Below are 72,089 nucleotides of genomic sequence, written 5' to 3' on the forward strand. Positions count from 1 at the left end.
ACCCTATTCCAATGTATCAGATTGAATTGGTCGCCGTTAAGTCAGAGGGGACCAAGTACAAAACTTGAAAAAATTGGATTATTCTCTCATTAGATGCAAAATTACTTTACCTCCGTTACACTTTGATCAGATTTGAAGAATGCTGTAAACTGCGAGAGATATGCAATAAGTTTACTTTGGATGATCAACAAAAATAGATAAAAGTGTGCAGTCAGAATGGACCAAGTGCTTATTACCATAACAGCGAAAACGATCAGCGCGCTTAGGAATGCGAGGAAATGAAGGACATTTCAGGAGATTTGTCAGATTTTTCAACATTGAATCATTCTTCTATTTATCCATCAATAGAAATTTATAAATATTACATGATTCGATGCATTTGATTTTGATTTTTGACCATTTACCATTTTCGGATGGGTGGTCAGAAATTGCAACAAATTCTGTGCAGACAGAGCGGACCAAGTGTTGAAAAGCAATAAACTGATTGATTACTGCATTTTTTGAGTCAATTTCAGAGTCCGATAGAAGTTTACGGTAGTTCTATGGTGTATGTATGGCATGTCCTACGATCCGCTTATTGGACCAGCATATTTTGGTCGGTACTCAAGATTTTCACTTGGTCCACTCTGACTGAACGCATATTTGAATATTTCTGGTCTTCAATGCCCTGACCCTGCGAAACCTTAATTTTCAAGCTATCGTAATGTCACTGATTTTGGTATTTACTATATGGGCTATTTAAGAATTTACGATACTGGTGTCGAAGGGTCTTGATAATTTGTTTATATTAGAGTTATGCACCCAGTTTGACCATGCAAGCATTAAATAATTGTTATTTATCAAGAAATTTTTCAGTCAGAGTGAACCAGCTCACTGAACGATGGTCTTTGGTTCAGTCAGAGTGGACCAAGTACACATAGTCCATCAAAAAATCGTTCTATTAGAGGTTTGGATTATGATTTTTCATGATTAACACTTTACATTATATTGTTTGAGAGTAACATAAAGACGTGTAAAAATATTGAACCGAAATTTAAACGAGTTCAAAAATTACAGAGCGTTAGACTTTAAACCCATATTTCTCAAAATATCAAAAATGTCACTTGGTCCACTCTGACTTAACGCCGACCAATTGTGAAATCAGTATGCGTAGGAACTTGTGCACTATCGCATTGAATTAAATAAAGATGATCGAATTATAGTTTACGGTTTTCGCGTGTCATAGTCCGAAGATTTCTTAAGTATCATGACTTATTGGTCGTATCAACCCGGAATTCCCACAAATTTGGGGGCTCGTCCGGGAATTCCAGGCTCCGGATGCTGGAACGAATGGCAAGTGCCGCGCAGTGATATGAACGTGAACAACCAGTGGTGGACGGAAATACCACAGGACAGTTACTATGATGCTATGTGTAGTATGTTAGAAAATCATCTCGCGTTTATTACTACACAAACGTCGAAATTAGTGCATAAGGCTTATGCTATGAGACAAGAACTCTATGATTTGCAAATGAAGACAGCATCATTAAGTTCAATTATTGATAGTAGATGCAGAAATCCCAAAGTAAACGATAAAGTGATGTGTAAATATCTTGAAAACAATAACCCTATAGCCAACACAAACGTAGACAATAGTGATCCAATATCGATAACCTTTGGTTGCATGGAAGCGGATGATCACAGCAAAGCAGAATCGTTTGCAGAGCAAAAGGTTGTTAAAACTAGACATAATATGATACCGAATCGTCAACCGTGGAGCAACAACACAAATGAAGAGAACACACATCAGAAGCGATTTGACAGGATTCCTTTGGTTCGTCAAAAGAAATACGTACGAAAGCAGCGTTGGAGAAAAGGGTTTTCTCCATACCAGCGATACAAGAAAATGTTCAATTTGTATGGAATCCTTAATTTTTGGTTCTTCAAAAGTTATCTGAGGCGGAATAGGAAGCATGAACTGAACGATTTCACGAATGAGGCAATCGAGGATGAAGGAAAAAGGAGCATGGAACAGAACGTGCGCCACCCGGGTCGGTTGGCGGTCAGGACGGCCGAATGTTGTGATTTGAAATAAACGCTTCAAATATTTCGGGGTCACCCTATTCCAATGTATCAGATTGAATTGTGAAATCAGTATGCGTAGGAACTTGTGCGCTATCGCATTGAATTAAATAAAGATGATCGAATTATAGTTTACGGTTTTCGCGTGTCATAGTCCGAAGATTTCTTAAGTATCATGACTTATTGGTCGTAGCAACCCGGAATTCCCACATACATTTGCTTTTGAAAGGTTGAAAATCTGTAAAATAGAATTAGATATGTAGACACAGCGCCTGTTTAATTTTTCTTGTGGTTTTTACCTCCTGCTAGCCAGACTGCGTAGTCAACGCACTTCATACGGTAAAGCACTTTTTGCAATTTCTCATTGTAATAGGCTGTTTTTCTTCACGCCAACCTGACATGGAACGGCCTACTTTCTTGCACTTAAGTATGCTGTGTGGGAATAGTCATTACGCAACTGAAACCAGTGCTGTAATGATTCATTACGCAACGCTTCCTAATTACACAACTGTTTTGAGTTGCGTAATGAATCATAACACAACCATTTTTCAGAAATTGTAAAATAATGGTGAATGCTTTCCGATATAATTTCTGATAATCTCAAGTGGTCTTATACGAAATTGCAAAAAATGTTGTACGTAACTCGTTGCAGAACTCGATTTTTACAGCACTCGTCGTAATTATCCTACTCGGCAAGCCTCGTAGGATAAATTTACGACTCGTTCTGTAAAAATCTTTATTATGCAACTTGTTGCGTAAACTACTATTTCCATATCTACCCAATTTCCACACTTTAAACTGTTCCTTAGATTTTTTTTTCTGAATGAAATGAATACTGCAAGTGATTGAAATGTTTGCAAACAATAGCACCAGAGCAGTTGCCACGCCTACCATCATTGTCATCGTCGCTGATTCGCCTTTTATCCATTTGCATCTTCGTGCATCTTGTCAATCTTCGCACAGAACCCGAGGAGGAAAGAATAACTCCTCAATAACTTATGCATACCATATTTTGGTACCATACCGGAATTAGGTATTGTTCAGTTGTCAATACCTCATTTTGGTTTTATAATGGTATTTGAAAAAAATGTTTAAAACAATTAAAAATACTTTATTTTGGTATTCGATAGGTATTGAGGACTGCTGGAGGTATTGAACTATTATTGAAAAAAAAAATCTCTTTTATATGAAAATTCACGTATGATTTAGGTATTGCAATACCTGATCTAATTATCAGCTTGGTATTTGTAGAATATACAGAAGGTATTATTTGAGGTATTTTACCTCTTATGCAGGGCTCATTCATACCTCTTTTAGGTTGTAAGTATTGGAATATTATTATTTAATACCTCAATTTGGTATTCAGTAGTTATTTTCTTCTGCTCGGGAAGTGCCAACGCACAAAGCAAAAAAATCGAATAAAAATGCACCGATCTAAAAAATCTCACTTTTTCTAAAAGATCTGATCAGTGATTTGGATGTGTCGCCCGCCTCGACTCAAGGAGCCCCTACAAAAGTGACTACTTATAAATTTTAATCTTCAGCTTGGTTTTGATGATTAAATGGTAGCATTTTAATGATTTTTGATATATTTTGGCACAACAATTATTTTAAAAGCATCGGTGTTATTGAGTGGAGCTCAATGTATTTTGGTGAAATGATCTCAAGAAAACAGTTTTTTTTTAAATTGGAATTACGTCATTCCTGCAGTACACCTAGGCTATGTAGTTAAACCAAAGACAAATTACAGACCCCCATGTCCCTTGCAGATACCCACAATTTTATGGCTCATAAGGTAATCTAGAATGCCGTTCAAAGTGTACTGCGATCTGTCAAACTTGGGTACCTTTTGCACTACCGAGGGACGAAATGCAGTACTAGAAGTGGTACCCAATCTGAGCCCGAGTGGGACGGACCTGGTTAAACTGTAGCTTAGTAAGCTTATCAACCTAAAAAGAAATGAAAAACATTAAGTTAATGAAAAACAATTAACGTTTTTGGAATTCCTGAACACATATGTGAAAATTTCTGATATAAACACATAGTCAACATTAAAATTGATCCACAAAGCTTGCTTTGATTGAACTATAAATAAATTATAGGGTAGACATGAAACGTCACAAGGGGGTGGTTCAAAATTTATGGCAAGCTAGCGTAAAAAGCTGGATATCACTCTGAGATCCAGATACTGCTAGTCATTTCAAAGGAGTAGTTGAACGACAGCAAACAAATGTGATGCCAACTCCAAAGGAGCCATAGTCTTCGGTCAGACTATGAGACTCCTCAATGAAACACTCCACAAAACCTTATGAGAATTCCTTCAGGAAATCATCCGCAAATCCACGAGAACTCACGCGGATTGGTCTTAGACAACATGTTTCTATGAAGTATTCGCCAGGATATTTCTTCAGGATTTCTCGATCAATTTCTACAAGAATTCGACTGGGTATTTCTGTAGGATGTGTACAACCAGTACACAAAAATGAGTGGACCGCAGTACATAAAAAAACTGTGGGCGAAACAAGGATGGAAACATAAAAATGTGAAGCTCTAACACAAAACTGTGTAACTTCAACACACGTACCAATGTAAATAATTTTAATAGTGTATCGCAATCCTTTACTCTTTCACTAATGTCGTTTTCGTTTTTAGGAACTGGGTCGGTGATCAATACATAAACAAACCAACGTCAAGCAAATTGTAGTTCGGTCGAACCTGAATCGGGTTAGGGTTGAAACTGTAATTCAGAACGGGTTGCGCCAGTTCCAACCTAGGTTCAAAAACGAATTCGACATAAATTGTAATAATTTATGACTATTTTCTATCTGTCTCTTTTTCGCTCTGCAGGGAATTTGTATGCTATTTGTCAATTCGCCTAGGTTGGAGCATCGCTTAATTTGAACCCAGTCGGACAGTTTGTGTAGAAACTCATAGCAGATACAAAATAGCCATCAATGAATATACTTTAGTAATTCGGTGACTATTTATATTTCTCAGTGAACTGCTAGTATGTTTTTTGTCCTCCTGCACAGAACTTTTTAGGACGGTACTACTCATAAGCCTCCATGTGATTGTTCTAACCATTTTAACGAATCATTATTGCTTATAAATGGTTCTATCTGGGACATACACCAAAAACAGTGCACACGGTAATACATTTCTACTCCACAATTGTGAAATTTCTCCTCTATGAAAATCCATCATATATCATTTAGGTATTGCAATAACTGATCCTATTATCAGTTTGCTGTTTGTAGATAATGCATCATGTACCGTTTTGTCTCAAATTCCGAACAGACTCATATTCCGATGTTTTTTACTTCTTTCATACTTCATTCTGAAGGTACTTTAGTTTGGTAATCCAGTCCGGGAGCTTACACTGTGAAGCTGTACGGTTGGATTATCAAGCCAATGCATGATAATGAACCAAAATGTTTAAGTAGAAAGTTATTGGAGTGTGCCTCTACCGGATTTTTCTTGAACTTATTAGGGATCGTTCAAATATTACGTAACGCAACAGGGGGAGGGAGGGGGTCTAGCATAGTGTTACGGTCCATACAAAAATTTAAAATTTTCTATACAAAAGCTGTTACGTGGGGGAGGGAGGGGGTCTAAAATTGGCAAATTTTGCGTTACGTAATATTTGAATGAACCCTTATTGCAAGATTGCATTACGTGCATGTATTTGTGAAGGTGTTCATTGATAGAATACGTAACAAAACAGTTTTAGTTAATGTTGTTACGTAACAATACAGTTTAGTTAATGTTCTAATAAAATGCTAATCTTGCATAATTCATGATAATGCCCAAGCCATTGGCAATAAAATACGATATTTCTGGACTTATGAAACAATTCATACGTTATCTAACAACGCTCTGATGAAGAGAACGACCTTCACACTATGTTTCCAATGGTTTTAGTGCGTTATCATAAATTATACCGTAGCTAAATCAGTTGCTCTCTTTATTGAAAAGTCGCTTAAATAACACGTTGTTAAATAAAGTTTTAAACTATAGATTTTTTCAGAAACAACTTGGTTTCTCATAATAACGTATATTATGTGAGAAGACTGCAAAAAAAGGTTTCGGCATCTTAGGACGCTTCGAGTAAAATGGAGCGTACCTCATTATTATTGCCTGGTTGAAATATACAAATACATCTCTACAAATGTGCACCAAACCTCAGCATTGCTGATAAGCCACCGCAACCGCAAACAGCTTCTTCGTGGTCTATAATAAAATAATATTAAATAACCCTGGTTGTGCATTTTGATAACAGACTAGTTTGTCACGAATCGTCTCAGAGGAATGCTCAAAATGGCTAGAGGTTCGTATCTTATTTGTTTGTTTACTTGTTTATCATCTATCATTCACAATTTGTAGCCGGCTTCCGAATCGCTCTTCTTCAGTTGAAAGTTGGCCCCAACAAGTCCCAGAATGTGGCCAATGCTCTTACCCGAATTCGTTCGGCGGTTAAAGACGATGGAGCCCGAGTCGTAGCTCTCCCAGAATGCTTCAACTCCCCATACGGTACGCAACACTTTGCCGAATATGCCGAAGAAGTTCCAAATGGAGAAACCAGTCGCAGCTTGTCGGCTATCGCCAAGGAGCTAGGAATCTATCTAATTGGAGGAACCATCCCGGAACGAAACACATCGGAGAACAAAATCTACAACACTTGCACGGTTTGGTCACCGGAAGGCGCCCTGATGGCAACCTACCGGAAAATTCATCTCTTCGACATCAATATACCTGGTGGAATCACATTCCGTGAGTCGGATGTCCTCACCGGAGGCAATGATCTTGCTATTGTTCCCATCGATGGGGCTAAAATCGGCATTGGAATTTGCTATGATATACGTTTCGATGAACTGGCTCGACTCTACCGCAATCAGGGCTGCGATATGCTAATCTATCCAGGTGCCTTCAACATGAAAACGGGTCCACTGCATTGGGAATTATTGGCGCGAGCCAGAGCTAATGATACTCAGTCGTACATTGCAACGATTTCTCCGGCGAGGGATGCTGGAGCGGGTTATGTTGCCTGGGGACACTCGATGGTGGTGGACCCGTGGGCCAAAATCGTTGCGTCTGCAAAGGAAGGCGAAGAGACAGTGCTGGCCGATTTGGATTTTGCGAAAGTGGATGAAGTGCGTGCCCAAATTCCCATTTTCAGCCAAAGAAGAACGGATTTGTATGACACTAAGCAGCAGAAAAGTTAACTGTACGACGAAAACGTTATTTTGTTACAATGAAGACATGCAAAACCTATAAGGTGGATGGTTATCTTTTATACTTTAATGCATTTTAAATAAATATGTCAGCATTGTTTGACATTGTTGCTTGTTTAAACGAGAGAATTTATTATTGGTCCCAAACAGTGCTGGGAATGGTAATAGTAGTAGGCTTCAATTTCGCGTAAATCACGTGGCTCTCTCACTACAGTATCGTGAATCTCATCAAGTAGCCTATATTGGGTACATGATTTTCTCTAAATCAGTAGTGTCATTGAAGGCTCTGAATGCGGGAAATGCAGCGGGAAATAGAACATTTTTCTACAGTAATTTTGGGTTGCCCTTAGCAACGGGTGTTTTGCAATTTTCAAGGCTTTTTGCCTAAAGCAGCGATGGGCGTGAGTTTCACTGGATTCGCTGACTGTGATTGGCTATGTTTGACTACTGTAGAGTGAGTTTCAGATTTTTTCCCAATCCTGGTCCCAAATATCAGTATTCCGCACGGTGTGCTGAAAGACGAATATTATCAAACTTTGGAGTACTAGCAGGCGTGGAGAAAAAGGGTCCTTTGTACAGTTCGTGCTTATAGCATGCATTTAACCCAGATCCAGCATGCGTTTAACCCAGATCCAGACTGTATTTTTGCAGCAGTTTACAAAAAGTGCATTAATTCAATGCTTCAACCGTTACGAATAATATTCAACATCTCTCTGAAGCGTTATAAGTTTCCGGATGTCTGGAAGACTTCTACCATATTTCCCGTCTTTAAGGTGAAGATGAATCGAAGCCAAAACTCAAATTTTCAAGAGCACAAATCTGGAGAACCGAACATCCGTTCGACCTGAAAACGTAAAAATTGGTCAAAATTGGTGGCTGCTATTTGGGAAAATTTGAATGCAGATCTGGAGTTCCCCAAGGCAGCAATTTGGGACCGCTGCTGTTCTCTATCTTCTTCAATGATGTCACTAACTTTTTACCGAAAGGATGCAGATTGTTATACGCAGATGACCTTAAAATCTACTTCATTATAAAGAACGAATATGACTGCGTAATGTTGCAAACCGTGCTTAACCAGTTCTCCGGATGGTGTTCACGGAATCAGATGACTCTGAGTATCGACAAGTGTTCAGTTTTATCATTCCATAGGAAAGTGTTACGATTATCGGATCAATGGAAGGATACTGGAGAGATTGTCTGTTGTAAGAGACTTAGGTGTGATGTTGGAAGACAACCTTTCGTTTAACCACCACAGGAGCCTTATCATTGATAAGGCCAACCGCCAGCTTGGCTTTATCTCGAAGATTTCACGCGACTTCACTGATCCTTACTGCCTGAAAGCCTTGTTTTGTTCACTGGTACGACCGTTGCTTGAAACTGCAGATGTTGTATGGACACTTTACCACTCCACATGGGTTGAAATAATAGAAAGAATCAAGAAGAAATTTTTACGGCATGCGCTTAAAAATTTGCCATGGAGAGAACCCGATAATCTGCCACCTTACCGAGAGCGTTGTCAGTTACTGAACATGGACACCCTTGAACAACGAAGACATGTCACCAAGCAGTTTTCATTGCAAAACTTTTAAAAGCGGAGATTGATTGCCCAAATCTTCTTTCTTTGCTGCCTTTGCATGTTCCATCGAGAATGCTACGCAATCATACGTTTCTCCGCCCCGGTCAACACAGTACTAAGTATGGTGCTAACCCTTCACTTCCTGCCATGTAAAACCAGTTTAATATAGTACAAAATTTATTTGATTTTAATATATCGACGACTAGTTTTAAGAGGAAGATTGTCACTCATCGACTACCGCAATAATAAGTTAGGTCTAGTATAAGAACAGAAAAATTCACTAGGGCTTGTTCCGATGAATGCATCCCAATAAATAAATAAATAAATATGCCGGAGCGCACGCCACGACGACATGCCAGCCAATGGAGGGCACCGAATCGAAGTGTGCCAACTGCGGTGCAAACGAGCGGAGTTCCTAGTAATCCGCCAGCAAGCATCCGCCAAGAAGCTGGGACGGCAACGCCAGCGCCAACCACCCCACCGCTGACTGAGGAGCACTTTCCGCCCCGCTACCAGGTGCCCAATCTGCCACCGCTTCCACCAACCCACCGGAAGGCATCTCGCCCGCCTGAGCCGGTCCGGGGCCCACTCAGCCATTGATGTCTTCCTGACCAACATGGGCGGCAACATCTCCTAACCGGTCGTTCACCAGGACCTCAGCTCGGACCACTACCCGGTGGCGGCAGAAGTAGGTTCCCTGGTCAACCGGCATCGGGTCACCCGGCGCAACTACCACCGTGTCGACTGGGGCCAATTCCAACGGTGTGTAGACGCCAACATCCGGTACGAGGCTCCTCTGGCGTACGTGGAAGATATCGACCGGCAGCTGCAGAGCGTCGAAGAGGCCATCTCCGTGGCCCGAAAACAGCATGTGCCAGCATCTGGTCTGGTGAGCAACATCCTTTCTATCGATCGTGTTACCAAAGATCTCATTCGTTTAAAGAACACCAAACGCAGGCAGTACCAACGCACTGGTCTGCCTGCGTTAAAAATCGAAGTTAATCGCATATCCAAAATAATCAAGACCAGAATGGTGGACCTCAGGAACGAAGATTTTTCCAAAAATTAGACGACACTGACTCTAAGGATCGCTTGATAACCCCTGCGGAGAAGGCTGCTGAGATAGGTCGGCATTTCGTCAGCTCCCGCAATCTAGGGCTAGACATTCCTAGCCCACACGAAGCTGCTGTTTCCGAACACGTAGCTAACCTACACCGATCTCCCAACGACTTCTCGGAGGAGTTGGAGATCAATGCTGACGAATTGCTAGCCTATGTCAAAATATCCAAAAGCATGAAGGCCCCAGGTTTCGACAACATCTTGAACTTGGAGCTCAAGCAATTGAGTGTCCAGTTCTATAAACATCTGGCACTGATTTGTTATCAGTGCCTCCGACTTAGCTACTTCCTCTCGTCGTGGAAGTCGAGGAACAGTTTGGCTTTCGACGCGGTCGTTCAACCGTGCACCAACTGACTCGAGTAACCAACATCCTCAGGCGGAACAAGTCCCTTGCCAAATCCTCCGCCATGGCGTTGCTCGATGTTGAAAAAGCATTCGACAACGTCTGGCATGACAGCCTGGTGTTCGAGCTGTACCGATACAATCTTCTTGGTGAAAATCATCAAAAATTATCTGTTTGACAGGACGTTCAGGGTTTCCCTCAATGGAGTCAGATTAGACCCCCACAACATCCCCTCAGGTGTTCCACTGGGAAGTATTCTAGGTCCACTCCTATACAAACTGTTTACCTCGGACATGCCTCAGCTCCCTGAAGGCGGCTCTCTATCACTGTTCGCTGACGACACCTCAGTCGTCTACAGCGGCAGATTCACGAGACCTTAACCATCTCGATTCCAGAGAGGCCTGAATGTCTTGTCAGATTATTTAAACAGCTGGAAGATCTGTTTCAACGCAGCGAAGACCCAGGTCATCCTCTTCCCCTATTCCAAATCCCACAGACTTGTTCCGGTTGAGGATTGTAAAATCAGCTATGGTGGATCAACGGTGGAATGGTCTGATGTAGCCATAGACGTATAAAACATCAACTGTTTTCGTCATTTGAAACTATAGTTTTTAAAACACAGCTTGGTAAATATATTTTCATATCTGCCTATTTGTCTTTCCAATGCTCTGAACAGCAAGTCAATTTGCTCCAAACTGACTTGTGAATATTGACTCGCAATAAGTCAAAATGTTTTGTCATTGATGACTAATGCCAAACATAGGTCATGGAATAATTCTCAAGGTAATTCCAACGGCAGAATTTTATTTGATGAGTGCTCTTCAGGATATTTCTCAATTCAATACCCTGATAGCCCTACATGTTTTTTCCTCTTCTAGAAATCCATCTACGATTGATTTGGTCTTAACCTTTGTATTCAACTGATCACCCATACTGATTTGGATTCTGATCATGTCCCTGTTACATTTCAAATATCGCATAAAGCGATTCTCAATCTTGTCAGCTCCTCTTTCAATTAGTTTCAAGCCGACTGGAATACATATGAAACATACTTCGATAGTAATCTTGATGTTACATTGCTTGGTGAACAAAACATGATATTTATTTATTTATTTATTTATTTATTTATTTATTTATTTATTTATTTACACCATCTTCGAAATATCGTACAGACTGAATTTAATCTATAAAAAAGTAAAATCATTTTATTATTCTTTCATATATTGACAATGCTCTCGAAACATTGTTGAAGCCAGAGGCAGTGCAATTCCAAAATGTGAAGTAAAATTCGAATCCGTGATTATAGACGATAATCTTAAACTCTTGGTCCGTCTTCAAAACGTGCTATGAAAATTATATGGCAGGATCAGCAAGAAGAAAATGGTTTTCTAAAATACGAAACAACAGTTTTTAAAATAGAATTTCTCAATAGTACTCTAGCTCTGACCTCTCTTGGAAATTGTCAAACATTAAAAAAAATCTCAGAGGCCAATTCTAGCCTAATTTTTTTTCAAAGCTAAATTAAGAAAACAAATATATATAGGAGGCTGATAATAATAAAAAATAACAACATGGAGTTTGAAACAAAATGACTAAGCTAAGTGCTTCTAGTGGATTGTAAATCCTTTTAAAGAAGGACATAAATTATTACTAACTATTTAAGAAATACCGTCGTGGGTCAAAAAAGTATATGTTCTAATTATCTATTGAATAACTATCGCTATTTAACTCCAATAAATTTCAAATTTATTTATTTTATTTTATTTACTTATAATGAAAATATTTGCAGCATAGGGGTATTTCCCTTATTAATTTACTACAATCGGTATTATTTTTGTTCTACAAATTTACCACTTCCATTCTCATACAAATTTGATGTGTATGTATTTTGATGGTACAATAAAAATCCAAAATATCAAAGAAAAATAATTCACTACGGCACTATTATATTATTATTATTATTATAAGTGAATGAAAAATGACCCAATCTCACCCCATATAGGGGGTGACATTGGGTCACTGTAATTGAAATAACTTGTTTTTGACAATATGATTGCAAAACCAATCGCAGTTGAAAAATATTGATGAAATACGATGCAAACATGTCGACATCTAAGATGTTTCACAAGTATGATAAACCCACTTTAAAGTACGATTAACCCAAACAAAAATGAAGAGCTATGAGAAAAAAATATGTAAACCTGGCATTTATCATCATGTTTACATAAATTTTCCTGTTTTTTTTTCTTCAAATTGTCTTCAATGTCTTATCCCCATTGCCATAAAGCCTATTCAGTTTCTCAAAGGTGTACTGAACAGAGATTATTTTGAACCTTCGCAAATAGTTAAATTTCGGTGCAACATTCCACGATCAAACTACTATTTCTAAAAAAGAGCATTGTGATTAATTATGTGTAATATGTAGGGAACATATAAATTATGAATTTAAGTAATATCAGTGCAGTGATATTAGCTGAAATACTTTATAAATCATATTTTTCCGTTTGGCCCAATCTCACCCTTTAGACCCATTGTCACCCCCATCGACGGTAGCTCAAAAGCTTGCCATGCAGTTTGAAAGTGCGTATAATTGTAATTTAGGACTCACTGACCCAATTGAAAATCAAAGTACTCAGGACTTTGAAAGCATTCTCAATCAAGACAACGTTTTCGACAATTCCTGGGAGACTGATTTGGGAAAAAATTGAACCATTATTAAAAAAAATCAAAAAAATGAGAACCCCTGGCGATGATGGAATTTTTTACATCCTCATCAAGAAACCTTCAGAAAGTAGCTTATCATTCTTGTATTATATGTTTAACAAAAGTTTTGAGTTGGCATATTTTCTCGATGGTTTGGGCAATTGTCTTCTAATTATCATCGTTTCCGATGATTTCACTCCATGAAGAAACAAATCAATCTTGTACGAATAATTAAGTTCTGTTAAATGTTTACATACAGAAAATGTTTTAAATGTACACATCAAAGCTAAAATTGTGAAAAGAAACCACGTGCTCCGGCGGGGATCCACCCACGACCTGAGCACGTGGCTTCATTTCTCAAACTTTCGAAGTCATGCAACGTTCCATTGCGAGCTTTCTCCTCTGCCAATACATTTCCGGCAATACATTGGGTTGAACGTTAATGATGAACTATCAAATTGTAAACGAGTTTTTCACGTGACTGCTAGCTGAACCAAAACTTTTATAAGTATCACTAAACATAATTGCAACCTAGGATTTGGAAACACTAAAATAAATTTGGGGTACCAGTTTGTAAAGTGTGATAATATTATGCTTAAAATTGAGAAAGTACACATTTTTGTGCTTATAGTCTTTTATTAAAACACGTTTAAAAAGTTTCATACATACACAATAAAATACATTTTATTCACGTCAAAATCATATCTTGCACACCACTTCATACACATCGGTACGCTTTTGATCTTGCGTTGGAATCTGACGTCTGATCGTATCACACAATTCCAAATTCAAATCCACTACCAACATCTCTGGCCCCTCCTTGGCCCGACTCAAAACCCTTCCCCAGGGATCCGAAATCGTCGAGTAGCCGTAGGCAACATAATCCTTCGTTGTATCTCTCGCTGGAGCACAAAGTGCAACGAACATCCCGTTATCAAGAGCACGAGCTTGAGCGATCAGTTCAAAGTGCATCGGTCCCGTAAACGTATCGAAAGCCGAGGGGAAAATCAACAGGTCACAATTGCGTTGTCGATAGACTGCTGCAAATTCCGGAAAGCGTTGATCGTAGCAGATTCCAATCCCAATCTTCACATTGCCCACGTTGAAAGTCAGGAACTCTTTTCCCGGCGTTAGAACACTAGATTCCTTGAAGGTACACTGTCCGGGTATGTCCATATCGAAGAGATGCATTTTGCGATATTTTCCAAGAAACTCGCCCTTTGGGCCCCAAACAGGACAGGTGTTGTACAGCTTACCGCCGTCAATTTCTGGATACGTTCCACCTACTAAAGTGATCCCCAGCTCACCAGCTACTTTAGACAGAGCTTTCGATGTTTCTCCATTAGGGATTTGCTCGGCCATTCGTGGAAATTCTTTAATGCAGTATGTGGAATTCCAGCATTCTGGCAAAATTATTAGCTTTGCACCTTTGTCCTTAGCCGCAATCCGGATCTGATTAACGGCATTTGAAATGGCGTCTTGCTTGGTGGGGAACCCGTCCAATTGTAGCAGAGCAATTTTAAGCGCGCGAACCATGACGATGTGCTTTTGGCTACTGATGAAAGAAAACTGCAGTTTGTTTGGAATAAAATCTGGGAATAAATAGTTTGTTGTTATCATCTTTGGCGATAAAAGTGGACCAACACATACATAATTTTACAAATAGTGGATGAAAGGAATTGCTTCCATGAGCGTAGCCAGAATTCCCATCAGGGAGGCCCGAGCGATCTAAAGAGATTATTGTAAAATTTCACACAAAAAATGATCATCAATTACTCTATCGTCAGCGGTGATAGCTTATTTGGCATAATGAGTCTAAAACTAAGGATATCTTGAGGTGACATTCGTTTTTTTGCTTTTTTTAATCCTACTGACGACATCAGACTTAGGGTAAATCGCCAAATGTTGAACGGTTAAGAAAGACGTTTTTTTGTTATTTGATTTTCATGGAAATTTTGATATAAAAATTGCTAAAAAAAAGCATTCAACACCGTAGACGATTGTTTAACATTATTTCTGTAACATTTTTAGCACGGTAATGTCCATTTTTAATTGAAAAAATATATATTTAAAAAGATAGTTCTATACCCAATTGTTGAACACATACATAACCCATCTTATCCTAATGTTGAACGATTGTCGCTAAATGTTGACCGTTTTACTCCCGCATTCATTCAACTTGCAAGTTCGCGCTCCTCGTCGTTTGTGAGGCAAGGGTTAGGTCCGCGAAGCACTTTCCCTGACCACTCTGGGCTGAAACGGAAGTGAATCGTCCCCTACGACACTCCATAGACTTTAGCGGCTTCTCCTAATGTACATTATTTTCTATATTACAGCATCAATCGCGAGATTTAGGTTATACTCCGGATAAATCGGCTGCCGATGCGTAATTTCAATCATGGTGTACACAAACAAACGGTGATGGCATTGATGCCATAGTGAAGATAGTGAAATTCGAAAAAAAAAGAATCAGAATGGCTATGGGAATGGGATGCAACTTATTATACTTTTCTGAATCGCGTTTTTCACCATTGCAACATACACCATTATAGGATTTTTTATAATAATTATTCAACAGATATTTAAAGCAAAAAACAATACTATATTGTGTAATGCAATATTCCATTTCAATATAGGTGTTTGGTACGAAAATAAAAAAATCTGGCAATACTGTTGATGAAACCAAGCCTTTCATGTTATGTTAGTGTTCAACAAATGAAAAATGTACGTGGAACGAAAGTGCAATTGAAAATGATTTTATGTAATTAATAGATACGAGTTAATTGTACGGATGTTTAGAAAATAACTGAAGTAGATTTTTACTGATATCGTGAAAAGGTGCTTAACCCAATATACGTAGTATGTTTTACCACACAGCTTATTTCATAGCAGCCCCAGCTTAAGTTATTTTTTAAGAGAATTGAAATTTTCGTTCTACCTACCGATAAAAATTTTCAATAAATATTTCGTTTCAGAAATTGATGTGCTAATTAAATTTATTGTGTCCAATAGTACAGCTAACTTACAAAATAATCTGTATAATTTATTGAAACTGTTTGAAAATGGTTCAACTTCCTGTTTTAACATGGTTTGTACAGATCGTTCAACATTTGGGTAGCGTTCAACAATTAGCGAATTACCCTATTTTGTAATTAATTGGTACAAAACAAAATGATACTTCATTCAACAATCCCATGCTTTTGTATAAGCTGAGGGATAAAACAACTAATTGATTACCAATAATGGGGAAAATATTGTAAAAAGTATATTATGATTTACCCCATATATTGCCCTGCTTCAAAATATTAGTAATAGGTACAAGGTAATTTTCAAATATTAGTTATTTAAGTTGCGTTATCGGATCAAATTTTGACACTGAAGTATTAGTATTGATATATTTATTTATCACAAATTTACCCTTCTTCCGAATATTGGTTGTTTTTCCGAGTAAGGTGTACACCAACAGTTTAGGGCTCAAACGCAAGGGGTGTAAGTGACACTTTGGTCGGTTTTGAATAAAATATTTTGAAAAAGGTTACTGTTTCCAAACTGTCCAACCAGAGACGAAATATTCGTCTCTGGTCCTACGATGTTTCAATGTGATTTCGACATTCTTTTAATGTAGAATGTATTGAACTTCTTTCTGAAACAAGGGTAACAATTGAAAACTCCAACCTGCCTAAGTTATCAGGAAAAAGAAAAACCAATAAAGAGGAATCGATAGATGCATTAAATCCTATGATTCTAAACGGATTTTTTTTTATTATTTATGTTGCAATAGTTTTTTGGCGTCCAATCTTCTAATATTTTATTAACAAATTTTGTCTACTTTTCAACGTAGACTATTCTTCAGAGTTATATTGTTATAAGACAATACTTTGTAAAGCTTTGCTAATACAATAACACATCGTAACAAAAAACACATTCTTGCGTGTCTCAAAGATCAAATTCTGTGCAGTAGATTTGGGGTCGCTGAAACTGACGCCGTTTTCAAAAACATCAGAGTACGTTACAATTTTTAGCTACCGGTCAATAAAGTTGTGTATAACACTGGTTTAAATGAAATATGAAGTATGATATATCAAACTTTTTTATGATCTAATCCACTAAGCATCCAACATAGGACTTCAACTTTCATTTCAGACATAATTTAATTAAATCAATTTTTTCAACATGCTTGCAGTCTCCATACAAAAATCTTCGTTTCGCCTATATGGCAAAATACAACACTTTTCTCAAACATCAAAAAATAACTGTGACTGTGACTTTGAGAATTTCTTTGATTATAAAAACGCTTATTATGACGGAATTAAACAAAAATTAAATAGAATAGATTGGCAAACCGTTTTGAAAAACCAGGGAGATTTAGAAATCGCAGTGACGGATTTTTATTCAATTTTGTCGGAAATTATTCAAATGGAAGTTCCTTTATTGCGAAGACGTCGTAGAAATGGGTCGAAAAACCCTGTTTGGATTAATAAGCAAATAACTAATTTAAAAAATCGTAAGCAAAAGGCTCATAAAATTTACAGGCAACAAAAATCTCGAGAAAGTTTAGAAAATTATTTGTATATTGTCAACCAACTTAATCAAGCAATATCCGCTGCGCTTGAAGAGTACAACACAAAAATAGAAAATGATTTAAAATCTTGCCCTAGGAATTTCTTCAATTATGCTAAATCGAAGATGAAGTCTAACAATTTTCCATCTAAAATGACATTGGATGATAGAGCAGCTGATAATCCAGATGGTATGTGCAATCTTTTTGCTACTTTTTTCCAAGAGACTTTTACTAACTTTTCGGTTAAAGATCGTGACTTTGAATATTTTTCTAGTTTTCCTGATTTTACAAGCGATATCGGTGTAAGTCAAATACTTTTACAGGACATTTTAACAGGACTGAAGAATTTAGATTCCACCAAAGGATCAGGGCCAGATGGAATCCCACCTATTTTACTGAAAAACTTAGCTAATGAATTTACAGCACCATTATTTTGGCTATTCAACAAGTCACTTGAAATGAGCAGATTTCCAAAAGAATGGAAAAGATCGTATCTCATACCCATTTACAAGTCTGGTAGAAAATCTGATGTTCGAAATTATTGTGGAATTGCTATTATTTCATCCATTCCAAAACTATTTGAATCAATTATAAATAAAAATGTGTTCAGCCAAATAAAACATAGAATAACAAATACACAACACGGTTTCTATAAAGGTCGTTCTACTACAACAAACCTTTTGGAATTTGTAAATTACACTTTGAATGCAATGGATAGAGGTAACCACGTCGAAGCACTTTACACCGATTTTAGTAAGGCATTTGACAGACTAGACATTCCTATGTTGATTTTCAAGCTCAATAAAATGGGAATTGCGATGAGACTCCTCAACTGGATTGAATCTTATTTAACAGATCGCCAACAAATAGTTAGATTTGAGGGAAAAATGTCTAAACCTGTTCACGTTACATCAGGAGTTCCCCAAGGTTCGCATTTAGGTCCATTGTTATTTATATTATTTGTTAACGATATTTCATATGTGCTTAAACATCTTAAAATTCTGATTTATGCCGACGATATGAAACTTTATATGGAAATCAATAACAACAAAGATAGCGACATTTATCTGAATGAAATAAGTATATTTGATAAATGGTGTAGCAAAAGCTTACTTCAATTAAACGTCAAAAAATGTAATTTAATCACATATAGCAGAAAACGGAATACACCACAGATTACTGTCTCTTTAGGAAATCAAATTGTTCAAAAGTGCGATAAGATTAGAGATTTAGGTGTCATATTAGATTCTAAACTTACCTTTACTGATCATTATAATACGATTATACATAAAGCAATCAATATGTTGAGCTTTATTAAGCGTTTTAGCTACAATTTTCGGGATCCATATACGATTAAAACCTTGTACATTGCTTATGTAAGATCAGTTCTAGAATATTGTAGTATTGTGTGGTCTCCGCATATAAAAATACATGGTGATAGAATCGAATTAGTACAGAAGCAATTTCTTTTATATGCCTTACGCAAATTAGGCTGGACAACGTTTCCACTGCCATCATACGAGGCTCGATGCATGCTTATCGATATTCAAACCTTAAATGTGCGTCGCGAAATAGCCATGATTTCATTTATCAATGATATTGTATCGCAGCGTATTGATTCCACCAATCTTTTATCATGTTTGAATTTCTACACGCCCGCTAGACAGTTAAGAAATCGGAATTTGTTTGCATCAAATCGTCCCCTTGATGCTACAACTAGATAACTCGAAATTTAAAATTTTTGACTTCAATATGCCAAAACATTATTCTTAATTGGACTGCAAAATATCCGCAGCTCATAAGCGTGTGATTCAAAATACACATGTTAAAGTTTAATTCTCAATCATTTTCTCTGCGATTAACCATCACCTTGTAAAACGGTCATATTTTCAAAGTTACACATCCCAAAATTTTGATTTTTTAGTTATCTAGTTGTAGCATTAAGGGGACGAAATAATCATCGAACTAACTATGCAAAATTCGGCCCAATGAATCGAATGATGTCTCTTTATAATCAGCATTGCACAGAAATTGATCTGACCATGTCGCGAACAAAGCTAAGACAATATTTTAATTCCTTAAGATATAATACAACATAGAATTAAGCAAATGTGTAGTCTACTATTGATTGACGAAATAAATAAATAAAACGGCTTGTTTGGCTTAGCCAAAATGCAAAATTACAAAGCCAAAATTACCACTATCCTCCCAGTCGCAACACCATCATAAAAAAAAAGTTTGAGCATCGATAGTACTATGAACTCTCTTAATAAGAACTTGTTAAGTATTGTCAAACACATAAAGTTTGAATTATGTTTGCTACTGCCTAACTAACTGGAAAACTTGCATGCAGTTTTCTGATAAAGTCAAATTTTGCATTTTCAACAGCTAATATCTCAAAAACTAGACGCGCTATGATATTTTTGAAAAAAGCAATGCATACAACAACCCTTAATTATGTCTATAGCGGTATTTTGATGCTTGAGACAAAAATGTGCTCCGCAGTGTAATCATTGCTTTGAATCCTGCTAATATTTCAACAAATATTTATAATTTCACAAATGCTACGCTGTGTGAAGAATTTTTGGCATTAAAAATTCAATCATTTTTAACAAAAAAAAATCTATAGGAAATCAGATTGTTTTGTTTTATACTCTAAAGGCTTTTTTCAATAACGCTGCAATAATAAATACTGTTTATTGAATCCAAGCTTCCAATTTTTTGCATGTAAGTTTTCCCTTCTTTTATCAGGTGTTATGTGCTTTCATCAAGTCAAGTTATGATTTTTAAAAATCACTTAAAACCTGTTTGTTAATATTTCCATCATACATAAACCTGCTTTCTATCAAATTGTTTTCAGTCAAAATGCAAATTTCAACAATTATTGTAAACCTCTGTTAATAATTTAATCAAAAATTCTACTCAGAATTTAAATTTTAAAGGAGATCAACTGAAAAAAAAAGATTTTGATCACGTGTCATCTGCTTCCGAAGATATTTCGAAATTCCTTGAGACCGACGCGTAGTCAAAACTCACGGAAATATCTTAATAGAATTTTTATCATAGTCGGTTAAATGCTTTTTGAAACAAAAATTTGATCAAAAACGGTTGTGAAAAAGTAATTTAATGCAACCGTTTAGAGCAGTGATTCCCAAAGTGGACGAATTCGCCCCCTGGGGGCGATTTTAAGGCTCAAGGGGGCGGAAATTTGTAGAACATAATTTGAGAGGCGAAAAATCCAGAAAATAATTACTCATAATCTTTAGAGGGCACACATCTGAAGGATAAACAATTCAAAACTTAACTAATTCCTGGACAATTTTACCTTAGATCGTTGTATCTCTAATAGACTGGCCCTTAAACAAAAAAGTTGAAAAACTCAACGGGGCACCCCTTAGATATGTGCCTTAGGGTAAGAAAAAAGCTCTCTCAAAATTTCAACTCATATGGTTGCTTCCCCAGCTGGCGCATTCAATTCGAAGTTTGTATGGAATATTTGTTTCGAATATATTGAAAATGCCACTGTTTCGTTCCGTAGCCTAGTTAATCGCGTTCAATTGAGCCCAGAATGACAAATTCACTAGTTGATACCCTAATGAACATAGTTGCAGAAGGTTGTATCTGGTTTTAAGCTCATTTTGATTAACCTTTCAGTAGTTGAAAGTTAGGCTTAGATCAGCACTCCCGTACAATCACACATGTGCATGCACCTTGTACCGCAGCTCGCCAAGCGTCATAGGTGGCTATGATGCGCTTAGTGGCTACCACCCAGCTATGTTGAAGAAATACCAAGCATTATTGCAAATCTACTTCAGATAGTTAAAACACCAACTTTCTCAATTTTAATCATCATACAACCTTCTACAATATTGTTTACTATGGTATCAAGTAGTGTTTTTGACATTCTGGGTTCAATTGAACGGGATCAACAATTTTCCTGACCGAAACAGGAGATGATGTGCTGTTTCCCATATGTGTGAGCTGAAAATCCCATATTAACTTCAATTCAATTGCGCCAGCTCATGGAACGACCAAATGAGCTGAAATTTTCAGGAAGTCTTCCTCTAACCCTAAGAAATAATCCTAGGGGGTGCCCCGTGGAATTATACAACTTTATTTTTCTCCCATACTGAGCTGGGCCAGTCTAATCTCTAATAATGGTAATTTTAAAGTTATGAAAGACCACACTTGATGATTGTCAAACACAAAATAATAGTGTTAGGCATGCAGGTTTTTCAATATCATGTGCATTTTAGGATTAATCGATATGTTGGATTTTCACAAGATCGGACTGATTGGTCACAGATAACAATTAAAACACACAACATGTTTTGGATGTACAAAACATATATCTGAGAATTTTTAGAATTTTCTGCAAAATCTCTGTATTTTATGTAAGGATATTTTTTTGCATCGGTACTTTGAGGTCAGGAATCTAATAATTCTTTTATTGGCTTTTTATGAAAAAAAAAAAAAATCTACAGAATCCATTTTTAAGTTTCGGTTGCACTTATTCTTATCATTTTTTATGGTTTTATTTGAAATTTGTAATATTCAACAAATTAAAATCGGGTTCCAACTATAAAACCGCTTGATTTTGAAGACGAAAAACACTCTATTTAAAAATATATTTGAAGAAATATCAGAGATGCGTCGGACTTGAACCTTCAGACGAAAAAATATCCTTTTGATATATTGCATTGAAAAATGAGTTGAAAAACATTCTGGATTTTCATATATTTCTTCAGAGTTTTGGATTGGATAAAGAAGCATACCCAGAAACATTAAGCATTTATTATTCTTATTCTTATTCTTATTTATTATTTATTATTATTTCTGAAAATTGTTGAAGTAATTTTAGAAATATATAGCAGATAAATTAGTATGAAAGCACGATGAAAGAATCATATTACAGACCTTCCAAAAATGCACAATTTTAAACAAAATCAATGTGGTTCACCCAAACATGGCATATTCATGTGAACAGAAGTGCGTTTGCTCGGGAAACATTGCATTTGGTTAAATTTCAAAGATCCCCAACTTCGTCACTAGTTGGCGCCTATGCATACATCACATTTTAATAGTTGAAACTGGTTCGAACTTGTAACGAAAACTTATTGCTCTCATAAATTACATTCTAATAAATCATTACTAATAATTGTGGGTTATCGATATTCAAGAAAATATGTTTAAATGTAGGTATATAATAGTTATTGTATTATGACTCTATGGATATGCGAGTCGAAGACGTTTTTTGCGAAGACAAATATTTGAATCTCATATCAGGGGGGCGATTCCAGATATATATTGGCCTGAAGGGGACGAAAGTGAGAAAAGTTTGGGAAGCACTGAGTTAGAGTAATGAGTATTTATATTTCAGGTATCAATTTGACCGTGTCTTTAACACTTCAAAAATCAAGATAAGATAGACTCCATCAGCGATTCATCTAGTAAAATTTTTCTTATTTCTCCAGGTATCACTAACAGATTTTGATGTATTCCTTCAAGGAATCCAAACGATATTTCCCCCATGAATTTGTCTCAAGGTTCCTGTAGCGATTCTCGTTGCGTGATATTCAGTTGTTCCTCCGGTTATAACTGCTGAACGTCAGTAAGTGTTCAAATTTCCAAGATTTCTTTCAGAAATGCTCCAATGTACTGCACAATAAAACACATGGTATAGGTTATACAATTTTGTATTAGTAATGTGTGCGAATACTGTGCCATAACCTGCTCCAAGAATTGAAACACAAATTGAGGATACACGAAGTATTTTTGTAAAAGTTCCGCTAAGGGAGCATCCATAAAAAGCTGCACGAATAAAAAATGATTATTTGAATCCCCTTAACTCCCCTTCCCTCTTTTTGATACATCCAGGATTTTCAAATTAGGTGTCATTGAAATATTTTCTATTGAATTCATTAGGAAATTATACTTCAGGCAGTACTTAGTAAACCACAAATAAGACAGTTCGTAATTCCGTCGCCGGAATATTTTTTTCGGTTTTCGCGCGTCTTCTGGGCAGTGTTTTGTAATACCCAAATGAAAACCCGTGTTTGCTTCGACCAAGAAGTTATTTTTCGATATTCATTTAGCATGTGTGGCCTAGGCATGCTGGTGCCGCAAATTAAGTGATTTGGAGCTCCCTTGTCAACGATGGATCATCTCTCAGTGAGCTCGTTTCATGCTTCTATCCTAATGAATGAAGTATGTATAGACGCATTTTGTTTATTCACATGGATTTCAGAATTAACACTGCTCTATTTTACACGGATTGCAGAATAAACACGGTTTATTTTACATAAATTCCGAAATTAGCACGTATTCTGCGCGGATTTTTTTTGCACGGCACGTATCGTACGTGTAAAAAAAAATCTTAGTGTACAATCAATTCGAAATAAAAAAAAAACTCTTTTCCTAGAATTACTTCAAATTTTTGTTAGGAAGTTTTCCAATGATTTATCCAGGTTATATATCTTTCAATATTTATTGCACAGTGTTCAAACTATTATGAGTCACCCATTATTATGGGTAATTTCCATTTAAATTCCACGTAGAACATGGAACATATCCTAAGATCAACTTTTGGGGATTCTTAGAGGTATTCGTGAACAAATGAATGAAAGTAGATGAAGTTATGATAGAATCTCTGTAATTATTGTTGATGTATCCATAAATAAAATATTGAACCTGCATCCAAGCTTTTCCGAATACCGTAAGGCATGTGAAGGGCTGCGACAAACATCAACTTTATATTGTCAAGTAGAGACTTTTAGTGTTTCTGATGTACCTAATACAGTGCAGAAAAATTTCTGTAAAATCGCTAAGTTTTTTTTATGAAATTCCAAGAGAAATTCCTTACTTAGTTTTAAAAGTAGTGTTTGAGATAATATTCTGGAAATGTTATATAAACTCCTGTTATCTGAGGGATTAGGCAAACTTCTTTGAGGTAGCTCAGGAAGCATTTCGGGAGAAATTCGTTTGATAATATTCGAAAACTACTTAATGTAAATTCTACGGCTGAACAATTTTGTTTATCTGAATCACCAAATTAACTAAACAGCCCAAGCACCACAGTTTGTTTCAACTCAAGAATAAAAATATCTCTTGAAACTTATCACTGCTTTAATTTGTTAAAAATATGACTTACAATTGCACTGAATATCAACGTGAAAAGCGGAGTCTGTTTGCAACATGTTTAGTGAAATTGCTAATTGTTGCAAAACACTGAAAAATAAATCAAAAACATAAACGAGAATCAAACTTCCGAACTCAAGAAACTAAAGCTTCTCTTCTACTAAATACTCATGAAAGCTACCGCATTTCCTATAAATAAAAGTTTGTAGCTTATAACTTAACTGCACCCTTCGGAATAAAAGTTCAATAACTGGCAAAATAAGGCCACGACTCGCATAAACTTAAGTTTTTGCAAAAACTTCCGTGCGACATTTGAGAAACATTAATCAAACAAACAAACTGTTGTTAGAACATGTTTTCGTTGTAAGGTACGTAAAGTGCAACTCAACTATATTGCAAATTAATTGAAACAAACAAGCTTTTATCTGTCAAACACGTAGTTTAATGTAACTTACGCACAACTGGGATGAATCTTCTTGAGTTGTGAGTATTGAAACGCAACTTGCATGCAACAAAGTTATGTTGTGGATGCTTTAGATGAAAATTATTTGAAATTAAAATTGGCATTTTGGGAGAAGATGCAAAAGTTTGTTTGAAAAGTGACCGAATACATCTTGATAAACATGAGCTCAATACTGCTTTCTTTCATTTATGTTAAACGTCAAACGCTGGTGAACTGCAAGTTCATTGGAACGACAAACTTTATGAGCTTTTGATGTTAATATGCAACGCAGCTAGAACTAGGTAAGTTACAGATGGATTTATTGAAACATTTCTGAAGATATTTTTGAAGGATGTTTTGCGTGCTACTAGATGTTTTTGTAATATTGGCTGTTGGAAATGCGTTATAAGAAGATTTTCTACTTGCATGCAAGTTTATCATCTTGTAAGACGATTTATTTGCTTAATTTACCACAGAAATCAAACTTTATATGAATATTTGTCAACAAAGTTCATAATACCTACTTCAAATGCTGAAAAGTTAATTTCGATGCTTTAGAAAATTAAGGTATGCTATATGGAAGAAACGAAAAATTTTGTAGGATTTTATCGTGCCGTTTTAGCTGAGTTTTTTTTTTTTTTCATTCGTATAGTGTGTGGCAGGCACGGTGAAACTATATGCCGAGAGAAATTAGGCAAATTTCCATTACGAAAAGATCCTGTACTGATAAAGAAACGTATGCAGACACATTCCGCATAGTGTTGCTTTGTATCCATGGACTTCACCACTAGGAATGCAACACATCTAGAGGAATCCTAATCCCTCTATCCTCTCTGGCTAAGCCCATGATTTCTTCCATCTCCTCTCGTACTAGATAGATAACCACCACAGGGCGATCTGCAGTACGTGTATGCATTACTTCAATTGATTTTGATCATCCACATCACAGCCTCCGCATAGTCAAAGCAAAACAATTTCGAATACCGTAATCCGGGGTATCATTGATCAGCGGGGTAACATTGATCGGAATGACTCATCTCGTAAAAAGTTTGTATCATCATTTATTGATGGAACATTTCCAAACCATGAATGGTGCTTCTTTTTCTTATATTCATGAGCTAATGAAGGTGAAGATTTTTGAGAAAATTGCGTTTATCTTATGTGTACATTTGTCAACTTTTCGAAACAATGATTTCAATGGTTAAGTATAACACTACCGAAGATTCATGTCTCACACAAGTTCTGTAAACGATATGAGCAAGAAAAATGCGGTTCTTACTAAAAATGGCATCGCCGAAAACGATTCCGTTGTCAAAACATTCATAAGTATGCTAAACTAGACAACATAAACGAATTACTGTAAAGAATATAGAAATCCCTTAGGAAATTGCCTACCTTTAGGCGTATTCCATGGTTCGGAGTGTTTTTATTTTTAAAATAACTCAAAAAGTAAATGAGTTGTATGCGTTTGGCCTTCATATTCGGCTTCAGGGGCCATGCTTTAAGTAAGTAACTACATTTTCAATATTACCGAATGTTGTTTACATAGGTGATCAATGTTACCCCATGTCAGCATAATCAAAAAATCACTTAAAACGTTTTTTAAAACAAGCTTAAATATTTCAAAAAACAAAATGCAGTATGTAGTCACGTATTATGGCTGGCAGTACTTGTTTTAAAAATATAAAATTTGCAACATTTGCATTTTCAAACGAAATATTTAAGAAATATTCGAAATAATGATCAAAGTTACCCCGGATTACGGTACCTTTCATCACCCACCATCCATCGTTTTCGATCGACAGCTCATATCAACATTTGATAGAGTAGCTACAGCAATGTCTATTCGATGCCATTGCAAGAAGAGAGTGATCTAGGGTAAAAGAATCCTTTATAAATAGCCGTTAATGCAAACAACAGCTGAGTTGGGATGTTGATTTGAGGAATCAGGCAGCTGAACTAGCTTATCAGTACACTTGTCAATTCAACTGACGGTGCAGCCGTAGTGAACGGTTACGGTTTGGCCTTTTAGGGGTCATCGCATAATCTGGCAAGCGGAAAACTTGATCGGACGGTCGTAGAAATCGGTTCCTCATTTACCAGTTATAAGTTCGCATTCGCATTGTCAGGATGGTCATCAGGATTGCACTGATTCAGCTGAAGATCGCTGGACCGAAGGAGAAGATCCTGAAAAATGCGGTCGACTTGATTCGGATTGCCAAGAAGGAAAAGGATGCGAATGTTGTGGTGCTACCGGAGAGCTTTAATTGTCCTTATAGTGAAGACAATTTCGAAGCAAATGCCGAGGAGATTCCACAAGGTGAAACGAGCCAAACGTTGAGCAAAGCAGCGCGGGATTTCGGTGTCTACGTCGTTGGAGGAACATTCGTTGAAAAATGCTGCGGGAAGCTCTACAATACGTGCACCGTTTGGGGTCCAGAAGGAGAACTGGTAGCCAAACATCGCAAGGTGAGTTCGCGCGAGATTATCTTTAACATTCATCACTGACGAACATTTCCACCTCTTGACCTTGAAACAGGTTCATCTTTGTAGCACAAACATCCCTGGAAAACTGGAGGTGGATGAATGCAAAGTATTCACCGCTGGCAATGACTACACGACTTTCTACGTAGGTGAAACCAAAATCGGACTTGGAGTGTGTTGGGATATGCGCTTCCCTGAGTTTGCCAATGCCTATCGGGAATTGGGTTGCGATCTTTTGATCTATCCAGCGGTTTGTGACGTCTACACTGGAGAACTTCACTGGGAATTGCTCGCCAGAGCTCGTGCTTTAGACAATCAAGTGTTTGTTGCCTTTTGCGCTCCGGCAAGAGATTCCCACGCAGAATTGATTTCCTATGGTCATTCCTTGGTCGTAGATCCATGGGGAAAAGTGATTCAAAAAGGAACCGAATTCCAGGAGATCATTGTGGCGGATTTGGTGCTTAGGACACTTCCGGAGGTGAGGGGTCAAATCCCCGTACTTAAGCAAAAGCGATCGGATTTGTATGAATTGATCGTTAAAGAGTGACCTCAACATGGCTGATGTTGAGTGCTTATTTTGTATAGCTAAAAAGAAGATTGTACTGCGATGTCTGTGAATGGTAGAGAAATTTTAGCAATTGAACAAGATCTGTGTTTTTAGTAAAATAGTTCTGTGGTATACGATTTAGTTGCTCCTGATAATAGCGTTCTTTGATTCTATCGTAAAGTCACTTCACTAATGCAATAAAAAATCCTAAAATGCCTAAGCATAACAGTTGTTTTATTCGTTTCTTCAAGTCAAAGCACTTCTCTGTATAATCTTGCTAAAAAACCAAGGGCATTTCCATGGAGGACTTTGCCATGGAGGGATTATCTCGGCCGAACTGTCTGATACTTTGCAATAAAAAGAACTCAAATTGTTGCCAAATAGTGGTTTAGTAGTTTTAAGATACAATCAAGACATGAGTAAGTAAACCTTCCTTTCAATGTTTGATGTGTCACGTGACAATTCAAAAAGTGATCCCGGAATCGATTATTTTGAAACCTCGATACCGGTTCCAAAGTGGCCAACTGTATTCAGCTTGTGCTTTTCATCCATATATTGGTTAAATAATTTTGTTTGAAGTGTCGCATGAGAGTATTAACTCGCTGAAAACCCGGATATCATTTCTAAAGTGGCCAGATGGATTCTACACTACGTAGATCAATATGTAATACTATTATTTGCAAAATCATGAAGTTTAATGTGTCGCATGACATTCTAAAATCTCATTCGAAGATTCTTCGGAATCCCGTAAATCGATTCCAAAGTGTTTAAACAGGCCACATGCGTTGCAGCTTACCCATAGAAACTTTTGAAATCACGAAGTTTGACGTGTCGCGTGAGAATGTTTACTGATTTTCAATAATTGTCCGGGGTCAATGGTTTCTCGGAAACTCTGATACCAATCCAAATTGGCCAAATAGTTTCGGTATACTGTGCAGCTCAGTCGTGAAATGCAATCATTTGAAAAATCGTGAAGATTAATGTGTCGCTTTCAAAAAATGGCCCCGGAACAGGTTCTCCAGATAATCCGACAATTGTAATTCGTGCCATGCAGTGACCATAATGGACTTCTAGACAACTGTCCCCATCGTCATAGAGCTAATAATTGTAAAAATTCTGCTGATTTCACATTGAAATTCTACTTTGATTCTGGAATAACTCCAGAACCAGGCTATTAATCGTAACCAAATGCTCTAAGAAAAAGATATTGAAAATATGCAAAAACGAATAAAATACAATCCGAAAGGTGTTTTTAAACTCTCGTTTTGCAGAGTTTGTACCGGAGAGTGTGAATAAAAAAACAATTTATTAAAATGCCATTTATATTTTTCTTTAAATCAAACAATATCGTTGGTAAACAATCACACATGATCTCAATAATAAGAAATTCACCTCTATACCGGTTTGATTCATGTTACGGGCATCTAAGGCTTCAGTGAAGTATAACGCAATGAAAAGCATGTAAAATAAATTATTCCATTTGATTCCTTATTTCAATTAAATTTGCATGGATATCTAATGAAACTGCCAATTAAAACAAGTTTCGAAAGTGAGAATTTTTGAACGGCAGAAATTTAAACATTTCGTTTGTGTCTGGAATTTGAAGCTGTTCGTAATATGAATCAACTCCTATTGACCTATTGACTTCTGACCCATAGTGCTGCTGAAGATGATTCGAGACCAACAAAATAGAAACTGTGTTTATGCAAAAAAGAACTCACCGACAATGTCCATATCATCCGCAAAGCAAACAAATTGACTGGATCTCGTAAAAAACCGTGCCTCGGCTGTTAAGGCCGGTTCTCTGCATAACACCTTCTAGCGCAATATTGAACAATTGGCACGAAAGTTCATCAACTTGTCGTAGTCCTCGACGGGAACCAAACGAACTGAAATTTTTGCCTGAAACCTTCACACAATTTTGCACACCATCCATCGTCGCGCTCTTATTAGTCTCGTGAGCTTCCCGGAAAAGTTGTTATCGTCCATGATTTTCCATAGCTCGTTACTATCGTATGCCGCCTTGAAATCGATGAAAAGGTGATGCGTTGGGACCTGGTATTCACGACATTTTTGGAGGATTTGCCGTACAGTATAGACCTGGTCCGTTGTCGATCGGTCGTCAACAAAGCCGGCTTGATAACTTCCCACGAACTCATTTACTACAGGTGACAGAGGTCGGAAGATGATCTGGGGTAATACTTTGTAGGCCGCATTTAGAATGGTGATCGCTCGGAAGTTCTCCCAATCTAACTTGTCGCCTTTCTTGTAGATGGGGCATATTACCCCTTCCTTCCACTCCTTCGGTAACTTTCCTGTTCTCAGATTGTGCCTATCAGCCGGTGCAGACAAATGGCCAGTCTCTCCGGGCCCATCTTTATGAGTTCAGCTCCGATACCATCCTTACCAGTAGCTTTATTTTTCTTGAGCTGGTAAATGGCATCCTTAACCTCCCTCAAAGTGGGGGCTGGTTGGTTTCCATCCTCTGCAGTACTGTCGAAGGCATTTCCTTCATTGTCCCGTCCTTCATTGCCTGTGCTTTCAGCGCCATTCAGGTGCTCGTCGAAGTGCTGCTTCCACCTTTTGATCAGCTCAAAATGCTCTCATCCTTATCCATGCACATCTCGGCTTGCGGCACGAAACTGTTGCGGGATGCGTTGAGCTTCTGATAGAACTTACGTTCTCTTGAGACCGGCACAGCTGTTCCATCTCCTCGCACTCCGTCTCCTCCATGCGATGTTTTTTCTTCCGAAAGAGGCGATTCCGTCTATAACGCTCCACATTTTGCCGGGATCCTTGTTGCCGCATGACCACCCGCGCTACATTCTTCTCCTCCAGAACCAATCGTTCCGTCAACTCCGTCCCACGTACTCGAAGTTGCTCTTAGCTGCATTGTTGATGACTGCCTTCACTGTTTTCCAGCAGTCCTCAAGAGGGACTTCATTCAGCTCACCCTCTTCCGGTTATGCAGCCTCGAGGTGCTGCGCGTATGCCGCTGCGACATCCAGTTGCTTAAGCCGCTCTAGGTCGTACCGCGGCGGCCGTCGGTACCGTACGTTGTTAACGACGGAGAGTATTGGGCGCAGTTTCACCATCATCAGATAGTGGTCAGAGTCGATGTTAGCACCACGATAGGTTCTGACGTCGATAATGTCGGAGATGTGCCGTCCATCAATCAGAACGCAGTCGATTTGTAATTCTGTCTACTGTGGTGATCTCCAGGTGTATCGGTATGAAAGGCTGTGCTGGAAGTAGGTGCCATATTCTTGGAGGCCGCGAAATCAACTAATCGTAAGCTGTTTTCGTTCGTCAGCCGGTGGGCGTTGAACTTTCCAATAGTCGGTCTGAACTCCTCCTCCTGGCCAACCTGAGCGTTTAGATCTCCTATGCCCAAGTAACCAGTAAGCACGATAATGCGGCTCGGTAACAGCATTATATGCGCATATAGGGTAATCATTTGATGCATGTCAGTTTTATATACGCATATAATGCTATTATAATGCCAGAAAAGGCGAAATAGCGTGCCATTCTAGTGCCAAGATATAACCGTGCTTCTCTGCACCACTAATGCTGATATAAGACCACGTGAGAAACGTCAGTTGTTTTCGCCAGGTTTTTTGGGCGAATATGTTGTGCTTTCGCGTACGCAGCCAGACAGCTTTCGCGTATGCGGCCAAGCAACTGGTACACGAGGTAAATAAATGAAAGAATGAAAACGGAAACCTCTAATAGTATGCAAAAAATGTAATAAAATGATACAGATAGTACTTCTCCGTATCAGCCATATTCGTTTTGGTAGTTTTCATCCTTTTGAGGACTTGCAATTGCCACATTTTGATCCTCGTTATGATGATGAAATTCCTTATTTTGCGTCTCGAACCTGCGACACCCGTATTGTTGAGTTGTTGTCCTGCTCCTTTGCTCCTACGGCCACATAAGATGAATAGTATTGGAAAGAAAAGTGACCTATTTAAACCATCACTTTTCCCCGTCATAAAACCTGCAATTGTAGTAGTGAGAAGATTTATGTTTGACTCCCTCTTACCACTATATGCAAACACAAAGCTCGTGGTATGTATGTCAAAACACTTGATGGCATTTAAACATGCCCTGTATTCGAATATAAAGCCAATATAGTGCTTATTTAATGCCTGTATGCATCAGGCTTAGAAGCATTAATGATGCCGTAATAGGGTTTCTATGCACCGGAAGTGCTGTTATAAGGTGTGTAAGCATTTGTGGTGCTATTATAATGCATGTACGCATCTATGATGCTGATTAAGGGCTTATTATTAGTGCTTATGGTTAATTTGGCCATTAGCTTATAAATATTTATTTTTGCTACAACAACAACAATTTAAATACATCTTGTTTGAATAATAAGTCTGTGTTTATTCTGAAGACCTTAAGATCATCAATATTCATAGTCTTGTTAATAGTAGTACTCTTTCCGACCCATATGAAGCTTGTGGAAGTTTAACAACTACCGAAAGCTAAACTTTACATATACTTTGCAATTGGATTAAATGAACAAATTGATGTGAAGTTTTTGCGAAAAAGTTACACGTCCTCTCAGTGAGAATCGAACTCACGACTCCCTGATCTCTAGTTAGGGCGCGTTACTCCTACGCCATGAGAGGACTCATGAACGCAGAAGTTAACCTGAATTCGATTTCAGCTCAATAATCACGTGGTCCTTTTTCGCAAAGTGCACCTCTTTCGGAAGAATTAGATGCCCATCCAAACACAACGCTTTCTATTCATATCCAATGCCTAGCCCGAGAGCGCATTATTTTTCAGGTATTGAAATAGCACCCTACACTAGCCAGCACCTGTGCTGGCTGAGGATTCTATTGTGTGGGCTTCCAATGGGTCGCGACGTTCTCAAACGACCAATTACGGAACATGAGTCCGTTGCTCGATAAATACTTGTTTTCAATTGTGAATCGTGGTTTATGGCTAACCAGCCGAGTGGAAGTTTAACAACTAGTCTGCACACTTTATACACTCCCGTGCAAAAGTTTGGGTTCACCCCCTAAAAAACTTGCAAAAGTGTTCTGTCCATATCTCTGTGATTACACGTCCAATTGAAACTCTCTAAGTCGCATTCGAAAGACAAAGAGTTATTCTTACTTCGTATGTATTTTTCCAAACACATTTTTTGAATTTTGTATACTAAATTTTTACTTAAAGTTGTGACATTTTTCAAAAAACACACTGAAAAATCATATTTAATTTCCTCAGCATTGGGTCGACCAAAATTTTAAATCAAAGTGTCATTAGAATCGTAATCTTATATTCTTTGAAGAGACCCCACGAAATTTTGGCGGAAAAATCTGGAAAGTATTCAAAATCAATGAAACAGTCAGTCAAGTCATCGTGCAAAAGTTTGGGTTCACCCCTCAGTATGATGCAAATCGTGCAAAAGTTTGGGTTCACCAGAGCCGCACGCACATCATTTTTGTCAATATCTCTGCCATTTTTCAATCGATTTTAATAGTTTAAAGCTTTTTTGAGCGCAAAACTTTTGCACGATACACCATACTGAGGGGTGAACCCAAACTTTTGCACGATGACTTGACTGACTGTTTCATTGATTTTGAATACTTTTCAGATTTTTCCGCCAAAATTTCGTGGGGTCTCTTCAAAGAATATAAGATTACGATTCTAATGACACTTTGAATTAAAATTTTGGTTGACCCAATGCTGAGGAAATTAGATATAATTTTTTAGTGTGTTTTTTGAAAAATGTCACAACTTTAAGTAAAAAATAAGTATTCAAAGTTCAAAGAATACGAAGTAAGAATAACTCTTTGTCTTTCGAATGCGACTTAGAGAGTTTCAATTGGACGTGTAATCACAGAGATATGGACAGAACACTTTTGCATGTTTTTTAGGGGGTGAACCCAAACTTATGCACGGGAGTGTATATGAAAACATTTCGTTTTCAAATGGTAAAAAAGTTCTAAAAGGAAGTTCATGTGATTTTTACCCTATCTGACCTAGCAATCCTCAAAATTTCATGGAAAAATATTGGGTTATGCTCAAACACGAGCATGTTGAATTTTGTGTGTCAGCCATGTAGCATACGGGTTAAATCAAACAATTGCTATATTGTACCAAGCATTTTGTAAATGAAATTAATTTATTTCGTATTAGGCACAACATTGATACACAATGTATGAATCTTTCGTAAAAACATGACGATTTTTTTTTTTTAATTTTATTGCATTTGAAATGGATTCTGTGATAATATACATGATTTTCTACGAAATGTGTCTACGAAATTACTTTGTTCCAGAAATCAATGATTTCGTGGAACAACCTATCGGTTTTGGCAACGCGGGACATAGCTAATTCCACATATTGAAAAATGCTCAGCAATTCTTACACATAGCAATTATTTGCAGTAGACAGTATGTCGTTTAAGACAAAGCTAAAAAAAGACAATTTTTCCACCAAATGTTTTCTATAAAGTTACGAACTTAACTCGCAGGTAATGCTATCGATGACACATGACACAACTTGAATCATTAATCAAGTTGACGATATCTGCCTGTGCAAAATATTGAAATTCCGGACAAGTCTTATCCGATTTCTGTGGTTCAATGCTTTTTGATTAAACCACGAGAACTCCGACTATTCATTTTGTCAATTGTATCCAACAGTTCTAAGCAAAACTAGAGTAACTGGTTTAAGGCTTGAAAATTTGCATATATTTTATACTTATACGCGTTAGCTGCCCATAGTGCGGCTATTAAATTTGAGTATTTGTTCTGGTGTTCTGGAACTACATATTTTGAAATCTTAAATAAGACTAACTGAACACGGATTCCGGAACATATTCAAAAATCCCAGATAGTTATCTCAAGGATACTGACCAAAATTCTGATGTAACGCTGTGTCAAGTTTAACAAAATTCTGGTCAAGATTATTGAAGATTTATGTAAAGGATTCCAATAGAATCATAAGTAGAATTCTGAGAGAATGTTATGACAGTGAAGTAAAAACATGAGTGAGACGCAATGTTCGAAATATCAGAAATTCATAGCTAGAATGTGAAGGGTTCCTTAGCCGAGTAATTAGAGTCCACGGCTACAAAGCAAAGCCATGCTGAAGGTGTCTGGGTCCGATTCCCAGTCGGTACAGGTTCATTTCGTTATACAAATTTCCTTGACTTCCCTGGGCATAAAGTATCATCGTACCTCTGCTACACGATATACGAATGCGAAAATGGAAACTAATGCAAAGAAAACTCTCTGTTAATAACTGTGGAAGTGCTCTTAGGCGGCATCCACAAATTATGTAACGCTTTAGGGGGAGGGGGGGAGTAGGCTCAAGCGTTACGGCTCATACAAAAATTTAAAAATTTTCATACAAAAAGCGTTACGGACGGGGGGGAGGGGGTCGAAAATTTTCAATTTTAGCGTTACGTAATAAATGGACGCTGCCTTAGAACACTACGCTGAGTAGCTGGCTCTGTTCCAGTAGGAAGAGAAGGAAGAAGAAGAAATTTATGTATAATTTTAACAAAGGATTGAATTTCATTGATTTAACACCGTTTGATATAAATGTTCTTTCACAGAGGCTAACCGAGATGTTTGAAAGTATATGGTTATGACAGCTTAGCATACGAGCATTTCAAAGGCAATGGTTGCATTAAGTATAGTTTAAATTATAATTGAAACTTGAAATTTTGATTGATGAATAAAAGTTGGGTTATGTTTCGGAAAATTTGAATAAGCTAATTCTGACCTGCTGTCGCCCAAATGATGTAAAATTCGTCAATATTCTAATAAAACTATTCTTCCTACATTATCATCACAATCAAAGTTGTCTGGTAAACACCAATGTCGAGTTTTCAAACTAGGCTTTGTAAAATTTCATCTCACATTTGCCAAACTTTTTCTTTGTCTGTCGTATTATTCAAAACGTAAATAGTTTTTAATGAACACCATTTGGAAATGCATATGAAACACGATAAGTAAGCAAATGAGATAATGATATCAACTGTTTATGAAATGCGGGAAATTTCAATGGTTTAGGTAAAATGCGGGACATCCCACGGGACACTTTTCAGCGCGGGACAAATGATTGAAATGGTCTGGTCACTTTAAAATAACGAGTAGCGTTAACGGTAGACAACTGCAATAAATAGGGAAACGTGGGCTAACGAATTGTAAAACGAATCTATCATAAAATAATTATATCGCGAGATTGTGTCAAGTACAAATATTTCGTATGGCGAATGAAAATGGCAAGGTATGTACAAATTCTCATTTTAAGAAAGGGATATTAGAAAAAATACGTAAAATTGTTTTTGCAATTTCTCATCGTAATAGGCTGTTTTTCATCACGCCAATCTGTCATGAAACGGCCTACTTTTTTGCACTGAAGTCTGTAGTGCGGGAATAGTCATAACGCAACTGAAACCAGTGCTGTAATGACAGCGACAGCGTTGACAGCGACAGGTGAGATGGAAAGAGAAGAAGAGATGACAGATGTGGTAGGAACTGTCATCGGTAAGAATGTAAATAAAAACAAAGAAGAGTTAGAAGTTTTACAAAGGTGTGAAAACATAGTTTAGCGGGAAAGTAAAAATTGTTAGAGTTATCAAAAGTTGTTTTAGGAGAAAGGTTCAGAGAAGTTCTGCCTGAAATAAAACGGGCTGATTCACAGAAATTGTTTGTGCCGTCAACTTGATCCGAACAAACATATAAATGATATATTTTGAACATGTTTTATTCCTTTTTACGCTTTTATTGAGGAATTATCAGCTTATATTAAGTGTGATGTGAAATACTATTAAACACACATTTTCTTCCTAAAGGCATTGGCGTAAATACGGGGGGCTAGGGGGGGCTTAGACCCCCCTAGAAAAGTTCAAGCCCCCCCTAGAAAATTTTTACTCTTATGCTAAGTATACACCTTACTTAAGGGATTTTTTCGATCAGAAGAGTCAAGCCCCCTCTAGATTTGAGTTCAAGTTACGCTAATGCCTAAAGGGTTGCGTATTTTATGGATGATCCCTTATGTACATCAAAAATGTACTCAAAATTAAAAATCTGTGATTTATCAATCCTATTATTGTTATGGTTGACTTACTGATGTGGATTGACGCATGCAACTGGATTTGTCCCACTTGCCCCGTTTAGCGAGGTAACTGCGTCTAATGGCTTATTTTAAAACTTTCTCCTAAGGTTTTCACAGTTTCAAAATTATTCGATGCGTTTCACGCACACACCAGCAAACATGTTACCAAAACGTGATTGTGTTGTTGGATTTGAAAAATAGTGACATTTGAAAATTTTATTGAACAATTTGTTTGAACTACAGTTTTTTTATGTCCCACTTGCCCCGGGGTACCTTATATCTTTATTAACGAGATTTTTAACCTTAGGCTGGTTTACCACGGGACTTACTTCCCTTCTGAAGAAAGCCGTCACTAGAATTATAAAATTATAAGCAGTGTTCTGAATGTTCTTATCAATGATGCGAAATCTACGATTTTTCGCACTTAAGGAAAATGCTTTTTTCGCTTCCTCACGTGAACATCTTTTATCGCTCACACTAATTTTCCCTGGAAGACGGTGCAGGATAACCGAAAATCACTCCACTCTGGGGATAATTTCTTTTTAACTCCATCATATTTTCGCTCATCAACTGCTCCCGAGAATTATCACTATGTGGATAAGCAAAAACTAGTGCCGGCGACGGGATTCGCCAGCAGGATGTGTAATTGCACTACTTAAAATTCGTGAAGCCCAAAATCTGTTTCTGAACTTAGGTCTCTAATTGGAACTTATTGGAAAATCATTGAAATTTTCATCGAAATTCCAATGGAACCGAAAATCGATACGCAATTGATTCACCACTCGTTTTTTTTCGGTTCCACGGACGACCATTTGTCAAATAGCGCAAAGGCTTCCAAAAACATTTCAATATTATTGGAAGGGCAATCCATGATAGTTATTCATAGTTAAAATTCCAATCCGATCAACACAACTATATTCTCTTGTAACGTAGATATTCATAAGACAACAGTAAGCATGTTCCTTCGCACAAACTCCATCGAAATTTTCCGCTTCGCCTATTCCTACCAACATTTGATCATCAGAATGTAAAAAACAACAGTTCCATTTTTTTCTGCCGCATATCCATTTTCCCTTTTACGATCGCATGATGATAATTAATGCAGGTGTAAATCCCTTTTATGAAGCGTCACGCAACGCTGTTCATTTCAACTGATCAATCGTCAAACCGACAAAAAATGAATCAATTAAATTTCCCCTTTTGTTTGAGTTTACTCATAGTAAAAAGGTATATTTGTCCATAGAAATAAAGAAAAAGAACAATAAAATATAATCATCATCGACTATGGCACATGCATCTGCGTTCTTTCCTTCTACGGGTACAAACTGCGCGCTCAATCCCTCTCGTAAAGCACTGGGAAGGGCTGATCGGTTGCCGGTTGCAGCCAGTTTTCGCAGGAGTATGCCGAGTTTTCCGTTTCGATCACGTGGAAGGTGTACGCATGCCGGCTACGGTCCGATCGGTTCGCGTCGCTCCGATGCACCACCTGACTGTGGATGAGGACCAGCGAGCCTGCTTTCACCGGGGCGGCACAGAAATTGGACTGAGGGTAGAGAGGGGCTGGCCGGTCGTAGATCAACAATTCGGGGAGGATTTATCTGGATTGCGAATGTATCTGGGGAAGTGGAAAAATAACATTAGAGTTGATGAAGACTGGGGGTTCTGCTGAACGTACCTTCGATGGACTCCGCTTTTATGTGATCCTTTGATGAAGTGCAGGCAACCATTTTGTAGAGTGGCGTCTTCCAGAGGAATCCAGAAACCAATCGTTGAACTGGGTTCCGTGTACAAATAGGTGGCGTCCTGATGTGGTTTGACTTCTCCTCCAATTCCGGGGTTTTTGAAAATGTACATACTTTGAGCAACGGCGGGCTTCTGGAAACCGAGCTGCCAACAGACTTCTTTCACGCGGTTGGAGAATGTGACCTTGTTGAAAACGGCATGATCAGTGTGTAGAGCGTGGCCGACTTTATTGAGCGCCACCGATGGATCTACCAGTAGTTCTCCGTTCTCTGCAACAGCACCTTCCTCGAAGAAGTACCGAACTTTGTCACCACTTTCGATGAAGTATCGGTCTCGGCTTTGGGTGGCGCTGGAATTGATGGTGCTGAAAACTTTCCGTTCCTCTTTGGGTGCATCTTTGTGAAGATTCTTTCCAGCCTCCAGCAGCTCTGTGACCTCTTCTGGAGTCAGGAAGTCGTCAATTACGGTATAACCGTCCTCCAATATCTGAAAGAATAAAACGAAATGCGAGAGAGATCCATTAGCATGTGTCTATTCATTCATCTGTTAACTACGCGTCACTCATTGTCAGGTTCAAGGAGGGCGATGACGGGTGAAGACATACTTCGAATTCCTCTTCCCTTTCTTTGCGTAACTAAGTCGTGTTCATAGTATGTGCTGCTTGATGACCTCACATTGACCAGACGCATCTCTCTGCGGACTACGGCAAATCAGAAAGAACGCATTGTTTTGTTTGGACGTCCTCAGCAATGCATAAATCTCACCGAGGGATTACTCATATGAATTTTCTCTCACAGCTATTCACTCTGTTATAAGGGTATGTGGTATTTCGAATAATGATTATGTCCGGTTTAAGAATTGGTACAACCTTGAAGTTTTTCCATTTGCCAGGAAAATATACCAATTGATAACATTTGTTAAATATATCAACCAATAGTGACAAGCTACTTTCTGAATGTATCTTGATCAGGATTTAGAAAATGCCATCTTTTTTTGATTCTTACTTCAGTTAACCGTTTTTGAATTTCAATTTGAATGTTTGTTTCTGATTTGGACCATGTAATATTTAACTATGTATTATTCATTCGAAGATGCACGAAAATTTTTGGCGAGCTTTTCATAAAAAGAAATCAAAAGAAAATGCATATCGCATACCCTCACTCTCAGAGGAAGCGACCCACTCATCCTGCACCGGATTGAACGTTGTCTGTATAAGGTGTTCAATCCCGGTTTACACGCAGATGAAGATTATTTTTAGAAAATTATGAGCAGTCGCTTTTTCACCGTCGGTCGCTGCCGGTGTGACGATGTGCACATTTTCGGAATTGCATCACTTGCTAGCGCGCTGCCCGATCAGAATCACTTACCAAGAGTATAACACATGTATGTCAATAGCAGTTATAAATAACAGAAGTCGGTATAATTTTGCTTTCACGTTGGTTTTGTATTTTATCTGTTGTACTATATATTTTGTAACAGACTAAAAACAAAATTTATTATATATAAATATGACATTGCATTTGTTCGATTCTTAACATTTATAACCGAAGTTATGAACAGTAACATAATATGCCATTTTTTTTAATTTCTTACATCCTTCAAACACATATTGTAGAAGTTTTGTTATAGTTATATGAGGATTTGTTATATTCTTGTTTAATTTGGTAACAATTTTGTTAGATATGTTTTCATTGTAACTGTTCTTAATAACGTTGCATATTCTAACAACTAATGATATAGAAATATTTTATATCAAAAGTACACATGCTATTAAAATCCTGTGCCTTTCTTCTGGTCGGGTGGTGCCAGTCGCCTCCACCGAAACGTGAAGACCGAACACGCTCAAAGTACAATCGTCACGGGGCGTCCCCCGTCAATGAGAATGATATGTTTATCTCATGGTGCACCGCACCGGGATAAATTTTCGCGAAATTTTTGAGTCTGAGGAAAACCGAGGAGTAAACGTAAATGGGAAATGCACTTGGCTCTAGATTGCAAAGTCAGGTGAGTGAGAGCCGACAAATTAGATGCGCAGTACGTTCAAGGGCGTGGACTAAACTGGGGTCCGTTATTGTTAAGCAAGTCAGGTGTGTCTGTTTGAGGTAATAGAATACACGGAAATAGTTAGCTTTTAGAAAAAAAAATAAAAAATAATAACGTTCCGAACTCCTATTTCGGGTGACTGTTATGTTTAAAGTTATTCCATATGCAGTTCTAAGCCTGATGTAATAATCGAAACAATGGGTCACGTCGTTTGCGAGCAAAAGATACGCGGGAAATATTAAAAATAATGTATCAAATGAAGTATTTTAAGTGTCAATAATTTGAATGTATGACAAATATGAATCCTGTTTTTTCTCCGTTTTCCGAACATGACTCAAATTCCGAATAGTGATGATTTTAATAGTAATAATTGATATTTTCGTAATTTTTAATATAAAAGACTTAATCATTGAAGAATTGATCTTTTTAAGAAGAAATTCGAGTGGATTTGTTTAAAAAAATATCGGTATAAAAAGTTGAGTATTTGGATTATGGTTCATGTTCGGAATTTGAAACAAAACAGTTCAACAGTAACAGTTCTTCTAATATTCCCACATATTCAAAAAGCTTTTTATTTGAAACTCTCAATTAAATATTTTGTCACGATGAGAGGGGTTTCAATTTGTTTCAATTTGTCCGATGAGATTAAGTATCTAGGGCTCATCTAATTATATACATAAAAATTGAATGGTGTTTGATGTCACTAAATAGCTTGAAAACGGGTCAACAGATATGAATGATTCTTCTTTCGCTTTGTTCGCCAGGAGTTCCGAGCTAGATAAAAAAATAACTTTCAAAAACCACATTGAAGGCATTCAAGCAAAATGTAACAAATATATCAATATGTATGTATCCACTTATTAGCGGAAAATCGAAACTTTTAGATAACTTGCTTTGATTTTCAAATAAATTTTCAGGCCGGTCATGTTGTATAATGTATCAATATGGACTAGCTGTTGTAATATTACTTGAGAATATTTTTAACTGCTACGACAAATGAATTGTTATATACAGCATTGGAAACAAAAAACTAAACAAATGCCGATGTTTGGAGTCCTGTACTTCTGTGTATAATGATCCAAATGACATGAAATTTTGGCGGCGATCTAAAAATAACGCGGATTGAATTTTAACATGTCTTATATTTATATACGGTTTTGAATTGGAAGCAAAAAAGTAAACAACACCAACGTTAAATAACTTAAAACAGAAATATATTTCAAAATAATCTCATACTTGTTTGTGCTAGGACTGTGCCGGATTACACATTACTTCTTCTTCTTCTTCTTGGCATTAACGTCCTCACTGAGACAGAGCCGGCTACTCAGCTTAGTGTTCTTATGAGCATTTTCACAGTTATTAACTGAGAGCTTTCTTTGCCTAAGTTGCCATTTTTGCATTCGTATATCGTGTGGCAGATACGATTATACACTATGCCCAGGGAAGTCGAGGAAATTTCCTTTACGAAAAGATCCTGGACCGACCGGGAATCGAACCCAGACACCTTCAGCATGTCTTTGCTTTATAGCCGTGGACTCTAACCACTCGGCTAAGGAAGGCCCCGGATTACACATTAGAGGTATGCAAATTTTCTAAAACTATTTATTTCTGAAGCTAAAAGACACATCATGGTCTGTTCACTTGTTATTTCCAATTTGGAACCGTTAAAAACTTAAGACATGTGTATGAAAATGTTAAAATTCAACAAAAATGCTAAATTCTTGTTATTTTTAGATCGCCGCCAAAATTTCATGTCATTCGGATCATTACACTCAGAACTACAATTTTGTATGCAAAACGACAATTTTTTACTTGTTTATTTCCAATACTGTATATGTCAAAAATGGCTTCATTCAGTATTTGTTGGCGATTTTACGCCAGCGCGCCTCTCTGTTTTTGGTCTCTATAGACGAATTTTGTTCGAACCAATAGGTACAGTAGGAACGGAACGCATCGGAATAACAGTCTGACGGGGCGTTGCAGGGATGTTGTTTATATCGAGTGGTAAAGTTGAATGAGTTGTTAAGGTAGCGCAGATTAAGATAGTGCAGATTTCTAAACGAAATTACTAGTGATTTTCTTATATTTTAATTCGTAATCGTGCATTCATTAACTTCATTTTAAAGGTAGTATCTATGTAGTTGATGAAGTGATTGTTGAGCCTAATACTAGTGTGATTCTGCAGGAAACTACTCGCCGGAGGGCAATCATGCACTTAACCTAAAGTAATTAGTAAACTTTATGAGTTAATGTGGTAAAAGGCTTCGTGGCCTTGCGGTTAGCGGCGTCAGTCGTCTAGGCGTATTGTGCCACGGGGTGTGGGTTCGATTCCCTCTCCAGTCGGTGAAAACTTTTCGTCAAACGAAAAATTCATTGCTGGGCTACTGGGTGTTTGGTGTTGTCCGTTGCCTAATGTTAGTGATCGTTCAGTCTGTGCAGCCTATGCGCTGAAGACGGTGTAAATTGTCTCTTAAAAGTGGATTATTCCTTAAAACTATGCCTTTATTAAAAACTATCCTGAACATTACAGTACGGTTCATAGTACGGGTAGCGAACAGATTATATCTTTATTACACTAACTGGTTCTTCGACTAGACATTAGACTGGTTCAAAAACTGAATGAATTGGACTCGACACGAAAACAGGACTAAACGTAAGTCAACGAAAAAGACAATTTAAATGAGAAATTCTTATATAAAACACACAGATTGAACTTAATTTTAAGCAAACGTTATACTGTTCAATGAACGCAAGATTAATTCGTTAAAAGTTATTAATTCTTCACAGGAAAATAATAATTATCCGAATTGGAACCAAAACTCAGTTTCTGGGATTATTATTACGGAACCCCTGAATTTAGTTCCAAAAATTTATGATTTTCGTTTACATACGGAAACGAGAATTAGCCGGACATGTCAAGTCGAACCTTACGGTCAGGCAAAGTGGTTGGTGAGACGAACAGTGCAAATTTTGGTGCAAATAGTGGTGTGCAAGTGGTGGTCAAGGCAGCTCCGGAGGATTTACGAACATGCCAAGTATGCAGCGGACAAGATTCGGACGAAATGGTGCAATGTGACGTCTGTTCCAAGTAGCATCACTTCCAATGTGTAGGAGTTTCGCAGCAAAATAGGAATTTTCCCTGGAGTTGTAACAAATGCGGGTCAGCGAAAGGTGTCCAGGAAAACAGTTGGTCGGTGTTCAGACAGACCGGACTAGATGCTATTTTGGCGTTCTAAAGATATGATGAGAACCCCATCAATTTTGATTTTTCTCGATGCTATTTCAACATCAGTCTTAAATATCATTAAATAAAAAAGTCTCATGAATACAGCAAATAATGTAAATATTTTGATATTTCGAATGCCTGGGGTACGTTTTCCTGAAACCTCAAAAAAAACACCTGGTCCAGTCTGAGAGAGACACAGAGTAGTTGCACCGACCCTTTCTCAAAACGTTGAAATGGATCCATCCCGTCGGTTTTCGCATAACGTGCCGGTCCCAGAGTATCAACGCTTTGCTCCACATTCGAATCGACCAGCGATTCACAACCAGAGCCATCCGTAATCATCCACCATGCGAAACAACCGGGCCTACAACTAAGAAGAAGAGGAAAATCCGATGTATTGCTGTGTGCGTTCGAAACGCAAATATTAAATGCGGGAACACCCAACGCGGTAAGATATTCTACAGGCAATCCGATGTCAAAGTAAGCTTTTCTATGCTAGGTTGGCGGTCATATGTGTAATCGTTGCTAGGTGTCCTTTAATAGTTTTGTCTTAAAGCATTTGAAGGACATTTAGTGAAGATTTGCACCTCAAATGCACACAGCATTATATCCGATTTCTTGGAGGCAGTTAGCTGCCCGATAAACCATTTCGAAGGATCTCCCGACTTTTTCTGGAAACCCGGAAGAGAGGCCACTATTCCTATCAACCTTCAACAGAACTACCACTCTTTGTGGATTCACAAACGAAGAAAACATAGTACGATTGCAGAAAAGCTTAAAAGGTCGGGCATATGAGGCGGCAACGCAAGCTGGGAAGTACCAGTGCAGTTGTGTAAGTAGTACAACACAGAGAATGTTCCCGAAAAATGCAATGCGAAGCCCAGAAAATCGCTCCGCACATAGTGATCGATTATAGTACTATTCTGTTCAAGTGATGATAAGCTGACGTTGCGGAATAGAGTTTTTGCAACAATAATAGGAGGGAGATGTCTTTGTTGCTGCATGTTGGGTGACAATTGATTCACTGATCCAGAGAATGTGTCCAATGCTGTTTTCAAAAATATCATAGCCCGTCTGGTTTTTGAGATTTTAAATTTAACTATTTTTTCCAACTTGCATGCAAGTTTGCCAGCTTGTAAGGCAATTTATCTGCTTAATCTGCCACAGAATTCGAACTTGATATGTATAACGATACTTATCAACAAAGTTTATAAAACTTTTGATGCGGAAAAGCAGTTTTTGATGGTTTAAAAAAGTATTGTATTTTCCCATATCAGAGAAACGGAGATTTTTTTTATGAAGACGTCAGGCATGTTGGAAAAATCAATTAAATCTTAATTTAATCGTTAATTTCATCCAAATCAAAGATGTTTTTTATTTTGCATGCTTGGTGGATCAGATTACAAAACAGTTTAATAAATTATACCTTAAATTTGATGTGAACATCTATAAAACCAGAGATATATACAACTTTGGCGACCTGTAACTAAAAATGGTGAAGTGCTGGATCATTTCTGAGAATGGCATCAGATTCAGCATCCCCAAATCTACTAGAGACACATATTTTGATCCTTGAGACACGCAAAAATGTCATTTTTGTTAAGCTGTGTTACAGTAATAGAACATATAAAATGCGCAATCTTTATTACGATTGATGGATGTTATGCTCAGATATACATCTCGGTTTTTCCTGAATGCAAATAGGAAACACCAACCATTCCGTGTGTTTTTCAGTTGAGACATCGAAGCTGCATTTGACACGCTGCTGTTGTCCAACCAACCAACTGCTCTACTCCAGATAGACAGACAGACGAACATTTATCAGCAGGTAATTGGTTCGCTCTGTTTTCTCCATAAGCCAAAAAAAAAAAACGTACATCGCTGCCATTGAACCTGTACCTTCACGCAGTCAGTGGGTCATTTCCCAGCGAGTGATAATAATTGCTTCAGTGGCAATTTAGCACTCGGCTACCGAAGCGCGTCCATGTAGAAAAAGAGGGGCGAAAATGCGTAGGTTCGGTTCCGCCTTTCGATTTATTAAAAAAAACTTTGATTTTAATTTGCAGACGAACACTAACTTCCTCCCATGCGAGAGTACGTAGAACGGTATTGACCGGTCAATTCTGCAGGCCCCGAGGGTATGACGTAGTGCAAATTTGAAATTACCTACAATCAAGTGCGCTATACCACATGACCCGTCCAGCGGTACACAGTGGCGTGCTTGCATACAAAAGTCGGACAAAATATCGAAAAATGTTCAAAAGGTTCATTCACAAAATTCAACACCCCCTCGTTACGCTTTTTGTATGAATATTCCACAAATTTTGTATGAGGTCACCCACCCACCCCTTTCAGCGTTATGAAATTTGTGAACAGGCACAAAACGGAAACACAAGATCAATATTTTGAATATAAAATATCGATGCCGAATTTTAAAGTTTTGTCCGAGTTTCCGCCACTTTGGCAAAGTAGAAGGTGGTGGCGTCAAAGATTCGGTTGGCTGATTCGTCAGTCACTTTACATGGCCATATTTGTATGCAGGCATGTGCTCTGTAAGCAATCACTCTCTAGGGGAGCCGTTTTCGGTTGGCAACGAGTGATTTCCTTCTAGGGAAACTTGTACTGAGACTTGAGAACCGGGGGCAGACTTGCCTGGCGATCGTGTTGGAAGGCAACCCGCATTCTGCGTATTGCGGTAGCATTCTTCTGGAAGGATTTGTTTTTGACGGCACTGTTAAGATGATTGGCAAACAGCATAATTATATAAGAGTAAACAACGGTCACAGAACAGCTGAAATTTAAATTTATTGACAAAACATTGATTCTTAGAGCTATGGTTTCAATTTTCTCCATTCTCAAGGAAATGAGTTATTTTTCACAATTCATTTTATTTGATGAAGGCATATAAGGGGTCCATGTAGCCAGTGCGCATCGATTGATTCAAGTGAGGAAGCATAGAGTGCCGCCTATCGTAGTCAGTTGTTTCGAATTTCAAGGATTTAGGCAGAAGATCTTGAGCTACATTAGGGGAATCAAGGTTTCATTCATTCTAAATCGCAATGTAAGGGGAATGTCGCATTTCGCCGGAAACTATTAAATATCGCGAACCTGTCAATTCCCATAGTGAAAAAGTATGAAAAAATATGTAATCTCTTTTTTTGAAAAGAAGAAGCACCATTTTTTTACTTGTTTGCTTTACTTGTTCAAAGTCGTTTTGAAAGGTCTCTCAAGTGACTATAAGTCACCTGAAGAGATCAAAAATGGAATAAATGATTTACTTGGATTTTACCCAGTCCAAGTAATCATTATGAAAAAGAGATCCCAATCTGTCATTCTTCGGAAAGGGCTCTCTCAAGAATATTACTTAGTTCACATTAACAAAAAAGATCCAAATAATATCAAAGCTTTAGAAAAAGCAAAACTTATGTTCGATGTACATTTATCATGACCGGAATTCCCCAGGCAGAATCTACAACAATTATCATTTACAGTTAACGAAAGCTTGCTCAATAATCATTCCCATCAGATAAAATATAATCATTCACAAGGTAGTTCTCTTCCGCCGGGTAACCGTTCAAATGTTTATCTTCTTCCATCGAAAATCTCATCAGAAAATTTACCTAATTTTAGTAACATGTCTTGTTCTAATTTTGATTTTTAAACTGAAAAATTTAATCAAATGATTGATGCAATGTTCAAAACCATCATTATGACTAAAGCAGTCTAAGTTGGTGTAAAATTTACTAATGAAATTGTTATTGGATTACGTTTCTCTAATGGATCCAAATGTTTTTTGAATAATTTGAATTGGAATGCTCGTTCTTTGAATGGTGAAGAGGACGAGCTGTTTATTTTTCTAACATTTAATAATATACATATACCAATAACTACTGAAACTTATCCATGTTTCAAGTGGATCCAAACTCAACCCATTTTTTGTAGTTTCATCGCACAAAACTTCATTTTTTCGTCATATACAAGTTTTTGAAACTTAGGGTGTTTCTGTTGAAACACAGATTAGTAAATACACTTTCATGGCTGCCTATTTTCCCTTTCAATGCACTGGACAGCCAATTAATTTGCTTCAAACTAAATTGCGGAAATTGACGAGCAATAAGTAATTTGTTTCCAATTGGTAACTTAAATGCAAAACATCGCTCATGGAATAATTTTGAAAGTTTTGTTTTATGAGTGCATTCCAGGGTATTTATCAATTTAATACCCCAATAGTACTACTTGATTTTCCTCTTCTAGAAACCCTTCTGTGATTGATTTAACCTTATACAACTTTGTAACGCAACAGAGCGGATTGCGATAAAGCCAATGGCTTAAGCGCCACCTTTCGAGAAAGGATCGTTTACCTTGTTCTAATATGCCGCCAAGAGGCCTCAGAGCAGGCTAACAGTTGTAATACAGAACTTAAATTGCACATTGACCCAACAGAATTGCCAATTGATCGAATGGATAAGAAATTAAAAATACAGAAAACACGATCCAAAACTAAATGGTAGTAAATGTAATCTCAACTAAAACTTCAACAATTCCGACAAATTCTTACAATTGAAGGCCTAGTTTTGTGAAGTCAATTACCTCAACTTGTGTGTGAGGCGTCTCCGGGATTCGATGGAGAAAAGCTTAATGGACAGCACTCTATGCTTCACACTAGGCGAAACGAGTTGACACGTGGTATTCCTCGACAACAAACACTAGATTATTGGATCGAATTCCACTTGGACCGTATTTCCACACCAAAGCTCTGGCTGGTGGTCCGTACTATAGGAAAACTACCATCAACTTGTCGGAGTGGGCTTGAGCTCAGTTGCGCGCAAAGTAGCCTAGACTTTCCTAGACTATCCTAGTTAAGCCTGAATAAGCCCAGATTGGCCTCCCACGTTGTTGGGCCTAATTCGCCTGACTAACTTTTCCTTCCCAAGGTCAATTGGTGTTCTTCAAATTATTCCAATTTTCTAACGAACTTCTTAAATTTTCGAATATAGTTAATAACTGCGTATTATGAATTCAAATTTGATTGCTTTCCAAAGCTCAATTTGTGTTCCACTATTACTTTCCACAGTGAAATTTGCATTTGAACATTATCACGTATTCCACCAATATGAAATAACGAGCGCGATTCGAAGTGGTTAGAGCATGAGCATGAGCATGATTGACCGCCCGCAGATGCTACTCCGTTATTGCAAGAACAGCTGTACTTACACAGGGAACCAACAGACATTACTCGGGATCAGTAGCATCCTCAATGTGTAAGTGCTGGTGCTCTCATTATTATGACAAACAATAACGGCGCCGGCTGCGTCCGAATGCAGGTCAATTTAGGGATGGGAGGGAAATGTTGACGTGTGACTTGCTTTATGGAAGCCGAGGAGTCCTCTGCACTTCCACAAGTAGACACTGAGAGTTTGGATATGGGAAAAGTTTGGGTAAAGGATTCGTTTTGGTAAACGATAAATGGATAATTTTAAATGAATGCGCCTAACCGGATTCGCGATATTACTCGATAAAAGCTTTGAACGCCGAAAAGTGTTCATCGCTCGCCCCACAGGAGCAAGCGACAAGATCAAAGGATCAAACACTACTAACGCGATCCGCGATACTATTCCACCGCGGTACGCGAACGATCCCGTCGCCCGCCCCCGCAGGAGCAAGCAACCAGGTCGAAGGATCAAACACTACTGACACTCGCGGCACTTTTTCACTACTACGAAAATGGAGTAGCAAAGCCTGACCCAGTTGGAACCCAGCACCAGAATAAACTAGAATAAATGGTAGGTTTCTGCGAGGGAGGCACCGATACTAAAAATTGGATACAATTGTTTTCCAAACTGCAAGATAACTCCAGTTTGCCAACGACAATCAAGGCAGGCTTAGTAAAAATTGCTAGTTTTCATTTGTTGTGTACCTCCGATATTTCTGAACAAACATTTAAAAATCACCACAGTTTTCTATGCGTTTAATTTTTAGTTTTAATGAAAACAGTAAAAAGAGCCTCATTTCAATACGTTACATTCAATAAGAATAAACGGTGCTTTTGAATATGCATGAATTGATTCTAATTCGATTTTTGCTACTTTTGATGAAATGCAAAAATATACTTAGGCTAATTACGCGCTTTTATCATGTTTGTCCATTGTTTAAGATCCGGGCTCACAGTGACAGTTCGTGACAGCAAAATCTCGGCTCACTGTGACGTAGAGGAATTTTGTATTGGTTCCTCCCTCCCAGGTAGGTTTAATCCAAGTGCATTCCATATAGACATGGCTAAAGAATAAAACTTGATTCTTTGTTAAACACATATAAACTTTATGTTTCGCACCTTAATAGACCATTTCCCTAATGTAAAAATTGTTTACATTGCCCTTGTGCCCAATGTTTTCACAGTTTTCACAGCCAATTTTCTCAATCGGCTACCCTTACTTAGGCTGAGGTGAACAAGGTGTGCAAAATTTCCATCTAGTGGAGCATTCGAATGGCGTACCTCATCGCATTAAAATATACTCTAAAAATAAATCTCGAACTGTCCGGCGCTGGCTGGTGGCGATGATGCGATATAGGTAGGTATGCAGCCGGCATTCGGTGACCAAATTTAAAACGCCGAACAGCTGAATCTATCCACCTTAATTTTTTCGACAAGTTTAAGAAAACAGGTTGAAAATCAGTGTTTTATAGAATACATCTTGTGTTTCCAATGTTAATGCATGTCATCAATTATTCTATAAACATGGATTTTTGGTTATTAAAACATATAATTTGATTTGGTCTCTACAAAACTGTATACTATATATTATATATTCAGACATTTAAGGAGTAAGTTTTTCAATCTAATTGAAATTTTTTGTATGATTTAGTGACTAACCAGTTTGACATTTTCCATCAAAACATTGCAAAATTTGCTAGACTACGTTTTGAAAACGTCTACCAAAGGAGAAGATTTTTAAAATTTGAGCATATTTTGTGATGACCTTTTTACAAACATAACAATGTGATTTTTACAATTCATATCTCAACATCTGAGAATCATTTGAATTGTATAATTTGAATAACAACTATCTAGATAGATATTATTCGGCCAAGTTAACAGTAACGAAGCAATACCCTTCAATCACAAAAAGGTAAAACCAGCATCCCAGTAAAGTGGAGTTTGTGGAAAATGAGGAAATGTGTTCTCACCCACTAACAGCAAATTTCAGCAAGTGTTTCTTCTTCGTCGTTCTAGATCCATTCATCCATCCAACTTGCCATAAGACAGAATAGTTGCACACGTCATTCCACATCAATACACGGAATGAGCAACGCAAAAGAAAGCTCCCGAAAATGATATACTCTGACTGACTGACTCATGATGTACCCAGCTATGTAAACAACGATCGAGATTTCCACCGAAATACAAAATTGCATTTTTCCTCGTATGAATCAAATGCCAACTAAAAATAAGTCTTTGTATCCAAATAGCGACAACAAGCTGTCCACATATCGTAATGCATGATCTCACCTGACTGATCAATTGATTCCTCATGGTGTTTCGTCGTTTCCAGAGCTAGCTGTCCAAACGTTATCACAGACTGTCACACTGTTGTTCCTCTCGCCAATTATTATCAACTGAACTTGAACTTCGAATTGTCCTCAATTGCAGCTTATCACTCGGATTGTTTTCGCTGATTTATAATTCGTAGCACCCGTAATAGCACACAGATCGCGTACGTTCTACCCGTGAATGAATACTCGAAGCTCTCTAGACACACTGCCGGTGGATTCGGACGGAACGATCGTTATTATACTTGGATGAAGTTGAGAGCGACTTACCCGTTGCCGGCTTAGCGATAACCGGTCATTTTTGTAAACGGCGAGAGAACTGTTGGTTGCTGAGAATTGAGAGAGGAGAGCATATAATGGAAGCATGATTACACTCTAAACAAATCAAACATGAACAATTAAATACCCATTGAAATATATTTCAAATTCCATCGTTTTACCCAAAACGATGTTGTACATAATTTTCTTGTTTAGAATGATTCAATGTTAGGAAGATAATAAAAAATCAACTACTAGTAAAATAAAACGTTAATGTATATTGAACAATGTTTATTGTTCAGTGTTATACAGTGCCGTGCGTTAAAAATGCTCACATTAACTATCTTGAAATTCGCTTGTCATAGTCAGTTGAAATCTTCAAATTATTCAACGAATTATCCTTTAGAAAACATGAAAACTATTCGAAGTGTCTGTGATAAGCTACAAGCAGTGTCCAAGATCGTTAGCGAGTGATTTAAAACAGAATTTAAAAGCAACACTGTGCATCGTAATCGCAGATCTCTCATCTCTCATTCTAGATTTTCTCTCGCCTCTCGCTTATACTTAACATCCTTAACATAGATACGATCGAATGAGTGTTGATTTGTTGTTTACTTTACCAACGGTGCTGATTCACGTGGGCTTCTGCTTCACGCAAAACTATTTTCATAGAACGTGGAGCGTACAAATTCTTCGTTACATAAATTTGCGATTTATTGTAGCATATTGTTTGAAACTAGTTGAACGACTCTAAAGAATAAATAATTTCTTAGTTCAGAATAAATAAACATTTATGAACTGTATATCGCAGGTTATTCCGATTTTTTAGCGTCTTGTGGTTTCGTTTTCGAAACCTTCATCTTCAAGACATTTAAACTAATGTTGACTCCTATACGTTACCTGTTCTGCATAGATTAAGGATCAAAAATTTTAAGCGTTCAGAACTCCTGAGAGCCCGAGATGATTTTGAGCGCAGACTACGTGTTGATATGCCAAGTACAATACAGCGTGGCATTTTAAGCACAGTGTGAAGATTTTTAAACCGACCCCTAACTAAACGATGAATTCCACGCGTAATTACCCACAGCTCAATTGGTAATTAACTTTTACATTAAGTACCCTTTGGGTGTGCCCAGTGTTCATAAGCTAGCTTTACGCAAATGAAGCTAGCATATGAGCATGTGCACCTTGAAGGCGGTCTGATTAGCATATTAGGGCTGTTGAAGCTGAAACAAAGCCTGCAAGACAAACAACGTTTACCGGTGCGGGAGAGCATTGTAGATTTTGCTAAATTGGGAAACAGAATAATGAAAATTGTTACTTAATAGAGAATATGCTAGGAATAAATGTTAAATTTATTTTAATTCTCTTATTTTGTATTATTTCAAACACTACATTCATTTCTTATGTCTAGGTGTTCTCTGTTAGGCAAGACTATCATACTAATTAGGTAATATTAAATTATGCTTTCATTAATCTTTTGGTAACATATTTCATTTTATTTGTTGTAGCAGATCAAATTTATGCAGGTGAGTTGGTTCAACCTTATAAGAGAAAAAATGCTTCAAATTAACTGTTTTGAAAATTATTATTTCAGTGTTTCAGCACTAAACTTTCTATGTCACTCAATAGTACTATACCAGGGAGGGAGTTTCAGAATCATTTTCAAAATTTTATTTTGAATCCTCAGCAGAGTTTTCTTCCTGGTATTACAACGCTAGTCCATATTGGTACAGCATACAACATGGCAGGCCTGAAATTATTTTCGAACATCAAAAACTTGCACTTAAGACAAAGTTTAAAATTTCTGTTAATAAGTGGATACAGACATGTTACGTTTGGTTTAAAAATTAAATTCTTATCTAACATGAGCCCTAAATACTTAACTTCATCTGACCAATTTATTGGAACCCTTCTCATCGTGATAACATGTCGACTTGAAGGTTTCAAGTAAACGGCTTTTGGTTTAGGTGGGAATATTATTAGTTGCATTATTAGTTAGTTTTGCAAGTATGAATAAAACATATCCAAACATATTGTTACACGTAAAAGTTGATGAAACTCTCACATGAACATCTCAGCATAAAAATATTGCGTTTGCATCACACCGAAGCATAAACAGCCTTTTGAGTAACATTTCATGCCAACAAACGTAGCAGACAATATTGATAACTAGTTTTGTGCTTAAATTTATCAGCATCTTTGAAAAAACCTGCTTCATTGCCTGAGGTTTTTATTAACAGTTTATTTTGATTAGAATACTTTTCAGTTTTTCAGCCATAAAAACGACGGACTGCATTTGACGTTTCATGACAGCGGAATCTGGGCTGCATATGACGTTGATATTTTATCTCTTCGCGAGTCTCTCTCAGGTATCAACTCCTGCTCTTCCTGGTTTGAGTGCATCCTGAATGTCGATAGCATATTTTTCGGACAAAACCTTTCTAGCAGCAGACATCATTCTCAGAGCCAATTCTCTAGATTCGCAACCAATGGATGCTTCACCCATGTCTTTGAAGTGAACGTTTTTTATAGCAAAGCTGACTGGCTCCAACTTTTGTTGAATGTCACGTTTCGTAATTTCGGCAGATTGGGCTTCGATCGGCTTGAATGTGACTATTTGTTCTATTTTGGTTATCGCACTTGTCTTAGGGACTGGAGAGTTGATTATTACGGTGAACTTAATCTGGTTGAGTTTATCCTTTGTGGGGCTAGTCGGTCCCCCTACGGGTGACGTCAGCGCATGAACTTGCGGTTGAAGCTGTTTTACAAACATACTTATTGCCAACCTCCTTTCCAATCAGCTGAAAAACATCCGAGGTACATTCGATTAGCATAATCTTCTGGTTTAGACATAGCGTGAGGCGTTTAAAATACGACAGACTTCATTAGACTAGTCACTTAGTGCGAATGTCGAAAAAAGAATTTTGAAAATAATGTTTAGCAAGGAAACAGGTAGAAATACTTCGGCAACTTCGGGGAAGATCACGAATACGCTGGCTGTACGCAGTGGAAGAGAACCTGAAATCCCTTATCGTTGGAGACAGCTGGAGTTCTATCGCCCAAGATTGGAGCTCTGCAACAAGGTATTTATAAGTAACTGGTAAGCAGAGGCGCGTCCACGTTCTAAACCATGGGTAGGACAAACATAACATATATTTTGTGCATTTTTTTAACCCTATGGAATCCTAGGCTAGAGCACATATTTATCTAAGATCTGAGAGTTTTAATAAAATTCTCTGTGACATTACTACAAGTATTGCTGCTCGTATTGTGTAAGTGTTTTTTCATGATGTTCTCTAGGAATTTTATCAGGAATTATTTCAGGTATGTTCAGATATTTCTCTGGAAAATTCTGAAGAAGTAAATTTAGGAATTATATCCCAAGTAATTTCTGCACGAATATTCCTAGAGAATTTCTCCAAGAATTTCGTTAAGGATACCTCAAGAATTCAACCTGGATTTTCCCAAGGAGTACCACAGAAAAGAAATTTGTTCTAAGATTGTGTCAGAAAACTTCTGAATTCATCCTAAAATTCTTTAAGATTTTTTTCAAGTCCTAACTCCTCCAAGAATTTATACATACAAGAATTATACAAGAATTTATACATCGATTTCTCTGGGACATCCTTCAAGATTTCTTAGTGAAACATCTTCTATAAACTACCAAAAATATTACATATATTTTGCAATTGGATTAAATGGACAAATTGATGTGAAATTTGCAAAAAAGTTTCACGTCTTCTCGGTGAGTCGTGACTTCGATTCTCACCGAGAAGACGTGAAATTTTTTCTCAAATTTCACATCAATTTGTCCATTTAATCCAATTGTAAAATATATGTAATGTTTAGTTTTCCGGTAGTTGTTAAACTTCCACTCGGCTAATTAGCTGTAAACCACGAATCATAATTAATTAAACAAGTATCTTCTAAGATTCAATCATTTACTTCTCCAGAAACGCCTCTTAAAATGTCTAGGAATTTTTAATAATTTGAACTACAGATTTCTCTGAATATACTTTCAGCAATTGCTCCAGAAATTTCATCTAAGATTTCTACAGAAATGTATCCACTAATTCTAAAAGACTTTTTAAAGTAAGTTTTGAAAGTTTATTATTAAGGAACTCGTCCGTGTTAAAGTCATCCTTTATGAACAAGGGGATAAAAGAAGTCCTGGACTTTGGACGAAGTTTTAGTTGATTTCATAGGTAAAATCTTTCAATCTTCCATAGATAAAATCAATCATACCTCGGGATAATATTCCGCAAGATTCTCCAAGGGAATTTCTAGAAAAAGATTGGACAGAAGAAATTTGTGCAGGAATGATCGGAGGAACTATTGGAAAGAATTCTGAATTCTGTAATATTATTGTGTAAAAACTTATATAAACTTCTGAAGATAGCATGGGATTTTTTTGAGAAACCTTTGAAGATATTTTTGGAAAAACTCATAGAGCTCTCATTCCTGGATCAAATTCTGGAGAAATTCTGCTAAGCATCCTAAGTATTTCTGGAAGAATTAGTTGGGAAATCTCTAGAAGAATTTCTGAAAGGATCCCTCTAGAAGACTCTGAAAGTATTCTAAATGAAAACACTATGATAATTCCTCAAGCTTTTCCTCGGGGAATTTAAGACGAAATTCTTGCAGAGGTAGTTGAACCGATTATAATCTCTAAAATCTGTACAATTTTACATCAGATACAATACAAACAAGATAATAAACAAATAAGAGTATCATTTGTATTTAAACCCAATCAAATTTATCAAACCAATTTATTCCACAAATGAAGGCCAAACTGCTTGCCTTCACAACCAGTGGAATCGTTCGAATTTCCTAATCTATTTCTAGATAACAAATGGATGAACAGCAAAAATTCTGTTATTTTGTGTAGCAATGCTTTGAAAGACTATATTAAGAGTGATAGCACGATTAGAAATCGCTAGCACCATCACACTCCTATAAAACGATGCGACTGGTCTTAGTTCAATCCGTTACTTCTTCCAAATATTATTCAGAAATCTTCTGATAATTCTCTTTTTATGTTCCACAAATTTTTCAAGAATTACTTCCGGTCATGCTCATGGCAATTTGTCCCAGCACATATACAGGGTTGGGCGTAGATATTTTAGGAAACCATCCATTGATTGATTCAGAAATGCCAGAGATGATTGTTCCATGTTTCTAACGGTTAAAGAAATTTCTTGCAATAATTATCACAGTTATTTTCCCACGATTTTAATCATAAACATTCTCAAAGGTTATTCACACGAGTCAGAATTTTTTGGGGGTCATGCACAAACCATTCAATGTTGATCTAGTTTTTTTTTTGTTAAATCGTGGGTAGGACAACCCACTGACTGTCCTACCCAGGTGTTTTTGTGCGTAGTACATGTCCTACCTGTCCTACCCACTTCCCGCGCCACTGCTGGTAAGATATTGAAGATTCTCTTTTAAGTTTTCGTATACATTTTGGTAAGAGGGTAGAGGATATTTGTCAAGTAGCTGATGTATCTGAACATCTGAGAGTTGCTGACCCGCTAATTGTATGATTAGGAATTTGAAATTGATAAACGAAGCAATCAAAATGAAAGCGTGAAACACAAATTTGGTGAGAGAATTCCATTTATCTACTTATTGTACAATAACTTGGTATAAATAAGCGCAGATACAAAAGTTGTATCTTAAAAACGGGACAGATTTTTTGTTTGTCATTTTTTTGACGTAGAACAACTTCTTTCTTCTCTATACAGGAGTGAAATTGGAATTTCAAAACAAAGAGCGTTACGTTGGCATGAAATATTTTAAACGCTTATAGCTTTTTGCTGGCTTAACGAAATTCCTTGATTAGCACTTTAATCGAAAGACAAGACATCAAAAGTTCATGTAGTTCACTTACTGAATCCCACATACCTGTTGAAAAAGTTTAATATCTGTTTTAAAAGAGAACGTTGATTTCAAGCGTATCTATAAATAGGGGTGCTAGAGAAAAGTTGACGTCATTTGCTTTTCACTCTCTGATTGGATCGCATCTCAGCAGGCAACAGATCGGCTTGCCCTGACCGGGTGTGCTTCTCAGGCACAGACATCGATAGCGATGGACCGCCCCTTTTGTCTTGCTTTGCTCAATCAAACTGTCGAGCGAGCGAGAGAAGATGCCGTTCGAAGCGAAAGCCACCACCGCTGCCGCCGCCAACAAGAAGAAGAGGAAGCAGTCCACAGGAGAATTTGCGGTCGATCTATGAACACGGTCGGGCGAGCCATTCTCTTATTACACTGAGCCAGAAATTGCGTACGAATTTCATAAGAGAACGCTTGTGAATTGATTTCTCGACCAGTTTTCTCTCTTTCATAAGAGTCTTATGAAATACAAAACGTCCGATATTTAAAAGAAATTCTTGTCGTTATCATTAGAGATCTTATGAATATCTTTATTTTCCTAAATTCAAAGAGTGATTCTTTAAATACATAATGGTCGAAAAGAATTCCATAATTGATATCTATGATCCTTCATAAGAGTATCTTATGATATTATACCCATTATGAACGCAATGATCGATGGAAGTTCACAAGTTTTTCTTATGAGTCTCATAAGATGCTTCTCATGTCTTTATTCCATAAGAAATTCGAATGAAATTCTTAAGTGTTTTCCACAAGTGTTAATAATAATTGTCATACGCACGCTTATGAATCTCTATCGTGAATATTATGTTATTACTATCGCTCCACGTAATTCATAAGATTTTCGTATGAAATTGTTAAGAAAATCGTGTTTCATTAGATTATCTTATGAAAGCCAATGATCAATGCGTATGATAACCAAAAATAGTTTCTTATGAAATTATATCTGTCTATGTAATGAGTATTGTTTCATAAGTCTTCTTCTTTCTGGCTTTACGTCCTAACTGGGACAGAGCTTGCTTCTCAGATTAGTGTTCTTATGAGCACTTCCACAGTTATTAACTGAGAGCTTTCTTTGCCGATTGATCATTTTTGCATGCGTATATCGTGTGGCAGGTACGAAGATACTCTATGCCCTGGGAATCGAGAAAATTTCCTTTACGAAAAGATCCTTGACCAGCGGGATTCAAACCCACGACCCTCAGCATGGTCATGCTGAATAGCTGCGCGTTTACCGCTACGGCTATCTGGGCCCCTGTCATAAGTCAGCAATGGAATTTCATAAGATTCTCGAATGTAAAACGAAATACTTCTTATGTCGTTATTCCATAAGAAAATCTCATGTACCTCATACGTTCCGTTTCCTCAGTGTAATGTTCGAATCCTCTGAGCAGAATCTCAATAGAGAAACTTTAAAGTAGATGGAGTACTGTGTACCTCTTAATTCCGCTCCTAAATGCTTATCTTTGACAGATACGCGTATTTCGACTACCACTTGCAGTCTTCTTCAGTGTCAGTTACTCGTATCCACTCTGAATAGTGGTGAGCGAAGTGCTGCGTCAACATTTCCTTCCCCTATCCCAAGTTAGGGGCGGTCCATTAATTACGTAAGACAATTTTGACGGTTTTTCGACCCCCCTCCCCTCATGGTAAGATTTTTTGTATGAAAATTAAAAATGATTTGTATGGCGCGAAAAAATCCCAAACATACGGGTAGAAATCAGAATCCAAAAACAAGATTATGGCTCATGATATCATGATTCCGGCGTGTTTTCATCTTATGAAAATACACCATGATTTGGACTCATGATATCATGAGTCAGATTGCCGTAACGCAACACACGCTGTTGCTGGTTGCTCGGAATCATGATTCCAATGCCAAAAAAGCTGAGTCGCGCATCCGTTTATGATCGACAAAATAAAATAAATAAAAAACAAAAACTGAGAATCGAACCACGAACCTTTCGATCAAGAGTCCTGTATCATACCACACTACCACTGTATCATGTTGAAATAAAGGTGATCGAAACGAATGAGTTGAAGCAAAGCGCACCGCTTAGTGTTTTCACCCTGGATGTTACGCTTATGAAGAATCATGATTATGACTCCAGGAACCATGATTTGTGATCCTGATATTATGACCTAATCAATTTATGAATTTCATGATTTGTAAATCATGGTGTGGGGATCAGATTTTTATCCGTGCACCATAGACCCCCCCCCCCTCCCCCATAACCCCTTACGTAATTAAAGGACAGTTCCTTACGGTAAACATGGGCATGGCCTGGACGAGCGATGTTCATGATATTGGTATTATTTTTCATGATTCATTCCCCAGCCTTGTTCCTGAAAGCAATCTGGATTAGACTATCAAAGATAAACATGAATGTCGCTAGTATCCAATCTACGAAACATACCGGAACTACCCGAGAAGGAAAGAATAACTCACAATAACTTATGCATACCATATTTTGGTATCATACCATAATTAGGTATTATTCAGTTGTCAATACCTCATTTTGGTATTATAACGGTATTTGTATTTAAAACACAAACGATATAACAATTTAAAATACTACATTTTGGTATTCGATAGCTATTGATGACTGCTGGAGGTATTGAAAAATTTCACTTTTATATGAAAATCTATCAAGTATTTTTTTGGGTATTACAGTACCTGATCTAATTATCAGCTTGGTATTTGTAGAATATGCAGAAGGTATTATTTGAGGTATTTTACCTCTTATGCAGGGCTCATTCATACCTCATTCAGGTTGTAAGTATTGGAAACTATCTGGTATGGAATACCTCAATTTGGTAATCAGTAGTTATTTTCTTCTGCTCGGGTACGCTAACGCTAACGCTAACATTTGGGGAAGGAAATTATGAAAAGGATTTCTATAATATGCACAAAATTAGCATGTAGTAAAGTCTCTTATTAGACGTCGGTACCCACTTTCTTTACTCATTTTTGTAGATGCCGGGCTTCTAGCATTAAGATCTTGTTTCGTAAACGATGGTAATGAAAGATCATCCTGAGATAGTCGCTGCAAGTGTTGTTCTATGGAACCCGTTTAAAGACCAACCTGATAGACAACCGTTCCGCTATAGCAAGGAAACGTTCATACACTTGTACATGTTAGAAAAACGGCGGCCTCTCATTGCCGCTACAGTAAAAACTTTCAATGGTTTATGGAATCTTTAATTTGAATTTCTATGAGATAACCACAAATAAATATTTTATTTTTGATTCAAGGCAATGAATAAATGAAGATGGCAGAAAAGTGGTGAGCAAATCCATAAGAGACCTGTATGTTTTGATACAAGAAAATAAAAGGAAGGGAAAACTTCTGATTAGAATAATAGCAGGATTCTCTTTAGAGAATGCCTTCAGGATATATTACTTTTAAAAAGCTGTTCTATATGGAAACATTAGTGACTAGCTTATCCAACGAAAACTTGAAAGAACAGCCTTTTTAAGAAAGAAGGGCAAATTTCTGGTGAAATGTTTACAGCTATGATGTGCATGATCTTTGTAACAACGTGATGCTATGGCACAACCTATATTCATAAGAAAGGAAAATATTTGTTTAAAAACAAAATTGAAATATGCACACCACCATGAATTCCAAATACCGGTGATCACGTAGCTGTTCAGCAAGACCATCTTGAGGGTTATGGGTTCGAATTCCTCTGGTGGTGGATCCTATGAATTGAACATTTCCTTGACGTCCCTGGGCATAGAGGCACATGCACAAGAATGGTAAATTGACAAGGAAAGCTTTCAGTCAATAAAAGGCTTATTTTATTAAAAGCCCATTCACAAATTTTGTAACGCTGAAGGAAGAAAAACATGTTGTGGGTGGTTGTCCTCAAAATGTTGCAGTCCATACACAATATGTAGCATTTCCATACAAAAAAAATGGTACAAGGGGGTGGATAGGTGTCCAAAAAGGTAACTTTTGGCGTTGTGAAATTTGCGAATGAACCCTTGAACTGTGTAAGTTCCTACTGAGCTGATAAACAGGCACTGTCTCAGAAAGAATGAGAAGAAGATAGTTGCCAACAAGATATTTCGAAAGAATAGCTGACATATGAAAGAAGGGAAAATATATGATGAACATTTTACCGACGAATTTTACGCGTCATAATTACCAGTTATCATTTGAGACGCATTTTTGCCCGCAAAACAAGCACTGTATTTCATATTATTCGTGGTAATAGCTCATTCGGGGTAGTGGCGTTCGCTGTAATGACCCATTCGGGGTAATGGCTTTAGGGATAGAGGCTCATTCAGGCTAGTGGCGTTCGGTGTAATGGGATGGAGCCATACGTAGACGGCCTTTAGTTTTTATCAATTCAAGATGAAAATTAATATTTACAGCTTTGTACAATTCCAATTTAACCCTTTTAGGGTGATGTCACATAACATATGTGGAACTCAGAAGCCACAGCAAGTTGAAAAGTGGTACCCACTTTCAGCTGCTGGCAAGTGGTATATCTAGTATAGAAGACATCGAATTGTCATTGCCAACGGTAATCAAAAACCATATGATTCGAGCAATAGACCAGTTGCTGTAAAGATTGCAGACATTAAGATCGAGGAACTCTGAAAAGCAATGTCTGACGATAAATTTTTTTTTCATAATATGTAAATGTTTTCTTTCATAATCCCCGATATTCATGTTTTATAACTATAGAATGTGATGTCATCGAAAATATTATTACCTGTCAAAATAATTCCTGTTAACTAACGTGAAAAAGCTTTTGTTATTCAAAATATTTCCGTTCATTCATCTAAATATGCTTTATGTTAGAAACTACATAGATAGTTTATACATTGACTCAATTATCTCGGATATGCTATGCCGAAATCTAATTCGAAAGCTGTAACAAAAATAATTATTTCAATTCCCTTCGTAGCCACTTTGAATATATGTTATCTTTGATTCATTTCAATCCAACACGCTAAACTTGTTCTGCGGTGGTAAACAAAACTGAATGTGTGAATTCCGCACGAAAGAGGAACGCTTGCGGAATACGCTTCCATTTTTTTTCTGCTTCTGAAAACATTAAAAAAAAAATCAAATTTTAAAGTTTTCAGGGTTTTTTTATTCGAATAGCCGAAGCGGAAGCAAATGGGGCAAAACTTTCGTATTTTCCGGCTTTTCACTAGAAAAAATCCCAGAAAACTCCTCATCTTACCAACGGCCAATGGATTACCTGCTTTGCTCATGTCCACAGTTGATCAGCAGATGTTTTCTCATTTTATTTTGTATGCGGAAAGTCATCTAACTGCAAATATCTCGTAAATGAAAGCTTTAATTGAAAAAAAATATTTGGTACACGTGAAAGCCATAATCATTGAGCACAACCGGTACCAAATATTTTTTCGAAAAGAGTTCCCAATTTAAAGAAATAATTCGTTAGATGCATTTCGCCATACAAATATGTTCCGCGTTACCTCTTAGCGATTGTTCGTACATAGACACTAGCGTACAGTCGGGTCTCCTATTAAACGCATTCCTATAACGTGCACTCCTATTACGCTCACTCCTATAAGACACACCAGGACGTTATAGGAGACCCAGGGCTTATGGGATTTCATCACTTTGGGGGTGTCGTTGAATATCTCGTATGCCAAAAGAGATAGTACAGTACTGTCTTCGGCGAAGTTTCAGTACTAAGTACGATCTACCTTTAGGAGTTGAGGATCATCCTTTTAGTTGAGAACTTGGCCGGTAGGGGCGCTTTTTCTGATTTGCACTATATGAACCATGAGGGATAAGATTGCAAAATTTTGTAACATATGATATCTCTGAATCCTGATGTTTTGGAAGGTTGGTGTCTTCGGAAGAGTTGTTCAGTAGCTCAAGGGCTGACATGTGGTGGCCATTGTAATACGGAATTATGCCACCAGGCGGCGCTAGTGGGCATGGAATTTTTGTTTTGCGCATAGCTCAGTAGCCTGACCACTTAGAAAGATGGCGTCTTCGGCAAAGTTGCTCAGTATCACAAGGGCTAACATTATTTGAGCCGAAAGTTTCGAAATTTTGCCACTAGGCGGCGCTAGTGAGCCAAGAATTTACGTTTTGCGCATAGCTCAGTAGCCTGACCACTTAGAACGATGGCGTCTTCGGCAAAGTTGCTCAGTATCACAAGGTTTAACATTATTTGAGTCGAAAGTTTTGAAATTTTACCACTAGGCGGCGCTAGTGAGCAAAGAATTTTTGTTTTGCGCATAGCTCAGTAGCCTGACCACTTAGAAAGATGGCGTCTTCGGCAAAGTTGCTCAGTATCACAAGGGCTAACATTATTTGAGCCGAAAGTTTCGAAATTTTGCCACTAGGCGGCGCTAGTGAGCATGGAATTTTTGTTTTGCGGATAGCTCAGTAGTCTGACCACTTAGAAAGATGGCGTCTTCGGCAAAGTTGCTCAGTATCACAAGGGCTAACATTATTTGAGCCGAAAGTTTCAAGATTTTATATATACGTAAAAATCGGGAGGAATTTTTTTTTCAGATTGAATTATCGTTATGAAAAAGAAGGTTTATATCTTAAAAATATTCAAATAAGAGTGTCGTGTAACTAAAGAGATAAGGCCAGTCATAGTTATCTCATTAATATTGTTAGCGAATGGATTTCCCAATTTATTAGTAATGACTGACATTCCAACCTAACTTCATTTCTATCCAATCCATACCTTGGAAGATGTTCAAGAAATGAAGTTCATGCAATGACGAAATAAAAATAAACATACATATTTTTTTTCCTGGTTCATATGAGAAGCACATATTTGAGTAGTAAACGGATCCTCACTCATTCTCATATCAAATTATTGATCAAAAATTCTCCCAATCGTCAAAAATACTAGGATACTAGCCATACTTTTATCCGATTGTAAAAATAATGTATATATTTTTCTCCAGGCACTTTTACTTAAACGTGACAATGCGAGGAAAATCGATAGCCTAGTGTCATATTGAACAACTTTGGTCAGGCTACTGAGCTATCCACAAAACAAAAATTCTTCGCTCACTAGCGCCGCCTAGTGGCAAAATGTTGAAACTTTCGGCTCAGATAATGTTAGCCCTTGTGATACTAAGCAACTTTGCTGAAGACGCCAACTTTCTAAGTGGTCAGACTACTGAGCTATCCACGAAATAAAAATTCCATGCTCACTAGCGCCGTCAAGTGGCAAAATTTCGAAACTTTCGGCTCAAATAATGTTAGCCCTTGTGATACTGAGCAACTTTGCCGAAGACGCCATCTTTCTAAGTGGTCAGGCAACTGAGCAATGCGCAAAACAAAAATTCCTTGCTCACTAGTGCCGCCTAATGGCAAAATTTCGAAACTTTCGGCTCAAATAATGTTAGTCCTTGTGATACTGAGCAACTTTGCCGAAGACGCCATCTTTCAAAGTGGTCGGGCTACTGAGCTATGCGCAAAACAAAAATTCCTTGCTCACTAGCGCCGCCAAGTGGCAAAATTTCGAAACTTTCGGCTCAAATAATGTTAGCCCTTGTGATACTGAGCAACTTTGCCGAAGACGCCAACTTTCTAAGTGGTCAGGCAACTGAGCTATGCGCAAAACAAAAATTCCATGCCCACTAGCGCCGCCTGGTGGCGTAATTCCGTATCAGAATGACCACCACATGTCAGCCCTTGAGCTATTGAACAACTCTTCCGAAGACACCAACCTTCCAAAACATCAGGATTCAGAGATATCATATGTTACAAAATTTTGCATTCTTATCCCTCATGGTTCATATAGTGCAAATCAGAAAAAGCGCCCCTACCGGCCAAGTTCTCAACTAAAAGGATGATCCTCAACTCCTTAAGGTAGATCGTACTTTGTACTGAAACTTCGCCGAAGACAGTACTGTACTATCTCTTTTGGCATACGAGATATTCAACGACACCCCCAAAGTGATGAAATCCCATAAGCCCTGGGTCTCCTATAACGTAGATTCCTATTACGCCCCCCAACCATGTGTCTAATAGGAGACCTGACTGTAAGTGCGTTACTGTGTGACGAGTAGCGCATCAGGGCATGCATGTAACCCATTGTTTGCTGCCGCGCGGGAGATGCTTGACAGTTCCGTTTCCATTGATCCCCGCACAGCCGAAGGTCAACACGTCGGTTACCCACACACAGAATGAGTGCGAGCTGCACAGAATTTTCACTCAATCAGCCAGTTCTGCATTGGTTGCCTCATTCTGTGTAGTTTGAACACATGCGCTGCGTAGAGCTGGCTTAGCGTGAATGTCGATTGATGTATTGGTGGTATAAGTCTTTTGACATTTCGATGTCCTTATACCAGCATGCAAATATTAAAGTGAGCTCGAGTTCCACTTATGATATGTGGTGATGTGCTAGTATCCATCGTATTAAGCATTGATCAGTGAGAACTGCAATTTTCCCAGTATTGCAGTGAATGATGCTTATACAAACCGATGCCAAATAATGCTTTCTCAAAACGCATTGTACAATAACATTTTGATAAATCTTGGAAATAATGCAAAGAAAATGCATCTTACCGTATTCTCAATCCGTCGTATCGTTTTCAACTCCGTCGCAATCAGTTTCCAGATTCGTCTCACAACTTACGGCTCACTATGATGTATTGAGTGGTTAAAACACCACAATTCAACGCTATAACAACATATTTTACTAGAATATATAGATCTACGGGCATCTCCCTCCATTCCTTCAGCATGATGGAATATACTAATTTCCTTTAAAATTAATTGTTCGGCATCAAAATTCAGCCCAAACATATGAACACAATTCCTTTTGACCGAGAAATTATGTCATTTGCTCACAGTACAGGGAAAACAACACAATCAAAGGAACCGTATTTTTACGTCGAGCGTCGCACACACGTTGATGCGCACAAGCTTTTTTTTCTCAGTACGACGGATTGAACTTTGTTTACATTCTCAATTATACGCGGCGGTTGGCGAAATTTCGTAAAATATGGTGATTTATTGTAGTTTCACGGTGTGTGATTGGAATGAAATCCTTCAGTGAAGAAGTACGAAGGTTTTCCATAGTGAAAATAAGTGCCCGGTGAAGTAAGTCACCCACGGGGGTGGGAAAAAACTTGTGTTGGAAAGTGGTGTGGCTCAGTCGATCGCTAAGCATTTCTCTCAAATCGTGTTCGTCCATGCGATTTCGGTGAAAAAGTGCAAAGTGGATAATTGAACAGAAGTTATTTACCGAAATACAGTAGTTTTATTGCATTTTTGGTGTACAATTGTACGAACCATAACAGCTTTCACAAAATTACACTTGGATAAAGAGTCTATGTTGCAGGTAAGTTTGAATATCCGCCGTTGTTGAACATTTAAAGTTTGATACGACGAATAATAGCGCTTACGACGGAGTAGAACGAAACCCTATTTGAATATTAGGATTTGTTTAAATCCTTGACCATCATAAATCGTTCGTTATCGTGCGAAGCTGACTCACTGCTTGTACGTTTTGCACTATGAGCACTACAATAGAGCTAAAGCTCTATTGAACCAAACATCATAAGAAGAATATAAATCAAGGTTTGCTAAATCATAGAACAATAATTCTCAGAAGGGTAAATATTCCTGAATTGAAACCAGTTGTCATCCCATACGGTATGGGCCATACCAACCACGATCAGATGGTACCTTAAAATAAAGCACTATTTCCTCCTCTCAGATCATCCAATCTAATCATATGACCTTTCGGTAAAGACTCATTCTGCCACAGCTGCATGGGGTAGCAAAGCTTAACCAACAACCAGTCAACAGCTTGACGTGCACATCTTGGAAAACCAGTTTTCGGCCATTTCTAATTAGCTTGCCAGAAAAAAAAAACCGACCACCTACCTGCCTATCGCACTGCACACGCCACTTCATTATAAAGTGCCACCATTCCATTGAATCGGAATCGTGTCAGCTCATCTTTCGTATAATTTATAAGTTCATTAAGGTGGCCCATTTTTATGTGGAAAAATCGCCTTATAAAAATCAGTGATGCTGAACAGCGATCGAATACACGAAATAGGGGAAAATTCCCCTTCTTCTTCTTCTTCTACTACTTCTTCTTGATATTACGTCCCCATTGGGACAGTGCCTGCTTTTCAGCTTGGTGTTCTTATGAGCACTTCCACAGTTATTAACTGAGAGCTTTCGTAAATTGCCAATTATGACGTTTCGTAATAAGTGGACGCTGCCTTAGGCCGTGCTTAAGCGGTGCGTTTTACCTCGCCTAGAAATACAAATGCAGGTAAGCAAACATTTTTTGTAAATTGATTTATTGACACTAAAAAATTTAAAATGGCTGTTTGTTTATTAGAATATAATCAAATATTAAATATATAATAATGTTTCTCATATCTAAAACGGCCTTTTTCCTTAATGATGCTCTAGCTCTGGCATCAATGTTTTCAAATTTTAATGAAGAGCGAATTTCGCCGTGAAACGAACTAGAAAGTGAAAGAGTTAGAAACACTAGGTCGGTATCGGGTAGAAAACGGTATTAATTACAATTGGACGACCACAATCAATAGGGTGCAGAGTTACTTGGGCACTTCTATGATTCACATTGACAGGAGGGGTTTTTTTTCTGCTGAATTATCTGAAACATTACAATAAAAAGCACTTCAATACTACGCATATTTTGGCGAAATATGAGCGCAGTCGCTTTAAAAATCCAGAGGAAAACCGACTATTAATGAAACGTCCTTAGGTTTGTTACAGTATCATATTATGGATTGAAGAATCTTTAGGCCAATAATAAAAGAAATTCATCGACAACAGCGTCACGCTTATGCTCAAAAAATGTAATTATTACGGGTTTTCCATACATTCTTTTTTTTTTTATAAAATCTTTATTTGGTTCAGTTAATACATTTATACATTTAAGTAATTATATCTAATTATATACTACAACTTCTATATTATATTTCCTAACAAGGACCGCAGTGCAGTGTTGTCAATATTGCTATTAAACTCGTTAATATATATGACATAGTTTACAAAAAGCTTCAGTATCTTGATCTTTTTAACTCTATTAATTTTCATTGATGGTCGGATCAGCTCCTCGACGTTGAATGTCTTATCAGGGTAGACTTTTAAAAGCTCTTGCTGGAGAATCCTCCACGATTCGGCTATTCTAGGACAAGTTGATATTTTATGAGCTAAGCTTTCTGCTCCAGACAAACAATTTGGACATATTGCAGAGTCTACCCTTTGCATTCTGAACAATAGTTCTGCATGAGCATTTTTTTCATTCACGAGGATGTAATAGAAGCTTCTTTCGAGTGACGATAGCTGACTTGACTTGATGTTCCGCCAAACCGCTACCCAGTTGCAGTTTTGATACTTACTTACCACCTTAGGGCAGTCCATCTGGTTTAAGAAGTAGGTGTGCAATGCATTCGATGTCGGATTATCTCTCATCTGAATCGGAAGATAAGAGATTTCTTGGTACACAAGCTTCAAACACGGAGAGTTACTTGGAAGTGAGTTCAAATACGGTGGATTCTGAGCATTCATTAAAATAGAGGTATAGTATGGAAGAGCTGTGGCTTCCTTTAAATGGCGATTTATCAGAAGTGCTTTAGATTTTATAGACGGAAGTTGTAATTTAAGTCCCCCTCTATCATATGGGAGTGCTAATTGATTCATTGATACACGGATTGGTATCCCAGCCCACAAAAAGGATCCCATAAGTGATGTTAGTTTTGCTGCATGGAATTTGTTCATTGCTAGTATCGAGGAAACATACCAGATTTTAGAAGTGATGTAGGTGTTCAACAGCACGACTTTCTGTTGCAGATTCAAGTCCCTCATCTTGTGAAGCCATATGTTTTTGGCACATTTAGAAACTAGGGAATCCCAGTTCAATTTTTGCATCAATCTAATTGAGTTACAAAACGTGATACCTAGAATTTTCATTTTTTCGGACGTCTGCAACCAATCTATGTTAACAGGCTCACTAGTTCTAAAATGACCAATGTCAATGCAATATGTTTTGTTCAAATTGAGAAGAGCTCCGGAACATCTGCCGAAAGAAATGAAAAGCTGTTTGATTCGCTCAATTTTGTCAATGCACGTTGTAACAACGGTAATGTCGTCTGCGTAGACTACTACCAAATCATCGCGATCATCGCAAACTTGGTCAAGCTTATGTACTAGCGGTTGTAAATATAGCACGAAAAGGTGCATCGATATAGGATCACCTTGGCGGACCGAGCATTTTATCTGAATCTCTGGTGACAGATGACCGTTCACAAGGATTTTTGATCGAGATCGAGCATAGACATTTGACAAAAGTTCAATAAGTGCTGGATTTAAACCTGTCGCCCTCATTGACTGAAACAGAAAATGATGGTCGACCCTATCAAAGGCGTGGTCCAGATCGAAGGAAATCAATTTTCCTTTTCTCTTGGTTTCACGCAATTGCACTATTCGATCCTTGATAGCGAGCGTTGCTTGATGAATATTTTTTCCAAAATTTGAGCACTTTTGAGAGGGGCTAAGCACTTCACTCTCTTTGAGAATGAGTTCCAGACGAGCTTTGAGAATCCTCGAGAGGACTTTATAGTCAAAATTCAACAAAGATATTGGCCTGAAAGCTTTCACCGTGTTGCCGCAATTTTTTTTCCTAATGAGAACTATGATTCCATCTAAGAATTTTTCTGGAATGTTTCCTTGCAGAACTTCATTCAATGCAAGATTCAAATGTCTGTGAATAACATCGAAAGCTTTGAGGAAAAAATCTTTCGTGATGCCATCAGGACCCGCAGCCTTTCGAGATGCACTTGTCTTGATAGCACTGTAAATCTCTCCAGTAGTTATGTCGTTCATGCAACTAGCATTGGCTTCATTGTTTGGTGACACTGTTTGGTCACACATCCACTCGTCGTTCACTTCATGTTCTTCCCCCGCATACATATTTTTAAAATAGTCAAAAATGAATTCTTCGATTTCCTCAGAACGCTCAATGGTTCGATTGTCATCAATGTCTAAACTATCTATAGTCGTTCTCTTCCGTCTACATTCACCCATTTGAAATGTCGAAAGCTTTTCCCCCGACACTCGTGTTTCATTGACCCGAATGAAAAGTGTGTCGAACTCGCGTTGCAGCTTTAACATGCGTGCCTTAACCCGATTAATAGTCACCAACACTCCCGCGTCTCCCAAATATCGGTCATAAGCTTCTCGGAGCTCGGTATAGAGTATTTGATACTTACGATTGTATTCTGCATACATCTGGTTCGTCTTCCACCTGAAAAAAGTTTTAAGCTTTGGTTTTGCAAAGTGTACCCACCATTCTATCCATGAATTGTATAGTCGTCTCTGTCTGGTCCAATAATCCCATTTGAGTTGCAGTTCCTCGATATTCTCTGTAGTAAGCACGCAAGGCCGAAGAGACCAATACCCTCTTCCCTTTTCTCTCCCTAGATTTGGTAAAGCGAGTCTCACTGTTAGCGCTTTGTGATTAGTAAATGAGCAAACATGCGTATCTGCACGTCTAAGATTATTGAGTAGCCCTGAACTAACATAGATTCTATCAATTCGCGACGCAGAGTTATGTGTTATGTAGGTAAATTGCTTGTTTTCCCGATTGAGAACATTTACAACATCATGTAGTTGTAATTGTTGAACCATATTTTTCAATGCCAAACTGAAATTGCTGACACCTGTGGCGTCGCTAGATTGGATCACTGAATTAAAGTCTCCACCTAAGATGATGTGTTGTGTGTGGTGTCTGAGATAATACGAGAGAGTGAAGTTAAAAAGCTCTTCTCTTTCACGTCGGTATTGAGAGCCAGAATGAGCATAGATATTGACCAACGTAATCGTATCATGTACTCTTAGAGCTATTATACGCGAGTTCAAACTTCGTTCCACATTCGAAAATTTGATCTGATGTTTAAGCGCTATGGCAGTACCCCTCCGAGCATTGTCAACATTACAAACAATGTTGTACCCTGGTAAATCTAATTTATCATTCTCAACTTCCTGAATGAAGATGATGTCCAAATCTTGTGTTTTTATGAAGTTGTGTAGTGCAGAAGTTTTAGTCTGA

At 37.6% G+C, this 72,089-nt stretch overlaps 3 protein-coding genes and 1 pseudogene across 4 annotated transcripts; 2 read left to right on the forward strand and 2 right to left on the reverse strand.

Moving 5' to 3' along the window:
- The first annotated feature begins 6,151 nt into the window (after window positions 1-6,151).
- LOC5567772 (omega-amidase NIT2) lies at window positions 6,152-7,413 on the forward strand. Its single transcript, XM_001657623.2, has 2 exons — window positions 6,152-6,388; window positions 6,445-7,413. Exons 1-2 carry the CDS (start codon window positions 6,370-6,372, stop codon window positions 7,281-7,283), a joined length of 858 nt encoding a protein of 285 aa, XP_001657673.2. The 5' UTR covers window positions 6,152-6,369; the 3' UTR covers window positions 7,284-7,413.
- A 6,236-nt stretch (window positions 7,414-13,649) lies between these two features.
- Window positions 13,650-14,617, reverse strand: LOC5567771 (annotated as a pseudogene). The gene has a single exon (XR_002503029.1). The product of XR_002503029.1 is annotated as an omega-amidase NIT2 (transcript).
- Window positions 14,618-26,975: 12,358 nt separating this feature from the next.
- Window positions 26,976-28,430, forward strand: LOC5567770 (omega-amidase NIT2). Its single transcript, XM_001657621.2, has 2 exons — window positions 26,976-27,642; window positions 27,713-28,430. Exons 1-2 carry the CDS (start codon window positions 27,304-27,306, stop codon window positions 28,202-28,204), a joined length of 831 nt encoding a protein of 276 aa, XP_001657671.1. The 5' UTR covers window positions 26,976-27,303; the 3' UTR covers window positions 28,205-28,430.
- A 10,058-nt stretch (window positions 28,431-38,488) lies between these two features.
- On the reverse strand, window positions 38,489-52,080 carry LOC5567769 (phytanoyl-CoA dioxygenase domain-containing protein 1). The gene is given in 4 exon segments (XM_001657619.2): window positions 38,489-38,884; window positions 38,887-38,912; window positions 38,973-39,526; window positions 51,817-52,080. Coding segments are annotated over 4 exon segments (858 nt in total). The 5' UTR covers window positions 51,841-52,080; the 3' UTR covers window positions 38,489-38,630.
- Between the last annotated feature and the right edge of the window lie 20,009 nt (window positions 52,081-72,089).

The sequence above is a fragment of the Aedes aegypti genome, chromosome 1, assembly GCF_002204515.2.
Source record: "Aedes aegypti strain LVP_AGWG chromosome 1, AaegL5.0 Primary Assembly, whole genome shotgun sequence".
Taxonomy (NCBI): Eukaryota; Metazoa; Arthropoda; class Insecta; order Diptera; family Culicidae; genus Aedes; species Aedes aegypti.

Coding starts and splice junctions, on each gene's coding strand:
- LOC5567770 (XM_001657621.2), top strand. CDS start 27,304: ATGGTCATCAGGATTGCACTGATTCAGCTGAAGATCGCTGGACCGAAG. Junction 27,643..27,712: donor TGGTAGCCAAACATCGCAAG/GTGAGTTCGCGC, acceptor ACCTTGAAACAG/GTTCATCTTTGTAGCACAAA.